Below are 55,438 nucleotides of genomic sequence, written 5' to 3' on the forward strand. Positions count from 1 at the left end.
ACTTAAAAGCGTCAAATTAGTGCCTGATAAGTGAGGGTTAATAGTGTTTCTGTTTTAGAACCTCACATAGGGTAAGATAAGAAGTTTGAAGAAGAGAAGAGGTTAATATGGGTTCAGAGATGACTTAAACAGAACGATTGTGTTACAGAAAATGTAATCAGTCTTTTGTTTTCAGAAGAAAAAGTGTTAAATGTACTTTCTTCTAAATGTAATGTTTGGTTCCTCATGTAGTTTAATAAATGTTATTATTATTAAGTTGTCTGATTTGGAGGATGTGCTGGTGGAGGCTGTTGTCCTCATCTTGAATAAACATTGAGGACAAAAGGAGGTGCAGCACTTGGCCTAAAGTATTATTGTAAAAGCCAGACATTGTGGTTGCTGCGTTTCTTGTTTTCCTCAGCATATTTTTCATAAATAATAATAATCATAATAATTAGGTGGGTGCTTATACTTGTCCTATATTATGTAAAGTGTCATTCTTCACCATGTTATTTTAATTGTTCATAGGTGTAAACACAACTGGACCACAGGAGGGTGGGAGGAGCCCTGCAGATCTAGTTCAGGAGGTTAAAGACCTCTTCAATTCTAAATGTAGTATGTTTAAAGTGTTTCCGTTCTCACAATAGCAAACAGCAGATACATTTAGTCACATCAATAGATTACAGATTAAATGTAAATTTTTTGTTAAGTGTTACCTGTAATGTAGTATGTAACATTTGATGTTTATTTATACAGTATGTACTGTATGTACAGGGCCTTGACATTTTCTACATTTTGTTACTTTACAGCCTTATTCTAAAATGTATTAAATTGTCCCCCCCCCCATCAATCTACACACAATACCCCATAATTACAAAGCAAAAACAAGTTTTTAGAAAAAGTTGCTCATTTATAAAAAGAAAAAAAACATTTACATAAGTATTCAGACCTTTTATTAGTACTTTGTGGAAGCACCTTCAGCAGCAATTATACATGAAGAGTATTATGTTTTTGCCTCTCATCCCCTCCACCTCTCAGCAGGCACACTACATTTGACAAATCAATCAAATGAAATCAAATTTTATTTGTCACACACATGGTTAGCAGATGTTAATGCGAGTGCAGCGAAATGCTTGTCCTTCTAGTTCCGACCATGCAGTGATATCTAACAAGTAATCTTAACCATTAATCTAACAATTTCACAACAACTACATTTTCACACAAGTGTAAAGGAATGAAGAATATGTACATAAAAATATATAGATGATCGATGGCCGAACGGCATAGGCAAGATTCAGTAGATGGTATAGAGTACTGTATATACAGATGAGATGAGTAATGTAGGGTATGTAAACATTATATAAAGTGGCATTGTTTAAAGTGACTAGTGATACATTTATTACATCCAATTTGTAATTATTAAAGTGTCTAGCGATGAGTCAGTGTGTTGGCAGCAGCCACTCAATGTTAGTGATTAGTCACAAACTACTAATCAAACACTGAAAAAAATACTAAAAAAGAAAATGAGGCAGAATAATGGATAGAGCCTATTCAAATAATGCTAGATTTCGTTCACGTTGTGTATAAGGTAACAATGGAAGTTATACTTAAAATGCAGTGCATATTACATGCAGGCATAATGTTATCACTTTACCCTTGTGATTGAGGACAACAGGAAAAAGAGGACCGAGCACGCCTCCATTCTCATCGACGGGCCTGCAGTGGAGCAGGTTGAGAGCTTCAAGTTCCTTGGTGTCCACATCACCAACAAACTAACATGGTCCAAGCACACCAGGAGTCGTGAAGCGGGCACGACAAAACCTATTCCCCCTCAGGAGACTGAAAAGATTTGACATGGGTCCTCAGATCCTCAAAAGGTTCTACAGCTGCACCATCGAGAGTATCCTGACTGGTTGCATCACTGCCTGGTATGGCAACTGCTCGGCCTCCGACCGCAAGGCACTACAGAGGGTAGTGCGAACGGCCCAGTACATCACCGGGGCCAAGCTTCCTACCATCCAGGACCTCTATACTAGGCGGTGTCAGAGGAAGGCCCTAAAAATTGTCAAAGACTCCAGCCACAATAGTTATAGACTGTTCTCTCTGCTACCACACGGCAAGCGGTACCGGAGCGCCAAGTCTAGGTACAAGAGGCTTCTAAGCAGCTTCTACCCCCAAGCCATAAGACTCCTGAATATCTGGTCAAATGGCTACCCAGACTATTCACATTGCCCCCCCTCCCCTCTCCACACCACTCTCTGTTGTCGTCTATGCATAGTCACTTTAACTCTACATAAATGTACATACTACCTTAACTAACCGGCACCCCCCCTGTATATAGCCTCCACATTGACTCTGTACCGGCACCCCCCTGTATATAGCCTCCACATTGACTCTGTACCGGCACCCCCCTGTTTATAGCCTCCACATTGACTCTGTACCGGCACCCCCCTGTATATAGCCTCCACATTGACACTGTACCGGCACCCCCCTGTATATATTGTTATTTTTTTTACTGCTCCTCTTTAATTACTTGTTACTTTTATCTCTTATCCATATTTTTTTAAAACTGCACTGTCAGTTAGGGGCTCATAAGTAAGCCTTCACTGTAAGGTAATACCTGTTGTATTCAGCACATGTGACTAATAAAATTTGATTTGATTCTATCACCGGAATTGATCCACATTAGCTTAGTTTGCAAAGTACTTTTCCTCATGTTTTGGTGGATCATAACTTGATCCAGACGAACCTAAAAGCCCTACTGCTACCACCACTGTTTCATTGTTCTGTAAAGAGATCTCAAATATACTTGCATACAACGTAATAGTTTTTGGACCCCAGATCATGGGGATGCCAATAAACAAATTAAATTAAAGTCTGTTAGTCTGTACAATTGTTTGATAAAAATATGTTTCTAATATATAACTTGTTTATTAAAAGAGGGACACATCACAATTGATATCTTATGCTTTGATGTGTTTCTTGGGGGTGATAAATCATTTAATAGGTCAAAACAATAACATTGTCTGTGTCTGGGGCCATTAAGTTCCGACATAGCATGTCGACCACATTCACCTGAATGGTGTGATTGGTATGATTTCCACCTTCTACTGAGGTGATTGTCATCTAATCGGGTGGGATAAGGGACCACCTGGCGTCACAGGTGACAGTAGTTCTACTACCCTCTGTCAGAATTCCTGGTGACTCGGAGGTCTGTTTTTCATTGTGGTTGATCTGGTGCTGGATGTGTGGCTTTATACCAGAAAGAGGACAATGTTTTGTTCCTACTGCGTACTAGTTTGTTTACTCTACACCAGTAGCTGTTGCAGGTGGGCGGGGATGTCTGGGTGTCAAAAAAAATGGCAGTTTTATATTGCTCTTTGATAGCCTTTATTATATTGAGAGAGGTGCATTAACATTTTACCGTGGTGTTCCATTAATATATAAAAAAAAAAAATTAAAAAAAAAAAGGAGTTCATGATCATCACTACATTTGTAACCGTCAGTTCTATCCACAAGTCATTTTGGTGATCACAGCTCCTCCATTGATAGATCACGGATTTAAGAAATACAATCATGTTTCAATGCACTCTTGGGCAGACTTCATATCAAGCAAAACACAGATAGAAAAAAATACATGTCAACACTTTGATCCAGACATCCCTGAAATCTCATACAGATCATTTATATTAATACAAATCCCATATACCTAAAGTGAAGACAGTTAAAAAGTAATCACTACATTTCACCAAAGCTTTGTGAGTACTGTATTTTTGTATGAACTCCCATAATATGTAGGCTATAACCATGTAAGATCATTATTTGTAAAAATCATATGGATATTAGATCTATCAGTGAAAATATAGAATATAAAATGTCCTTGAGACAGTTAAAATCATTGCCTCTACCAACAAAAAGTCAAAAGTACTACAATAGTTCATATTTCATCAGTTCAAATGACAGTTTACATTTCAGAATCATGATCTTAGATCTCTCTGAAACACGTTTTTCAGACCAGGCCTTGAATTCCAGCTCTGTTTCTTGGCCAACATGTAGACACATCCAAAGAGATCAGGGAACATATTCATCAGGTCAACAGATTCTAAATCCTCAGCACTGCAGAAGGAGAAACAAACTCAGCCACCTTCAAATGGTAAGACAGTGAAACGTTTTAGTACGAGGGAAAACAGTCTTACTTACTTGTGCTCATGGAGGTTGCGTATGAAGCGTAGTAACCCCAACATGTTCTCAGGGTAGAGCTGTTTGCCATCCATCTTTTTCATCAATTCAGAGGGCAGCTGTGATCACAAAACAATCTGTAAATTGTGTAGCCTCTGAGCTTTCAAAACGCTCTGCCAGGGGAGAGGGCACTCCCACACTTTTGCATTAGTGTATACATGTTTTAATATACATGTACAAGTATATACAGTGGTTGCAAAAAAGTATTTAGTCACCACCAATTGTGCAAGTTCTCCCACTTAAAAAGGCCTGTAATTTTCATCATAGGTACACTTCAACTATGACAGACAAAATGAGAAAAATATAGACAGAAAACCACATTTTTAGATTTTTAATGAATTTATTTGCAAATTATGGTGGAAAATAAGTATTTTGTCACCTACCGGTACAAACAAGCAAGATTTCTGGCTCTCACAGACCTGTAACTTATTCTTTAAGAGGCTCCTATGTCCTCCACTCGTTACCTGTATTAATGGCACCTGTTTGAACTTATCAGTATAAAAGACACCTGTCCATAACCTCAAACAGTCACACTCCACTATGGCCAAGACCAAAGACCTGTCAAAGGACACCAGAAACAAAATTGTAGACCTGCACCAGGCTGGGATGACTGAATCTGCAATAGGTAAGCAGCTTGGTTTGAAGAAATCAACTGTGGGAGCAATTAATAGGAAATGGAAGACATACAAGACCCCTGATAATCTCCCTCGATCTGGGGCTCCACGCAAGATCTCACCCCGTGGGGTCAAAAGGATCACAAGAACGGTGAGCAAAAATCCCAGAACCACACGGGGGGACCTAGTGAATGACCTGCAGAGAGCTGGGACCAAAGTAACAAAGCCTACCATCAGTAACACACTACGCCTCCAGGGACTCAAATCCTGCAGCGCCAGACGTGTCCCCCTGCTTAAGCCAGTATAAGTCCAGGCCCGTCTGAAGTTTGCTAGAGAGCATTTGGATGATCCAGAAGAAGATTGGGAGAATGTCAGATGAAACCAAAATATAACTTTTTGGTAAAAACTCAACTCGTCGTGTTTGGAGGACAAAGAATGCTGAGTTGCATCCAAAGAACACCATACCTACTGTGAAACATGGGGGTGGGAACATCATGCTTTGGGGCTGTTTTTCTAAAAAGGGACCAGGACGACTGATCCGTGTAAAGGAAAGAATATATTGTGAGATTTTGAGTGAAAACCTCCTTCCATCAGCAAGGGCATTGAAGATGAAACGTGGCTGGGTCTTTCAGCATGACAATGATCCCAAACACACCGCCCGGGCAACGAAGGAGTGGCTTCATAAGAAGCATTTCAAGGTCCTGGAGTGGCCTAGCCAGTCTCCAGATCTCAACCCCATAGAAAATCTTTGGAGGGAGTTGAAAGTCCGTGTTGCCCAGCAACAGCCCCAAAACATCACTGCTCTAGAGGAGATCTGCATGGAGGAATGGGCCAAAATACCAGCAACAGTGTGTGAAAACCTTGTGAAGACTTACAGAAAACGTTTGAACTCTGTCATTGCCAACAAAGGGTATATAACAAAGTATTGAGATTTACTTTTGTTATTGACCAAATACTTATTTTCCACCATCATTTGCAAATAAATTCATTAAAAACCCTACAATGTGATTTTCTGGATTTTTTTTTCTCATTTTGTCTGTCATAGTTGAAGTGTACCTATGATGAAAATTACAAGCCTCATCTTTTTAAGTGGGAGAACTTGCACAATTGGTGGCTGACTAAATATTTGTTTGCCCCACAGTACATTTAATAAAATGACATCTGGTTCACCTTGGATCTCCACTGACAGAAGGATCTCTCCGTAGCACTTTGTTTCAGAGCTTCTAGAAGTTTTTGGTCAGCATCGCTATACTTCCCGACCTCCTTCTCATTCCCAATTCTTCTCAAGTACTCAACTCTCCTGAAAGACAACAATATACAGTAAAAAATGTCTACTCATACATTCATGTACTTTGTGTACGCAGTTTAATGCATATACTTTAGCATCATCTCTTATTTTGCCCAAGCTAAAGCATCCTATGCATCGGAATAATATTAACTCATTATTTTCATTATGCACGTACAGTATTATCAGTGTCAATCATTCTGTCACTATTACTGGAATACTGATCCCAAAATGTTTTGTCCTTATCTCCTTATGTTTAGCTTTAGTTTGTGTGTTAAATTCAATGTATGAAATGTGGTGTGATATCCCTACTAAATAGCTTGAGCTAATGTTCCTATCGACCCAGTAAGGCCAGCAGGCTACTCTCTTTATTGGTTGTAACTTATGAAAGTTGTATGGTCAATTTGCTTTGTTATTTAAAACGCCACTTTAAACATGTACATGACACAGCAACAAAATTTCCCCATGGGGACAATAAAGTCAGTAAAGTTCATTATTATTATTATTCATTATACAGGGTGCCATACTAACAAACAACTTTTCAAGTGACAAATAAGGATTTTCACCTCTGTGGTTTCCAGAAGAGGGGATGATTCAGGGTCTCCTCCACTGTAGGTCTGTCATCAGGGTTTTCATTGATCATCCACTCAATGAGGTCTTTTGCCACCTCGTCTGACACATGTTCTAGTGTGTAAGTCCCCTTGATTATGTTTTGATTCTGTTCAAGTTCCTCACCAAGTGGACCTTCAAAGGGGTGGTGTCCACCAGAAAGGATGTAGTATACCAACATCCCAGCCACCTGAAATTTCAACAATCATTCAGTCCATCGCTCTACAAACAGGAAATAATCTTTATTCTTTCTTCACGTTGCTCCACCTGTATATCAGAGCTCCTCTTATATCCAGAGCCTTGTTTGTCCAACGTCTCCTTGGCCATCCAGCATTTTGTTCCCGCAGGGACTGTGTATCGAGTTGTTTGTTCCACTGTCAATCTGCGACTTATGCCAAAATCTGCCAATTTTGCATTTCCATTGAGACCTGTTAAGGATAAATAATATCACAATATCATGCTTTTCATAATTATATGTACTAGAAAATGACTTTATGATACTGCATATAGATTTTAAATCTATAATGATGAAAGCCATGTTTTATATTTAGTGGGAGTGAAAGGCTTAACTGTGCAATACTATAGTATCTCTCACCTATCAAAACATTCTGAGGTTTGATATCCCGATGAAGGACTTTGGTAGTTGGACCATGAAGGACACTTAAACTGCAGAGCACCTCTTGAGTTATTTTAATCAGGGCAGGAGTGTCGTCCTTGGACAGGTGTGTATTAATGTACTCATCCAGAGTGTATTCACAGAGCTGAAGAGCAAGATAACCAAAGAAACTGTCTTCTGCAAAGTCCATGTATCTCACAATACAGCTACTGTCAAGCTCTGGAAGACGTAAAAATCCTTCCTCATTCTTGAGAAACTGATAGTTTGACCTGATCATTCTCTTTATGGCTACTTCAGTGCCATCATCCCTCAGGCCCAAGAAGACCTCAGTTCCATCACTTCCCTTTGCTATGCGAAAGTAATCATCATCATATATAAGAGTGAGGTTTCCTACTTTATAAACTTTACATTCATCCACGTTGGCAAGCTTCTCTAACTGTGTCTCCCACCGCTTGCTGACTTTGTGCCATTTGCGCTGTGATGGTGACGTGTCAGTGGTGGGGTGGAACGGATTGACACTAGAACACTCATCAAGGCCAGATTCCTCAACAGGAGTAGATGAAGTATTGAAGGCTAAACATGCATTATTTTCTTGTGCGTCTGTCTCTTCTTTTAGTATGTCTTGTTTTTCTGCCGTTCTCTTCATCTTCTTAATCTTCTTCTTCCTCTTCTTCTTCTTGGTTTCTGACAAATGACTGTCTTTTGAATCTTCACTTGTTGACTTGGAGACAGAACGTTGTCTGTCTAAGGACATGTTTAGATCTCTCAGCTTTACTTTCAGGTTTTCATCCCTTCCCCAGTTAAGTAGTCCTTCAGGTACCGGAGTCAGTCCCAGAGAGCTGATGTAACCAGGAACACAACTAAATGTGTAAAGATCTGCTAGCAACGCATAGGCATACATCTTCAATTCATAGGGATAACCCTTCCTCTGTGTGCATGGGACAATGTGCTTGCATATTTCCTCAAGGTCAGAGTTGCTCCAACGATCCTTGTCTTTTGTCTTCTGTGTGATGCCATAGAGCGTAACAATGATCAATGGCACGAGATAATCTTCTGTTTTAGAGGAAAGCAGTTTCACTAACTCAGGAATTAGGGTAAGTGACACCTCATTAGGTATTTCCTTCATTGCGCAAACAACTCTATATAAGGATTTCAATGCACCTGCCCTAAATTTCAGAGGAACTGTGGACAGACGTCTGCTTACATCTTCAACATAGGAAACTAGTTTCTTGGAGTCGTTCAACCATTTAATGGCTTTCTGGAAGTATTCGTCTTCATTTGCACCTTCAATGTTAAAGCACATGTCAATCATAGTGAGGTGGGTTTGTGGGTTCTCCTCTAGTAAGTGAAGATCATAGTGCTTGAAAACATCTGTTGGGGATGTTTGTTTTATTGCTTGTGCAAAATGTAAAAAAAGCTTGATTTTGGAAAAGAACTCACTCTCTTTAGCAAAGTTTCCAATTATTCTTGCCAATTTCTGATCAATTGCAGGATGGATGCCATGATTTAGCCACATTAAAGCTCCAGATTTGAGAAGCTCCTTCACAATATCCTCTCTGTCATGTGCTAATTGAATTGGAAAGAATGGTTGTTCTGCTAGACCATTTGGATCTGCCTTTGCTTCCAGTAATGTTGTCACTATATTCACTGGAACTTTATACAGTCCAGCATAATGCAGTGGTGCTAAATATCTCTTTGATGGTTTGTTGGGGTCAGCACCTTTTCCCAGAAGAAATGTACAAATCTCCTGATTTGCAAATGCAACAGCAGCAATTAAAGGGGTTACTTCATCTTGTAACTCAACACAAGGGTACAATGCATTGATGTCCTTGCCTCTAATCAATTTCTTCAGCCTCTCCAGATTATTATTAATAATGCACTTGATAATAGGATCTGTTGGCTCTGAGATAACCAGTCTGGCCAGAAGTTCTTGAAAATCAATCTTGTGTTCCATAACTCCTGACGATTTTATCTACGCAGGGACATCTGAGGAAGAAAAGCAATGTGGTGAGTACAGTGAACTGTTCAATTAAATAATACAATAAATTCTGGGACATAAGTAGTTTTATTATTATATACATCTAATCTACACTTATACTGAACAAAAATATAAAAGCAACTATTTTAAATGTGCCTCAGGATCTTGTCACAGTATCTCTGTGCATTCAAATTGCCATCGATAAAATGCAATTGTTTGTTGTCCGTAGCTTATGCGTGCCCATTCCATATCCACACCGCCAACATGGGGGACTCTGTTCAAAGGGACATCAGTAAACCGTGATATATGGGTCTGATATAGCACGGCTGTCAGCCAATCAGCATTCAGGTTAACCACACAGTTTATAAGAATGCTAACTGGCTGACAGCCGTGGTTTATCAGACCGTATACCACGGGTATGACAAAACATTTATTTTTACTGCTCTAATTATGCTGGTAACCAGTTTATAATAACAATAAGGGACCTCGTGGGTTTGTGATATATGGCCAATATACCACAGACAAGGGCTGTGTCCAGGCACTAGAACAGCCCTTAGCCATGTTATATTGGCCATATACCACACCTCCTCGAGCCGTATTGCTTAAATATAGAACTATTTTTTAGGCTATAAGAACCCTTTTCTAGACTCTCTTTTTTTTCCCTTCTTCTAAGAGAGTGTACTTACTGTACATTACAATTGGGTGGAGTTCATTAGGAGAATAATACATAAATAATACAATTCCTGTACTGTTTTCTCAAATAGTCTGCCACAGTGGAAGCGTCATAATACCCTTAAAATCCCAGAAATGGTTCCAACAGTTTTTTGGCCATTCATTTTTACAATGCTTGCGCTCCAAACACTTAAAAGACACACCCTATCCCCTCAACCCACAAATGAAGTGGACACTTCTGATGACGTGTCATGACGTCTTACGAGTGAGTATACACTTGCAGGGCAAGAGAGGAAGGATTTTTTTTTGTTTCTATCGTAGGTAAAAACACCACATTTTCTAACTGTACAAAAATAAATTTAACTGTATTTTAAGGCAATTAAATGCTCTACTAACAAAAAAGCTGTAAGAATAATAAGTGTATGTATGTCCCTTAAGGTCCTTGTGTAATGTGAAATTCTACCCCCTAGCCCAATTGTCCTTTGTATAATATTTATATATACACACACTTGTGTTCCCACATTTACTTTCTGTATTGATTTGTTGTTAATAGAAACATTTTTTTAAAGATGGAATAATTTTGGACTGCCCTTGCCCAAAAATTCATCACTTGTTCATCCCGCGATGATTGTTTTCAGCCACAGGTAGCTTGTGGGTGCTTCATATGCGCTACAGTCAGTAATGATTGCATGTCTACTTATATTAACTATATAACGTAAACTTGTACATCGCCTTGGTCCGTACAATTGCCCTTATTTTAGCGCCCCAAAAACGTAATACTTCCAGATCAACTGTAATGTCAATACCATTGTAAAGCACAATTTCTCCCCTTTCCAACAAAATCAATTACATGACTTAAAACACTGCCCGTTTCTGCATAATTGAAGCAGGCAATGAGCCCCGTTGGGTCTTTTTAAAAATGGCGGGTGGGGAAGCGAAACTAATGCGTGATAGTGAGAAGGAGAGATGTCGTGTGGGAAAATAGCTTTTATTCCACTCGATCTGTCCAACTTATCACCTCTAAAATGTAAATAAAACACTATAAAGAGTTTATATAATGTCTCATTACATACCTATGTGAAGGTTTGTGTCGAATTTGAATCGGGATTTTAGGGCGGTACTAAAGTGATCTTAGAAGTAAACAGCGGCTTTGAGTATGATGAGTGCATGCAATGATGACGAAAAAAAGGTATCCCCCTTACCCCGTCACTGTCCATTTCTTGTTTTTAAAGGATGAGAGAAGTGCTACACCTGGTGGAGGGAGATTGTAAGACAGAAATAGTTGCTTCATGCATGCTGTAACGGAGGGTCCGTTTTTTTCAACTTTTCTCCAATACTATATTGCCATGTCGATCAACGTTTGAATAGAAACCTAGTTCACACCCCCGATTTTGAAGTCAACACAGTCCCATTAGTTATCTTTGTAGTCTCGTTTGAATGTTGCGGTTGCGCACATTTGTACGAAATGGGGTGAGTTTACGTTAATTATTAATATACGCCTACTGTATGATAGCTAGCAAATTAATGAGCTAATTAACGTTAGCCTGCCCATCTACTTCTGAAGAATGAAATGTTTATTTCTACAATTTCCAAAAGATAACCAAACAAACAATGCATTACTTTTATGAGACGTGTTTGTGCATTAGTAGCACAATTTCTAACTTATTTACATACACTTGTATGTTGACTTCATATCGACATAGAGTTTTACATTTTGGCGATACTTTTCTTCGGGGATATACAATCATCGCGAATTGAATTACGGGGCGTTTCAAGCCCCGATATGAACATAATTGGACACTCGCAAACTCCATAAAAAAAAAAAAAATAGGGCATACGTTGCAAACGTCCTTGCTTTGGCTAATCATTTGAATCGACGACAAATATGGCTGAGGGACTTTCTCCTCCCCTCCAAGGACTGAAGGTTTAGGGCTGTCTACTTTGAGTTTGAAACACAACCATTTGAATTTTACAAACAAATCTAATTAATTGTGTGTTTGTTGTAGGCTTACCTTGGCGTGACGTTCTGATAAGCAGTGTATTCCCTTCAATTTACAAAAAAAAATTGCTATGCTAAATATGTATAAAAGTTAACACGTCCGAGAGAGATTTGCGCGGTTATCAATGTGCCACCCCAGGGTAAGCCTACACGAAACACAGATCTTATATGAAATAGTTTTAAACACCCAGATGGAAAAATAAATGGCGAAATAACAAATGGAACGATTTCCGGGTTTTATGATTCATACTGTTGCACTAATAAAACATGCAGTTTGACAGCTCTGGTGCATACCAACTAAATGTGTGGTGGTTTACCTGACTAAAGTACGGTTGACAGACTTTTGGAAAAAACAAACATTTTAATAGTTTCAAATACCGAGGATGTGTTGTTTCCACTAACATAACTTGGAAAGAGCAACATTCACTGGACTGTGCCAATAGTTTCAAAAATATATTAAAGTAAAAGTACATACCCCTTAGTTCTTTAGATGAGAAAGGCTGAAGTTACAGTGCCCGCACTACTGATGCGGAAATAACATCGGCCGCGTTCGAGAGCACCAAAGCGACAGTTGACTGACTGATCGACAAACACTGACATTAACGGTGCTTCCTTAAATCAGAGAGGAAGAGGCGAAGCCCAAAAGCAGAGTTTGTAAACCCTGTTGCGCAACATCGCGAGACTTTCGGGAACCCTTGCGACGCACAATCGGCCCAGCGTCGTCCGGGTTAGGGGAGTTTAGCCGGACTTAATGTACTTTTAATTATTTAAATTTTATATATATGTTTTTATTAACAACAAATCAATACAGGAAGTACATGTGGGAACACAAGTATATATAAATAATATACAAAGGACATTTTTTACATTTATATTTTTTTATGTTTTATTAACAACAAATCAATACAGGAAGTACATGTGGGAACACAAGTATATATAAATAATATACAAAGGACATTTTTTACATTTATATTTTTTTATGTTTTATTAACAACAAATCAATACAGGAAGTACCTGTGGGAACAAAAGTACATATAAATAATATACAAAGGACAATTGGGCTACGGGGTACAATATCACATTACACAAGGACCTTAATATGCTCATCATTAGGCTGTATAACAGGTCTTATTTGCGCAAGAGCACCAGCATGAATAAGTATCCTCACAATATCCTCTCTATCATCCTCCACTGCAATGTCAAGTGGTGTAAGCCCAAGTGGGCCTATGGCATTTAGTTCAGCTTTTGCTACGATCAGTCTCCTCACTGTATTGACAGGTGCTTTGGACATTAAGGCATAATGTAGAGGAGTCCAAAGATTGGATGATGGTTGGTTGGGGTTAACACCCTCTTGTTGAAGGTATGTGCATATTTCTTCATTTGCAGACGCAACAGCAGAATGTACTGTATTAAGGGATTTGTCGGCTGTGGTGGTAGTGGGGGTGGAGCTGGGTTCAGCAGTGTTGCCTGCAGGAAGTATTTTAAATCAAATGTGTGTGCCATAACTACTCATCGGCCATGAATTATATCAATGTAGAGATATCTCCGGAAGAAAATCTGAACTGTAAAGTTTACAGGGAAACAATGACATTTCTGAATACATTGTTAGAACATAATACGTAAGTGAATAATAAAATGTAAATCCAAGGCAGAGTTTATCAGACAAATGCTGATTATTTTACCTTATGCTAGCTATTACTGCCATCACAGTTTGACAGCTTTGGTCAGGTGCATACCAAATAACTTTATTCTCTTCCAAGGGTGGCATGGTTTAATAATTAAACCGGCTATTACTGCAGTTTGTGACATTACAGTTGACACCAGAACATCAGTGCCCCTAACATGTACTTTTCTGATACACAAAAAAATACAATGTTTTTAGTAAAGCTTATGACGTGATTGTGTAAAATGTAGGATTTGTATTTATTCACTTAATAACTCGCCTGATAATCAAGAAGTTGGAAAACAAGTTACAGTCACAACAATGTCATCTCCTGAAATATAAACACGTGTTAATGTAAGTATTGCATGTCAGTCTTCTTTCCAATAAAGACATACAATTGCATTAATAAGGCTATTCTAGTCACTTACCTCGCTCTCTCACTATTACTGCTATAATCTATAACTTGGAAAGAACAACATTCACTGCAATTTACCCCAAAAATCTACCTTACAACCTTACATTTCTCTTAAAGCACCTCTAAAAGTACTTTGTGGTTAAAAAAACAACTCCTCTTTCAAGCTATAGCTCCACTATAGTGTCCACTCTACTGATGAGGAACAGACATCAACTATCAGTTCTTCCTGATACCCAACTCTTGGTATGGCAGGTAACTTGAGCGCTCTAGCCAACACCTCTGGTCGTTCCAGGAAATTAGTGCCTTTTGCGTCCCTTTGGTGTTTTAAGTAGAAATAGTGCACCAATATTGAATTTGAAAAGCCCGTTATATTAAATGACGTGCCTTTTACTGTAGACAACATGGAGAATTCAATCAATCAGATGTTTAATTTCAGTAGACTTGCTAAAGTGCCAAAATTAAGCATTTTTACATGTCACAAGCCGATACACAATTTCCCAAAAATTAGACATGCCGCTACGGCGTTCTGGACAGCTCTGGCCCATGTAGCCTATATTTTAGACAACCACACTGAATCACAAACGTAGTAAGTACATTTTTCCAGTGCTAGTAGGAAATACAAGTGCAAGTTTTTTAAAATTTTTATTTTGTTCAATTTTTTTTGTCTGGGTCAGGAGGTCACAGCCGTGGAAGACAATAAATAAGAGGGTTCTGCCAGAGACTCAAACACCAAAAGTGGTACCGATCTACTTTCCCAGTGTATCGAGAGGGCTTTTATTTTGAAGGTGAAAAACCGGAAGTTCAATTTGTGTGACGTACACGTACAGCTGTACACACTGTTGTTGACATATACGATTATATCTCCGTTAGCTCTAATAGTCCAAATAGTGTACTTTCAAAACATTACAGGTAGTTAGTTTAACTACTTTAAAATAGTTATTTGTAAGTCAACCTCGTGCATTATCAGGTACGAACATGGCAATTCGGTAAAAGTAATTCTTTTTTTATCAGCTACAAATTTGTATCCAACTTATTATCCTACTCAAATGACATAGCTGGCTAGTTAGCGAGGTCATTTTGCAGTTTTGGCTAACGCTATCTATAAACATGAGCAATCTTGTATTCTGGAGTCAAGGTAGCTCCGAAGTGGATTGGTGTGAAGGAAATTATCTTATTTACCCTGGAATTGCAGAGTTCTACAATACGGTAAAGATGTTCCTGGTTGAAAACATTGTAACTTTTTGGGGGGCTTCAGGCCTAATGTGACATTAGATCTGTTCAATCTGCTCATAATCAATTTCCTCCCCTATATTTTGTTCTTCATTGCAGATAAGCAACATACTGTTTTTTATTTTGCCACCTATTTTGATGTGTCTGTTTCGACAATATGCTACACATTTCAACAGTGGGATATATCTGATCTGGGCTTTGCTGGTTGTGGTTGGTAAGTCTACTGCTCTAACTTTTAAATGACACTGCCAGAACTTAGCAGGGATGTGAAACAGAATTTGGCTTTACAGGAGACTTTGAATCTCCTTTTAAGCACAGGAAGCAGCCATTCAACATGCCATTCACTAGCTGACTCAACTCCACGATTTATGATGGAGTTGAGTGGCAACTAGTGTGGGTGGACTGGAGGCCCGATGTCACATAAAATTATGCTTTTCTTTAAAAACCTACTGATTTCAGAGCCTGAAGAATAGCCCGCAATTACACATAACAATGTAATGTGTGTAATTGCTGGCTATTCCTTGGGTGCTGAAATCAGTAGTGTTTATAAAAACCAAATGCTATTTGATGTCGGATCTCCAGTCTGGCCACACTAGTCGCCGCTCAACTCCATTGTAAATTGTGGAGTTGTTTAATCGTCAAGCTATTCACCAACTTTTTAATCGTTATATTGTTAAAATACCTGCGTAACTCACCAAAGTTTCAATGAGCAACTATCGTCATTTATTGCCTTCACGGCCTGTATGTACTTCCAAAAAAAGTCTAAATAAATAATTTACAAGCAACAGAAACATTGACTCCAGGCACCTCCATATTTGGTGAGTAACAAACTTATTTAGGCATTTTAATGCTTGAAAAGCTGGTGAATGGCAAGTTGAATGGCTGCTTCCTGGGCTTCCTGTAAAGCCAGATTCTGGTTCAGCAGATATGCATATTTTGGTGTCACTCCCAAATTCTACACATGAGTTGCCTTTCCTCAGTAGTCTCGAAAAACACAAACCTAAGCCGGAACATTGTGGGAGGCAACTAGGATGTCTAGATAGACGATCTCCTCAGCATCTAGCCTAAGCCTATAGATGGCAGATTGTGTATTCTACTCACATCGTACTCTCTGTAAACATTGTCTCTTCTCCCAGGCATTGGATCCACTTACTTCCATGCCACCCTTAGCTTCCTGGGCCAGATGCTGGACGAGCTAGCCATCCTGTGGGTGCTCATGTGTGCCATCGGCATGTGGTTCCCAAAAAGATACCTGCCCAAGAGCTTCCGCAGAAACAGGCAAGTGACATACACACCGGTGGAGGCTCCTCAGAGGAGGAAGGGGAGGACCATCTTACTCAGTGAATTTAATAAAAATATAAACAGTGAAACATTAAAAAAGTGATCCTTTTTAGATAAAACTATAGTAAATAGTTGCTAATTGTAAATGTCACTAAACAACTGGGGGTTAGCGATGAAGGTAGTAGCCTTCTAGGGTAGCACAGGACAGCTATTTTCTGTCCTGCTCTGGGTGCATTGACTTCAATACAAAACCTAGAAGGTCCCCTTCCATAGACTACCACAGTAATTATGATAACTTCCGGAGGATGTCCTCCAACATTATTTAATTTTTTTAATTTTACCTTTATTTAACTAGGCAAGTCAGTTAAGAACAAATTCTTATTTTCAATGACGGCCTAGGAACAGTGGGTTAACTGCCTGTTCAGGGGCAGATTTGTACCTTGTCAGCTCGGGGGTTTGAACTTGCTACCGGCCCATTAACTGACATGTTAACCATCCAATCAAGGTATCAGAGAAGGAATCTAGTACTGAAAGCATAAGCTACAGCTAGCACTGCATTGCATAACGTGTGGTGAGTAATGGACTTAAAGCGAAACACAGTAGTGGAACAGTTTTGAACATTTAATTTCTGCAAAAAAATAAGGAGAAGCAGGAGAGAGAAAGAGAGCTATCTATATTTTGATGAATTTTTTAAATTCTTTTTAGTTTACCTTTCACTTATTAAGCTAGCTAATGCAGCTAATTTCGCATACTCAAAAAGAGAGGAATGCTATTTATGTTAGCTAGCTGGCTAAGGCTATCCAACACTGCAACTCTTCCAAGTCAAGGTAAGCTTTAGGTTTTATTCATTTATTGCCAATGGGGCCTGCCGGTGTAACTGCTAAAATGCTTGCTGTACACTGTACTATGTGTTTTTACACATATTGGATTGTGGGTTTACTAACGTGTTAGTTCTAGTAGCTATGTTGACTATGACGTTAGCTAATATTGTGACAACGATGTAGGCTGTTTAGCGGTCATGGTAGGAAGGTTTGGCTTGGAGAGTTGTTTTTTGTTCTTCACAACAGACAGCTATTGTGTTGTGCACTAAAGTTCACAAATGAAGGAAAAAGGTGAGAGGAGGAAGTACCTTATTTACATAAGTATTCAGACCCTTCGCTATGAGACTCGAAATTGAGCTCAGGTGCATCCTGTTTCCATTGATCATCCTTGAGATATTTCTACAAATTGTTTTGAGTCCACCTCTGGTACATTTTATTGATTGATCAATTGAATTTATTTATAAAGCCTGTTTTGCATCAGCCAATGTAACAAAGTGCTGTACAGAAACCCAGCCTAAAACCCCAAACAGCAAGCAATGCAGATTTAGAAGCACGGTGGCTAGGAAAAACTCCCTAGAAAGGGCAGAACCTAGGAAGAAACCTAGAGAGGAACCAGGCTATGAGGGGTGGCCAGTCCTCTTCTGGCTGTGTCGGATGGAGATTATAACAGAACATGGCCAAGATGTTCAAACGTTCATAGATGACCAGCAGGGTCAGATAATAATAATCACAGTAGTTGTAGAGGGTGCAACAGGACAGCACGTCCAGTGAACCAGTCAGGCAGGGTTCCATAGCTACAGGCAGAACAGTTGAAACTGGAGCAGCAGCATGACCAGGTGGACTGGGGACAGCAAGGAGTCATCAGGCCAGGTAGTCCTGAGGCATGGTCCTAGGGCTCAGGTCCTCCGAGAGGAAGAGAGAATTAGAGGGAGCATACTTAAATTCACACAGGATACCAGATTAGACAGGAGAAATACTCCAGATATAACAGACTGACCCTAGCCCCCGACACAAACTATTGCAGCATAAATACTGGTGGCTGAGACGAGCGGTCGGGAGACACTGTGGCCCTGTTCGACGATACCCCCGGACAGGGCCAAACAGGCAGGATATAACCCCACCCACTTTGCCAAAGCACAGCCCCCACACCACTAGAGGGATATCTTCAACCACCAACCTACTACCCTGAGACAAGGCCGAGTATAGCCCGTGAAGATCTCCCCCACTGCACAAACCCGAGGGGGGCGCCAATCCCAACTACTGAAGAGATGAGCCTTCAGTAAAGACTTAAAGGTCGAGACCGAGTCTGTGTCTCTCACATGGATAGGCAGACCATTCCATAAAAATTGAGCTCTATAGGAGAAAGCCCTGCCTCCATCTGTTTGCTTAGAAATTCTAGTGACAGTAAGGAGGCCTGCGTCTTGTGACCGTAGCGTATGTGTAGGTATGTACGGCAGGACCAAATCGGAACGATAGGTATGAACAAGCCCATGCAATGCTTTGTCGGTTAGCAGTAAAACCTTGAAATCAGCCCTAGCCTTAGCCTTAACAGGAAGCCAGTGTAAAGAGGCTAGCACTGGAGTAATATGATCAAATCTTTTGGTTCTAGTCAAGATTCTAGCAGCCGTAAATAAACTGAAGTTTATTTAGTGCTTTTTTCCGGGTAGCCGAAAACTGGAGTATTACAGTAGTCTAATCTAGAAGTGACAAAAGCATGGATGAATTTTTCTGCATAATTTTTGGACAGAAAGTTTCTGATTTTTGCAATGTTACAAAGATGGAAAAAAGCTGTCCTTTAAAGATCAGGGTCCAGAGTAACGCCGAGGTCCTTCAGTTTTATTTGAGATGCCTGTACAACCATCAAGATGAATTGTCAGATCCAACAGAATATCTCTTTGTTTCTTGGGACCTAGAACTAGCATCTCTGTTTTGTCCGAGGTTAAAAGTAAAACATTTGCCGCCATCCACTTCCTTATGTCTGAAACACAGGCTTCCAGGGAGGGCAATTTTGTGGCTTCGCCATGTTTCATCGAAATGTACAGCTGTGTATCGTCCGCATAGCAGTGAAAGTTAACATTATGTTTCCGAGTGACATCACCAGGAGGTAAAATATATAGTGAAAAGAGTAGAGGAACTAAAATGGAACCTTGAGGAACACCGACATTTACAGTTGATTTGTCAGAAGACAAACCATCCACAGAGACAAACTGATATCTTTCTGACAGATAAGATCTAAACCAGGCCATAACTTGTCCATATAGACCAATTTGGGTTTCCAATCTCCAAAAGAATGTGGTGATCGATGGTATCAAAAGCAGCACTAAGGTCTAGGAGCCCAAGGACAGATGCAGAGCCTTGGTCTGACACCATTAAAAGGTAATTTACCGCGCAGTGGTTAAGGGCGCTGTACTGCAGCGCCAGCTGTGCCATCAGAGTCCTGGGTTCGCGCCCAGGCTCTGTCGTAACCGGCCGCGACCGGGAGGTCCGTGGGGCGACGCACAATTGGCCTAGCGTCGCCCGGGTTAGGGAGGGCTTGGTCGGTAGGGGTGTCCTTGTCTCATCGCGCACCAGCGACTCCTGTGGCGGGCTGGGCGCAGTGTACGCTAGCCAAGGTGGCCAGGTGCACGGTGTTTCCTCCGGCGCATTGGTGCGGCTGGCTTCCGGGTTGGATGTGCGCTGTGTTAAAGAAGCAGCGGCTTGGTTGGTTGTGTATCGGAGGACGCATGACTTTCAACCTTCGTCTCTCCCGAGCCCGTACGGGAGTTGTAGCGATGAGACAAGATAGTAGCTACTACAACAATTGGATACTACGAAATTGGGGAGAAAAAGGGGTACAATTCAAAAAACAAAACAAAAAAAAAAATAGGTCATTTACCACCTTCACGAGTGCAGTCTCAGTGGAGTCTAAAACCAGACTGATGCATTTTGTATACATTGTTTGTCTTCAGTAAGGCAGTGAGTTACTGCGCAACAGCTTTTTCAATTTTTTGAGAGGAATGGGAGATTCGATATAGGCCGATAGTTTTTTATATTTTCTGGGTCAAGGTTTGGCTTTATTACTGCCCCTTTCAGTGAGTTTGGTACACATCCGGTGGATAGGGAGCCGTTTATTATATTCAACATAGGAGGGCCAAGCACAAGAAGCAGCTCTTTAGTTGGAATAGGGTCCAGTATGCAGCTTGAAGGTTTAGAGGCTAAGAGTATTTTCATCAATGTGTCAAGAGATATAGGATTAAGCAACTTTAGTGTTTCCCTTGATCATAGGCTCTGGCAGTGTTGTGCAGACTCAGGACAACTGAGCTTTGGAGAAATACACAGATTTAAAGAGGAGTCCGAAATTTGCTTTCTAATGATCATGATCTTTTCGTCAAAGAAGTTCATGAATTGAGTGCGGGCTCTTCAATACTGCACGGTACTGTCTTTCCAAGCTAGTTGGAAGACTTCCAGTTTGGTGAAGCGCCATTTCCGTTCCAATTTTCTGGAAGCTTGCTTCATGGCTCGGGTATTTTCTGTATACCAGGGAGCTAGTTTCTTATGACAAATTATTTTTGTTTTTAGGGTTGCGACTGCATCTCGGGTATTACGCAAGGTTAAATTTAGTTCCTCAGTTAGGTGGTTAACCGATTTTTGTACTCCGACGTCCTTGGGTAGGTGGAGGGAGTCTGGAAGGCCATCTAGGAATCTTTGGGTTGTTCGAGAATTTATAGCGCGGTTTTTGATGATCCTAGGTTGGGGTCTGAGCAGATTATTTGTTGCGATTGCAAACGTAATAAAATGGTGGTCCGATAGTTCAGGATTATGAGGAAAAACATTAAGATCCACAATATTTATTCCACGGGACAAAACTAGGTCCAGAGTATGACTGTGGCAGTGAGTAGGTCCGGAGACATGTTGGACAAAAGTCGATAATGGCTCTAAAAGCCTTTTGGAGTGGGTCTGTGGACTTTTCCATGTGAATATTAAAGTCACTGAAAACTTGAATATTATCTGCCATGACTACAAGGTCCGATAGGAATTCAGGGAACTCCATGAGGAACGTTGTATACGGCCCAGGAGACCTATAAACAGTAGCTATAAAAAGTGAGTAGGCTGCATAGATTTCATGACTAGAAGCTCAAAAGACGAAGACACAGTAAAAAAAAAAAGTGTAAATAGAAATTTGTTACCGTAAATGTTAGCAATACTTCCGCCTTTGCGGGATGCGTGGGGAATATGGACCCAGATTCACAAAACACTTCTTACCCAAAAACTTAAGAGTCTTAGAAAAAAGAAAAGAAGTTGATAAGATAGTTGGTAAGTGCAATTCCTCCACAGTATCTCAAGATTTCATGATTTTCCTACAAACTTGTCAAATATCTAGTTAGAATCTTCTTAAAATGTTTGTTGCTAGGCAACCGACAATCATGTTAGCTATTTCCTACTGAGATTACTGTTCTAAAACATGTTCTTAGGTTTAAAATAATCAATACTGAAACTTTCAGATTAACTTTGATTGAATTAAACATGTTCAATTGCATTAATGCGTTTATTCTCTCACTGCCTGAGTTTAAGATGAGGATTTAGCTATCTTGGAATTAAGAACAAATCTAAAAATGTTTTTTTTCAAGAATCTAATTTCTTCTTAACTTTTGCTAAAGGAGAAACAAACTAAATAGCTTTCTTCATAAATCTATAGTTAAGGAAAAAATTGCAGTTAAGAAGAAATGTATTTTGAAGAAGGTTTTGTGAATCTGGGCCATGGTCACTAGTGTAACCAGGAGGAGAGGCCTCATTTAACACATTAAACTCATCAGGCTTAAGCCATGTTTCAGTCAGGCCAATCACATCAAGATTATGATCAGTGATTAGTTCATTGACTATAACTGCCTTGGAAGTGAGGGATCTAACATTAAGTAGCCCTATTTTGAGATGTGAGAGATCACAATCTCTTTCAATAATGACAGGAATGGAGGAGGTCTTTATTCCAGTGAGATTGCTAAGGCGAACACCGCCATGTTTAGTTTTGCCCAACCTAGATCAAAGCACAGACACGGTCTCAATGGGGATAGCTGAGCTGACTACACTGACTATGCTAGTGGCAGACTCCACTAAGCTGGCAGGCTGGCTAACAGCCTGCTGCCTGGCCTGCACCCTTCTCATTTTGGAGATAGACAGGGCTCTAACTCCTCTATGTTCATAGATAAGATGAGAGCACCCCTCCAGCTAGGATGGAGTCCGTCACTCCTCAGCAGGCCAGGCTTGGTCCTGTTTGTGGGTGATTCCCAGAAAAAGGGCCAATTATCTACATATTCTATCTTTTGGGAGGGGCCCGGAAACAGTTTTCAACCAGCGATTGAGTTGTGAGACTCTGCCGTAGAGCTCATCACTCCCCCTAACTGGGAGGGGGCCAGAGACAATTACTCGATGCGACACATCTTTCTAGCTGATTTACACGCTGAAGCTATGCTACGAGGGAATTTTTACTACTATCTGTACTTATTGGTGGTGTCGTGTCTTTGCTATGCCAGATTAAGTGATATGCTATTCTATAAAATAATTTCTACTGTAATTAATATTACCTGATTAAACTAATCATGTAAATGTAATTAACTAGAAAGTCAGGGCACCACAAAATAATGTTTATAGGGCTGTTATCTTCTGAATAAACTCTTAAAGACCTGGTAGTCTTTTATATCAATAGCAGTCAATATTTAATCCTCACCTTATTCAGTCTCATCTGAAAGTTGTCAATTCTTGGTTATCTTCACGAACCCTGGCTAAGAAGTTGAATCAGCAATATAACATTTGGTTGAATTATTTATTTATTAAATACCTAAATTATCACACAGAATGTATCATACATTGAATACTAATTGTCACACAAGAAAAAGTCCCTGGTGGACAGAACCGTTATGGCGGCTGGTTACACAAAGAGAGAGGGTTGCGCTTGAATGAAAGCGCGGGAAGACTGAGTAACAAAGGGAGAAGCTATGCTATCGTAAATACAGAATCTTATGCATTCTAAATAACCGCCCATTTGGAAAAGGAAAATGCAAGGAATATTTACTCTGAGTTGCGCTTCAATTGGTTGGTTGTAGATGGAAGGCCGGGTTGCCCAGCAGGGATCTCTTGTCCTCTGAAGAATGTCTCTGGTGGTAAACTGGAAACGTTGTAGTATCGTCGTTGTGTGTTAGACTGGATACGCCGTCCGTCCTTTCCTAGCCCACGTTTACAGCGGCTGCTGCTAACTCAGAGGTATCACTTCTGGAGTGAATAAGAGTTCAAAGTTCATACCAAGTTGCCATACTTAAGCTCATGCTATATTCTGGCTGGTATAGTCGAAATTCATCTTTTTGGCATGTCGATCGTCACCTTCATGTTGAACACGATGCTAATTTTGTTAGGTTATTATCTTAGCCCATTTAACGTAAGGACCGTCGTCCTCCTGTCCTCGGAACACAAAGTTACATTTTTGTACAGGGGCTTATATAGTGGTAGGAGAGAGGGGCATGTTTCATAGTTTACAATCAATGTCTGATCACATGGGTGGGCCACTGAGTTGAGCCTAGTTCACTAATTCTCTCATTTAGAAGCTAAAATTAAATGTAATCTTTTCACAAATAGTTTCATATTTAAACATTTAAATTGCACAACAATTCCATGTGCATCTGATAACTAGAATGTGTAGACTTTCCAAGATACAGTTTATGTCATCCTATCATCAGTAATAATGTCTCAGACGCCAACTGATCTGACATCATATTCATTAAGTACCAGTTCATAAACCATGTGCCATGGAATTGGTACATCGAAATTCTCCCAACTATTTTGAAACCTGTATGGTGCAGCTGTCATTTTTTTTAAATCCTTTTTTGGTCAGATCTACTGTTACCGCAACATTAGCAAGCTAGCTAAATGCATGATGTCCTCAATAACAAAGCAGGTAGCTAGCTTCGAATAAGCCCGTATAGTCCAGTCAACAACCCACTTGCCCACTTGATCAAGGTCTAACTTAGCTGTGTTAAACATTACAGTAGTATTGACATGGGCATCGTATCGTACTGTGTTGGCCAAAGTTAGCCAGCTAGCTGACAGCAAACAAGGTTAATAAGCTAACTGCATGGTAATGCCCACAATAATAAAGTCACTATGGCAGGCAGATTGTGTGCACTATGCATTAAACGGTCTTCAATATGGTTTGCAGTGAGGGGCTTCAGATGTGCCAAACCTAGGAGACGCTGGGTTATAAAAACGAGTATTCAGTCAATGCAAGCTAGCTAGGTGTCTGTTCTGAAAGCATTAGCTACAGACATCTAGGCTTGTTAAGTGTCCACTCCTATTAAATAAATTGCAGCTAGTTGTGAGACTTGCCATGATGCTGCCAATGCCCATAGTAAAATCATGCTCTGTAGCAAGCTGTTCAGCTAGCTAGCAAAATATTAATCAATGATAGTCCAAAACCACAGCAAGCTCAACTATCTGGATAGCTAGCTCACCTTGCACAGTACGTATTTTTTGTACATTTATTGGTCATGCCATGTTACCTGGCTAGTCTCGAACAGGATAGCCTTCTAAAAAGGCACATCTTTTCATATATTTTTTATAATTGTTCAAATGAAAACAATCTCAATGAGGCTATTAACATGCATTGTATTCTGGGCTGCCTGTCAGACGAACCATTCAAGTGATGCCATTGATGGCACGTTATCAAGATGGCGGCACACAGTAGTCAGATGAGGCAATTTTCTTTTTTTTTACATAAATATGACTTTTCAGCAGTTTTAAGGGTAGGAACATGCTTCTTTATCACATTTGGTTATCAAAATCACCTTAACTTCAGTTAAGGTAATCTTTAAACGGTACAGACCGCCACTGATACACACAGTTATGCTTGCAAAACGGCATACATTCAAGTGAAGTGAGTTAACAAATAAAGGGTGTTTGATTATTCCCATTCTGATCTATTTATGTATGTTGAGTGACAGCTCAACTTCTTCTCTCCCCCAGGATAAGGTTCAAAGTGGTCATTGGGATCCTGTCAGGAATAACCACAGGACTGGCGTTCGTCAAACCTGCCATCAACGCCATCTCTCTAATGAGCCTGGGCATCCCCTGCACCGCCTTGCTCATAACCGAGATCAAGAGGTCAGGGCAAATTCAGCATTGTCACTTCATTCAATTTTATGTCATAAATTGTGCAGTGGGTCAGTTAAAAAAACAAATATCTGGCCATAGTTTGGACAAGCCTGCAATCAACATTTCAATTCTGAAACGCTCTGTAAATGTGCGTCTGTTGTCTGTAGGTGTGAGAACCTGCGTGTGTTTAAGCTGGGTCTGCTCACTGGGATGTGGTGGACACTGGCATTGCTCTGCTGGATCAGTGACAGGATCTTCTGTGATATGTGGTCCTCTGTCAACTTCCCCTATTTGCACTGTGCATGGTATGTCCAATTTTAGTACTATTACATGGAAGTGTCATGCCAGGGGTCTTAAACATTTTCTGCCTGCCACTTGATTTAATCTGCCCCCACTTGTGTGATTGACCCCTGATGAACCCCTCTCTGTTTCTGTAGGCACATACTCATCTGTCTGGCTTCCTACCTTGGGTGCGTGTGCTTTGCCTACTTCGACGCAGCCTCTGAGGCCCCAGAGCAGGGCCCCGTGGTCAAGTTCTGGCCCAGTGAAAAGTGGGCCTTCATTGGGGTGCCCTACGTCACTCTTCTATGTGTCCAGAAGAAGCACTCTGTCAAAGTGACATAACCAGTGTACTGTAAGTCTTACCAATGAACTAGCATACTTAGAATCATTTATTTTTTTAAACAAGATCTGCAAAACTCACAGGCTTGTGGAAATCTTTCACTGCCACATTTCTTTAAATTAAGCTTTCTGATAATGGATCTTTAGAGAGATCGCTATTTTTTCATTTTTTAACAGTGTTCAACAATAGGAATATCTTGGGATCAAGTGTCCTGATCATTTCCTAGCTATTTAAAACTCAATGATAATCTTAGCGGGAAGAACTACATAGATAACGGTAACCTTACCCTAATAGTTGCAGTCTCTCTCTCCCTCCGTATCCAGTTTTGTCACATAAGTCAGCTAGCATCAGTATCAGTGCTGCTAGCTCCAGATAATCCATTTTCATGCATACCACAGTTTGTCAAAAAATGAAGACAGGATTGTATTGATCCCTATTGACTGAATTGCTCAATGTCTCTGGAATCAGTGATTTTATAGTTGTATCCATGGCATTGTTATACTTACTCATTTGACTTAAGAACACCTGCCCTTTCCATGACAGACTGACCAGATGAAAGCTATGATCCCTTATTGATGTCACTTGTTAAATCCACTTCAATCAGTGTAGATGAAGGGGTGGAGAGAGGTTAAAGAAGGATTTTTAAGCCTTGAGACAATTGAGGCATGGTTTGTATATGTGTGCAATTCAGAGGGTGAATTGGCAAGTCAAAAGATTTAAGTGCCTTTGAACAGGGTATGGTAGTAGGTGCCAGGTGCACTTGTTTGTTTCAAGAACTGCAACGATGCTGTGTTTTTCACCCTCAACAGTTTTCCATGTGTATCAACAATGGTCCACCGCCCAAAGGACATCCAGTCAACTTGACACAACTGTGGGAATCATTGGAGTCAACATGGACCAGCATCCCTGTGGAACGCTTTCAACACCATGTAGAGTCCATGTCCCGGCGAATTGAGGCTGTTCTCAGGGCGAAAGGGAGGGTGCAACTCAATATTAGAAAGGTGTTCCTAATGTTTGTATAGTCAGTGTATAGTAAACGTATTGCCTATATCAGGGTTTCCCAAACTCAGTCCTGCCCCCCCCGCCCCCCCACCCTTGTTGCATGTTTAGTTTTTTTGCCCTCTGATTCAAATAACCAACTCATCATCAAGTATTTGAATCAGCTGTGTAGAACTAAAGCAAAAAAACAAAACATGCACCCAGTGTGGGCCCCAGCACCAAGTTTGGGAGACCCTGGCCTATCTTATTAACGTGTGTGTGTGCGCGTGCATATATAGGTAACATAACCATTACATTTTCAGTGTTATTTTAGCCATAATTATTACTGTTAAATGTTACATTTCTTATTTCAAGGGAAGTGTGCAGTATCTATAGTGTTCTAAAGTATTTCATCTCAGTGTTGTCTGGTTATTGTGATAAATTGCAGAAGAGTTTATGCAAGAATTTGTGCTGCAAAAGTATTTTGCAAGGTAGGCCATTCTGAAAAGAGACTAAAAGCAGTATTATCATGTTTAGTATGGGATATGAAGTACTCTCCCTGACAACAGCCATCATAGGCGTTATGGCAGTGGCCAAACGCATGCCAGTGCCAATGTGGTGAAAATATGTTACTTTTCAGAAAGTGCCTTTTATTTTCCTATTATAACAGATAGGTTAATATAATGTGTGTTTGGAAACAAAGATGGAAGAATTTCTCATGACTTTTTACATTTTATTTTGTGTAATAAAACTGTTCAACATTTACTAAACCCTTTGTCAATGGAGTGCTTTGTCCCTTGAGGAATAGCTAGCTATATGAAGGATTTTTACTTTGTTTGGGAATAACTGTACATTGTGGAAATATCAGAAATAAATTATGTAGATGAAAATGCCTCTCTGACAGGTGGAACAAGGAATCATGTCAGCTCTATTCATTACTATTTCTATCAGCAATGTGGCCTGGGTCTTAGCCTTTGGGAGAACCTGTGGAGAGGAGGGGGTTAATGGCCAATGTGATTATCTCGATCTTGTGATCCAGAGCTGTCCCATGAATGAGTGCCTTTTATGTGCAGTGAGCAGACTGCATCTCAGCTGGTAGACCTGCCTGAAAACCACCTCACTACACATATTGGTGAGTTAAGTCAAAAAAATGATTATTTGTATATAGATATGTTTATAATGTGCTGTATGTTTTGTTTTTAAATGCTGTTTAAGTTGTTTGTCTGTTTAAGTTGACCTGTTTAATATTAATGGTCCTAGGTATCTGACAAGTTTAAGAGACGGCTCTGCGGTCTTCGTATTATCCTTGAGCGATGTAGATTGTTTTTTTTAAGAGTTGTTGACCATACAAGCATAGTTTTTTTATATGATGTTTTCGATGGCAAGATTTATAGATGTTTGTAGAACCAGGCGGATCTGCCTTGATTACCTTCAGTTGACATTAAATGCACAATAAATTACCAGACACTCTTATCCAGAGCGATTTACAGGAGAAATTAGGGTTACGTGCCTTGCTCAAGGGCACATTGACAGATTTTTTTTCACCTAGTTGGCTTGGGTATTCAAACCAGCAACTTGTTGTTTACTGGCACAAGGCTCTTAATTACTAGGCTACCTGCCGCTGAGTAAATTACATGCACAGGCATTTGGTCTGGTTTTCTAACTAACACAGTGGATCATTCATAGTGTTTTTTGACTTCCAATACCTCAGCCTGGATCTAAGGATGAAATGACTATAATAACACATGAGAACAGGCACTGCTGTGGACCTACTGTATGCTACAAATGAAGGTCATTAGGTGAACTGAATGAAAACTGAATCACCTCGGTGATGGTGAAGTACTGTATTGTATTCCTCTAGCCAGAACACGTTTGGATTCTGTTAGTGTAGTTTTTTTGACCGATGCTGTTCTTCACTCATGTCAACATTCCAAAGTTCACGATGTACCAACACGTCTCAAAGGTGACAAATTAGGGGAAATTGTTGAGGTATTCAATGATGGTCCTGAAGGGCTACTGCAGCTGCTGCTTTACATTCAATCCCGCTGATCAGGGACTAAATACTAATTGAAATCATTTCAAATACTTTAGCTGTACTTGATTGAGCTTGCCTGTTGCAATGGAACCAATAGAAATCTCCCAAAAGTGCAAACCCCAACCAGATGGCACTCCTGGCAGGCTGAAGCAAAGCTGAAAGTATTTGAAAGATTTCAAATAGTATATTAACCCAGGTTTGCCTGAGTAATAACTCTTTTGTCAGTCAGTTATATGACCTGTACTATTCAGAAAACATTTGGGTCCGGAATGAGCATTTTGGCTTCTTGCTTATGTTTAACTCCTAGAAAATGTTTTTTGGTAGTAAGTACTCTCAATAACTAAACCATTATGCCCTTGTTTTGATTTGAGGGTGGATTTCAGGGATTACGGCGCCATGTATCTGAATACCCTGGTAATCTGGCTAGTTGGCACCGAGGAGTAAGGTGTTCGGAGGCTGTAGCTCGGCTTCTTAGCCATGGAGACAGAGGGGCTGCCTGCTGCACCAGGCCAGTATAGCCAGCCCGGTCAGCCAGGCCCAGTGCTGGGGCTTCGGAGTCTCTCCTTTGCCTACCAGGGCTTGCTAGAGATCCCCTACGAAGTCATACTAGCCCAGCAACACACCCTGGAAGTGTTGGACCTCAGCTACAACCTGCTGGAGGAGTATCCTTCTGTTATGGGCCCTGTACACAGACAGTATATGCACACATTCACACATATTACACGCAGTCGTCACACACACACACACACACACACACAAACACACTTGTAGTCATGTACATACACTCACCAGAGATGGAAAACCACACTGTTGAAGACACATACATACAAGCAACACAAACACATCTCTCTCTGACACAAAGAAATACGAGACATGCAACAGGGTTGGGGTCAGTTCCATGTAAATTCCAGTCAATTTAGGAAGTATACTGAAATTCCAATTCCAGTTCTCGTCAAATGCTTTTCAATAAGGAGAATTTGAATTTGTTTAATTTTCTGAATTGACTGGAATTTAAATGGAATTGAACCCAATCCTGACATGAAATGTACATGCTGCACATTCACACAAACAATCTCTCCTTCACTCCGCTGCCAACGGAGCCCAGCTCTCCTGGGTGAACTGGAGCAGCTCAGCACTCTGATCCTGGACTGCAACATCTATTCGTCCCACGTCAAGTTCCCCTACATGCCAAGCGTCACCACCGTGTGGATCAACAAGAACAAGATCAGCAACCTGCCCATCTTCGTGGAGGAGATCCGCCGCAAGTTTCCCAACATCAAGTAAGAATGGCTTTTACTGAGGGCTGTGTGCGTGTGTGTGTGTGTGTGTTTTTGCTTGGGTGTCATTTTGTTTCTGTTAAAGCCAACTTCTTTGGGGTTCAGTATGGTGCAACATTGTGGAGCATGGTAATGGTATGGTAATACAATGTACAAAAAACATGACACCATACCACAAAGACCATTTTAAGTGTCGTTGTCTGACCTCTGGATATTTCTACTTCATTTAGGATCCTCAGCATGATGAACAACGAGGCAGCACCCAGCTACTTCAATGGAGGGAGTCTGCCCCAGTACATAGACTACAGGTGAGCTTGAGTGAACACAGCTGATACACTAAAGCTGCACCTGTGTATTTAAAAAAAAAAGAGATGACAATGATGTATTGTGACACGGTAATAGGAGCAGGATTAGATTCCGTAACTCTAAATAAGTTACAGAGTTGGTGCCTGAAGGAATCAGATGTTGTATGATAGACATCTGGCTGTGATATATTTTGTCCCCGATCCATGACAGCTTCATTTAAACATTTGTTAACCTTTATTTAACTAGGCAAGTAAGTTAAGAACAAATTCTTATTTACAATGACGGCCTACCCCAGCCAAACCCTCTCCTAACCCGGACAACACTGGGCCAATTGTGCAGAGCCCGATCACGGCCGGTTGCGATACCGCCCGGGATCAAACCAGGGTCTGTAGTGACGCCTCTAGTACTGAGATGCAGTGCCTTAGACCGCTGCGCCACTCGGGAGGCCCCAAAAAACCTGAATCAGTCGTAAGCTAATGTACAGCGTGACACACTGTCAAATAATTTTCAGTGCTGTCAAATATTAGCCTATATGCCATATTTGTCTTCCCACACAGGCAGTATGTGATCAGTCAGATCCCAAGCCTGACGATCCTGGATGACACTGAGGTTCTGGGGAAAGAGAGAGCGCAGGCTAAGAAGACCTATAGGATGCAGAGGACCAGGGAAGGCAGCAAAAGGAGGAAGGAGCTCCATCGTTGAACCCTCCTTAATACTGCTACCTATATAACTGATCTGAAGACGTATCAAGATGAGCAAATCATTCATTCTCGCGATAAATGATTAGTTCAAGCAAGCTAGCACCAGTTGTAAATATATTGTCAACATGTTATGTGTTCAAATGAAAATGGGATACTTTTTGTTATGATTTTCTATGGACATGGGGAATTTCCCTTATCATGAAAGAAATGAAGGGAAGATATTCCATTTAAATGGTGAATGAAGTAAATAATTCCATGTCACACTCAAACGTCATTTTGTCATTACTTGTCTGTTACATAAGTCCCTTTGGCAAGAAAAGAGATTATTTAGGCCTATGAGATATCAAATTACCAGTGTACTGACTGATCTTTCAAAATGACCATTGAAAAGTCCTAACTCAGAGAGTGAGAGTGACAACATGGAATTAACATGACAAGCATGGTTGAGAAATGGATTGTTTCCTCATACAGTGTCCAATTATCTATTTGAAAAAGTTAGTTTAAATCTTTTTCTTGTGTTATTCAAGATGAAGTGATACACAGCACTGTTCTGTTGTGTTTTTAAATGGTTGTTAGACCTACCATGTGATATGATACAATCTATTGTGTATTGTGTAGGTAACAAATTCTGTCAGACAATAGCTATCAAGCTATAAAGGTGACCTATAATCTTTTAATGCACATTATAAAAATGGTTGTCTGAGTGGTTGGCTGTGAATGCCCTCACCCACTAATACAATTATGCTGACTGTGATTTGGGTTCTGACCCTCCACAGGATGTCTAGTCAGAACCATGCTGATGCTTCTCTTTTTAGGGATTTATTTCCTTTTCCTCTTCATCAACACACACACACACACACACACACACACACTTTTCGTCATATAACATGAATCTTGACTGGGAGTTAACCTTGGTGGAAGAGTACTTGTGTTACTCCAAATGGATTTGATGCACCCACCACTTTCAGGTATTCTTGTTACTGTCCACAATACAAATAGTCCTCAGAAATGTGTCTTCTTTCTTCGGACAACGATAACACTGACCTGAGTGGGTGGGTGCAGTGTCCAGATGCGCCTTTCCATGTGCTCTGATTGGTTGGGAATGGCAGGGCTTTGATGGGTGGTGGATAACTAAGGTAGGCTAAACAGCCAAACTAATGGCACTCAAGGGAAACTGACGGGACTGTGAGGGAAATGTAGGTAGAGAGGAGGGGAGCACATTAATGAAGAATCAGTAGGGTTTAGGCTTGTTGACACATTCACATGTATTGGATTCTAAGCAGTGATCGGTCAGAAAAAACACCTGCCTATCAACATTATTTGAAGAAGATGTTATCAACCATATTATTAACCATTCAGAAGAAGAAAAAAATTGTCAGTCACTCACTCCCTCACTGCTAGGACTTATCAGTGGACTTAGGTCTTGGAGCTTTGGACCAATGATTCATATATGTACACGAGATGACTGTTGGGGGGAGCTGTGTTGAAGCCAACTCCCCCACTGTTGTAAAAAATATTTAGGAAAATATAGAAATGCATATATTAATGTCTACATTAGTTTTTGACACGTTTATTCTATTACAGACACTTTAATGCATAATTTTAAATGATATTATGCAAGCTAAACATACAAATATTACAAATATATAAAACATTTCCCTTAATGTATTTTTTAGAGAGTACTAATGTTTCTGTCCCCACTACAACAACAACAAAAATACTTAAATACATGTAATTTTGTCCTTGAAACATTTAATTTAAATACTGTAGAATTCCATTCATTAGATCCTATGGCGGACTGCTCCTAATAGGGAGTGTCATATGACCAACCCGTGCCTTCAAAGCCTCTCAATGGCCAATACATAGCGTTAGCAATTCAGGGCTTATATACGTCATCGCGTCCGACAAGCTAGCGACCAGAACAAAAAAATAAAAAATAAACATTAGCTTCGCTTCAACTGTAAAGAGAAGAAGTGGTATGTGTGACTGTTTTTTGCAATTATTTGTAATCTTCACCATGCTTTCAAAGTAAATTTACTGTATTTAAAGTTATTAAGGCCAAGTGCTGTGACTCAGCATAACTGGTTAGTAACCGGTGACGTTGATTGCTATTCAAAGCTAGCAGGATACGCTAGCCAGCTAGCTAAGTCAACTAGCTAGCTACAGTAACTGCTAGCTACAGTAACTAACTAATTTAGCCAGGCGTAGGTATAGTTCTAGTTAGCCGCTGTTAGAAATCCCTAAATGTCTCATCTCGCTCTCTCTATTATCATGTTTAACACTAGAACCGCACAAAGCCTGTTGTTGTTAGCAGTGTCTGGTGTGGGAGACTGTCAGTTCAGGACCCAATCTTGGTCCCAATGGATTAAGCTACTATCTTGAAGTTGAGTTTAGTCGGATACTAGCTTTATCAACTTCTCAGGCTAGTATGACTGTCTTAGATATCGTGTAACAAATAACAGGCCTAAAATCCAACCCATAATAGAATCTCATTCTATTTTCCATTCTAATAAAATAAAAATGACCTGCTCCAGACACTACTAGGATATATCTTGGGCTAGCCATTTAGTTAACAACTTTAACATTCACACGAACATTTTAACATACGCTTACTTGAGAAAATGTATGCCCCGGGAGTTCTGCACAATGGAGAATGTAGAGTTATATTTCAAAATCTGGTTATTTGCTAATGGATACTGTAACAGGGCAGTACTTGGAAAGTTGCGAGAGTACATTGCGGCACCAGGCAATCTTAGGTCATCATGAGTTGACTGTTATTTTTAACGTTCCCTTCAATTCCATTTGTCGTCAAAGTCACAAGGGTGCTACAAAGATGCACTTTCTTATCAGAGGTATCCCCTTTGACACAGATAAATATGGGGACACGTATTAACCTTGGGTACCCTTACATCACAAATACTCTGTTTGACATCTGATTACACATTCATAGAGGCTGATGTTGTTTGCGGATTTCACTGTCTGTTCAACCTTGGCAGAGAATCTTCATTTTTAGGCAATAGGCTTATGCTAATACTTCTAGCCTATTCCTGTCAAGCACGATTTGTAGGCTATTTGGTTGCATTTTCCTGAGTATAAAAAGGATGTTAGATAGGGATTGGTAGTGAATTAGTTCAAACCACAGTTTGAACAATGCTCAAGTTTTTTCCACTTGTTGAGTGATTAGCCTAATTTAATACGCATCAGAGGATAGTAGTATTCCAGAAATATTGTGTTTTGGAACACCGTACTAGGCTAATTCACAGGTCTGTTATACCCAGCATTTAGCTGGAATCGTACTTCCCTGTCTGTCCGTGCTGAAACTTCCTTGACCTAACAGGTTCTCCCGTAAAAAGATAAAAAGCAGTAAGTAGCGATTTTCACCTACACACAGGAGAGGAACCATTTGGTTGTTATAAGTTGTTGTTTTTTTTAAAGAGAAAATGTTTTTTTAAATTACAAAGTACCTGAGCAATGGGGCAACCACGGGAGCAGGCTCAACTTTTGTGACTGCTCAGGTCACTTGTCCTGGGCAATAGGGCAACCCTTAATGTCAATCCATAAGAAGTTGCTACTGCTTTAGTTTTTGACACTGAACCTTGAATTGTTTCCTCCAGCTAACCCCAGGTGTATGTGTGAGAGAGGGAGAAAGTCTACAGCTATGAGTAATCCTTTTGCACACATAGTTGAGGCTCTGGACCCAAACATCCCCGACCACAAGTTCTACAACCTCTCAAAGCTTGGAGACCCCAGATATGGTAGGATCTCAAAGTACCATAACCCCTTTGGCAATTGGTGGTGAGCATGGTTGGTGTACTAGGCTAAATTCTGGAAATGTACTGACATTTAGTTAATTTGAGTAAATGCTCAAACTAGATTTATTCTGATTCATGAATTACATTCAGTTAATTGCACTGTCACTATTTTTGAACTTCTAACCTGATGGTTAATATGAAATGCTTCCCACCTCCTTCAAGACCGCCTGCCATTCTCCATCCGTGTGCTGCTTGAGTCGGCTGTGAGGAACTGTGATGGGTTCCTGGTGAAGCGGTCAGACGTGGAGAGCATCCTGAACTGGAAGCAGACCCAGACTCAAAGCGTAGAGGTGCCATTCAGACCTGCCAGGGTCATCCTGCAGGATTTCACGTGAGTTAAACCACATGGTGTATCAATTCTGCAGGTGTGCTCATGAGAAATCTTTAATGGTAAAATATGCCATGGTACTATCTGTATTGTAAACTGGGCAAAGCTGATGGGCAGGTATCCAAATTGAGGTGGCTTTTCTTTCCCTTTTTAAAGGGGTTGCTTTGAATAGTGAATGGATTTATATTATAACTTGTGGCCTGTCTCTTTCCCCTTGCAGTGGAGTGCCTGCAGTAGTGGACTTTGCTGCGATGCGCGACGCTGTGAAGAAGCTGGGTGGAGATCCAGAGAAGATCAACCCAGTATGTCCAGCGGACCTTGTCATTGATCATTCCATCCAGGTGGACTTCAACAGGAAGTAAGTGTGGGGGGTCAGATTTGTGTATGTGTGTGGGGAGGGGGGGTCAATTAAAGTAGGGCTGAGCATTAAGTGAATTTCCATTCAGGAGGAATTGTTGTGAATTAGAAGTTTATGAATACTGGTCATTTCAGTGAAATACTGCTACACAGGCTAATTGCTGGAGGAATTATTACACCTTTTATTACATATTTATGAAGCAAACACAGGCTGATGTGTAAGCACAGAGTGGAATGTTCTGTAGGGTGAGCTTGTTTGTTGGACTTTGCTCTTAAGAGACTTAGTGGAGCCTGTAGATTTCGACACTTCTGTTGACCACCAGTCATCATAATGTTGCATAACGCTGAAATAATGACAGCATGGTCACAATGTAGGTGAGTCTCCAAGCTGACATTGTTGCAAATACTAACTGCTATTTTGTCCCGAGAGGTGTAAACCTATAAAGCAAAATATTCCCAATTCCCAACGCTGATACACTGTTTCTTACAGATTTGTAATTTTCTGCTCATTCTACTTTCAAGTAGACATATTAGGAGATGTACATTATGACGTTTGTGTAATTTTCTGGAACTTAAAAGAAAGCTTTTGGCTAGAGTTTTATTTTGGTATTTGTTTCAGTAGTCAATTGTTGATATAGTTCCAAAATGTTTAGCATGTCAGCAATCAAGTTTTCAAGATATGTACTGTAACTTTCAAAATACAGAAATCAGGCCCCAATTATGCATTTTGCATCATATGATGATGCCAAACTCATCCAGCGGGCCAGATTTCTGTATTCTGAAAGTTGCATATCTTGATTGCTGAAATACTCCTCAACTCCTTTCCTAGATGTTTTACTTTTATGAGAACTGATTACTGATTATGTGTTTTTAAGAAATTCAGATTGAGTCAATTTATATTTATCTTTTTCCAGGTCTGACAGCCTCCAGAAAAACCAGGACTTGGAGTTTGACAGAAACAGAGAGCGATTTGAGTTCTTAAAGGTATCCAAACCCTTTGTCCACCATAGTTTAACTCATAAGCCTTTCATAAAGACCACACACTTTACAACACACATGGCCCTCTTTCAATCATAGCAATAACAATATCATGTATAAAACCCACAAGCCTCCCTAAACTATTGATCTTGATCCCCGCTCCCGTTCCACAGTGGGGCTCCAAAGCATTCCAGAACATGCGTATCATTCCCCCCGGTTCGGGGATAGTGCACCAGGTCAACCTGGAGTACCTGGCCAGGGTGGTGTTTGACCAGGACGGCTACTACTACCCTGACAGTCTGGTGGGCACCGACTCCCACACCACCATGATTGACGGCCTGGGCGTGCTGGGCTGGGGTAATTACTAGATTGGATTATGTACACTGTTAAAAAGATAAATGGGATTGACTCAAATCTTTACTAATGGTGTTAAAAGGGATAGTTCACCCAAATTACAAAATTACTGCATTTACAAATTACTGGAGTTTTTTTTTTTTTTTTTTTTTTTTTTTTTTTCCTCCAAGTGGGCAGTACTTAGCTACCAGTAAACCAAACCCCAAAATGTACTTGAGAAAATATGAGCTATCTAGCCATGCTACTGGAATGTGCCCAGAGCTGGAATAAATCCTGTCGTACATGTTTGTTGTAGGTGTGGGCGGGATCGAGGCGGAGGCCGTCATGCTGGGCCAGCCAATCAGCATGGTGCTCCCCGAAGTCATCGGCTACAGGCTACAGGGCACTCCCAACAAGTTCATCACCTCAACCGACATCGTCCTCACCGTCACTAAGGTAACTGGTTCCGCGGTTCCACGATTGCCACTGTTTTATCAATGGACATCTCTTTTGGACAAATCTGTCTAATCAATGTAGCTCAAGGCATGAAATGATTTAGCAAAGTAGCCCTATCAATGCTATTGGTTTGGAGAAGTGTGTTGATTTGATAAGGGGATAAATAAAGTTGTATTGAATAGATTAGTTGTAGATAAACAGTGGCAGCAATTTCATTTCACCAGTGTATGTCACATAGAAACACTGTTTGTCTGAGTGTCCCATTCTCCCCCTCTGTACCCACAGCACCTGCGCCAGGTCGGCGTCGTGGGGAAGTTTGTGGAGTTCTTCGGGCCAGGTGTGGCACAGCTATCCATAGCTGATCGAGCCACCATCGCCAACATGTGCCCAGAGTACGGCGCTACTGCAGCTTTTTTCCCTGTAGACCACATCAGTCTTCAGTACCTGGAGCAGACAGGTGAGATATCCACACCAATGCACATGAGCAGCACTTGTCTATATTTACAATGTTTCTGATTCCGATGGAAAGCAATACAGATATTACATTGGCCTCTTTTTTTTTTTAAATTGCAAACTTTCAAACAGCCTTTGAATGTTATACCACCTACTTAGCGGAGTAATTTTTCTCCTTTTGTAATGGCAAAAACCTTTCTGAATACATTTTAAATGTAAAACGGGGCTGATAATAGTAGTATTAAAAACCTGAGGGAACTGTAGATGTAACTGGCAAAGTCTAATTTACTTCATGTCTGGATTCTTCATTTTCTTTCCTCATTCCTCTTTCCCCTGCTCACTCTGCCCAGGGAGAGATGCTGAAAAGCTGGATTACATCACCAGGTATCTGAAAGCAGTAGCCATGTTCAGAGACTACAGCAACTCCTCCCAGGACCCTGACTTCACCCAGGTACTCTGTTCCACAGTGGATCCTTTTCAAACGCCTTTAGTCATTTAGAAATTAGGACTTGTAGTTTCTGGATGTATTTGATTAAAGATTGTCAGGCATGCTAGACTAGCTATGGGGACTTTTGGAAGTCATTCTGTTTTGAAAATGATTTGACAAGTGTATGACTGGAATGTATCTGTGAAATGATTGGCAAGTCTCCCTTTTAATCTCCTCTTTCTTTCGGTCTCATTGTGATTTTCCCTCTGTGCCGCCTCCGCTCTCCATCATATGCAGGTGCATGAGCTGGACCTGAGCACCGTGGTTCCGTGCTGCAGTGGTCCCAAGAGGCCTCAGGACAGGGTGGCTGTGTCGGACATGAAGACTGACTTTGAGGCATGCCTGGTAGCTAAGGTAATGACGACACCTGCTTAACACTGACTTTTTTGGTATCTACATGCTAATAGCATCCTGTTATCTCAAGTCCTTCCCTTTTTATATTTGCATGTGTGTATGAGGTGTGCACAGAGTTAGAAAACCTATAGGTTCTATAGGTGAGCCCACTAGCTTTTCTAACTCTGTGGACTTGTGCCATTGCAGCAAGGCTTCAAGGGTTTCCAGGTGACTCCGGAGCTTCACCACGTGAAGGTTCCATTCCAATACAATGACAAGGAGTACAGCCTCTCCCACGGCTCAGTGGTCATTGCTGCCATCACCAGCTGTACCAACACCAGCAACCCCTCTGTTATGCTGGGGGCTGGTACGTATCCCTCGCTCCATACCTCATACCCTGCGCTGTCTGGGTTGTGTTCGTTAGACACCAAGCAGACGAAATTGACGGAAACAGAGGAACTACCTGGACTCCAAAAATAAATGTTATTCTTTTGTTTTCTGCTGCAAAAACGTTTCCAAAGTTTTCCGTTACTTTCCCCAATGAACACACCCCAGCTATCAGCAGCTGTAATTGGATTCATATCTGGGAAGTTGCTTAGTCAATAAGGTTGAATTGGCTCTGCGTTGCTTTTCAGGTCTCCTGGCGAAGAAGGCCATCGAGGCTGGTCTGAGCATGAAGCCCTACATCAAGACCAGCCTGTCGCCCGGCAGCGGAGTGGTCACCTACTACCTAAAGGAGAGTGGCGTCATGGACTACCTCTTCCAGCTCGGGTAAGGCACTCCTTCCTGAAGACTAATTGTCTGGAGAATGAGGGGTTCAGCTCAAAAGTATTTCCTAGCTTCTTTATCCTCCTTCATTTCAGGATGACAGTGTGTGATGTATTTAAGCAATAAGGCCCGAGGAGGTGTGGTATATGGCCAGTAGACCACGGCTAAGGGCTGTTCTTATGCGCAACTCTGTGGTATATTGGCCATATACCACAAACTGCTGAGGTGCCTTATTGCTATTATAAACTGCTTACCAACATGATACTTTTTTTTCTAATATCATACCCATGATATACCATGGCTTTCAGCCAATCAGCATTCAGGGCTCGACCCACCCAGTTTATAATTTCCTTTTTGTCGGTATATGTTATTTTCCCCCCGTCAGGTTTGAAGTGGTGGGTTATGGCTGCATGACATGTATAGGTAACAGTGGGCCCCTCCCAGAGCCTGTGGTGGAGGCCATTACTCAGGTAACTACTAACTTTGAACATTTTACACCCACACCTGGGCTGTGTTCATTAGTGCATGCAATGGAAAACACAATTTTTTTGGGAGGGTGGTCCATTTTTAATCCCCCCGTTTCAGTCAGTTTTCTTTTGGGTGCCTAATGAACACAACCCTGCATGGTCAATGGCTACAGCTCCTCACACGTTCCTCTACCTTCAGGGAGATCTAGTAGCCGCTGGGATCCTATCAGGTAACAGGAACTTTGAGGGGCGTGTCCACCCCAACACACGAGCCAATTACCTAGCCTCTCCCCCGCTGGTCATTGCCTACGCTATCGCCGGAACCGTGAGGATTGACTTTGATACAGAGCCCATTGGTGAGTGTCCTCGAACCAACGGTGTGAATTGTCAATGGTTCTATAGTTTTTCTATATAGCTTTCACACCAGTGGAGGCTGTAATGGGTGGAATTAAATTAATTGAGTGGTTCCATTCATTCAATTCCACCCATTACAATGAGCCAAATCCTCCAATTTTAAGGCGACACCAGCCTTCACTGGTTCATACATACACTGTTCCTGGAGCTCTCAAGACGTGTAAACAGATTGGGCTGTCGGTGCTGATACTGGTTTCTGTTGTTTTTCTTTCGCCGCCTCTGGTTTCATGGTGTAGCTCTGAACAACAAAGGGAAGGAGGTTTTCCTCAGGGACATCTGGCCCACACGGGAGGAGATCCAGGCTGTGGAGAGACAGTTTGTCATTCCTGCTATGTTCAAAGAGGTTTATGAGAAGATTGAGGTAAACTCAACTCTTTGGATATTAATTTTATATGATTTTTTTCCCCCTGGTTTCATTGTGTAGACAAGTTCATTAGTGGGGGGGTTAATTAATGCCTCAACATTTCAGCCTCTAGAAGGCCATAAAGTGTACAAATGTGTCAATAGGTTACTTTTTCAAGGTTTTGGTTAGTACATTAGTGTAAAGAGCTGTTGTCTTTGTAGTTTTGATATGGGACTGTTCTACCTTGTTCCGCCCTGTCAGAAAGTGAATGAACGCTGGAACGCCCTCAACGCCCCCTCAGACAAGCTGTACACCTGGGATCCCAAGTCCACCTACATCAAGTCCCCACCCTTCTTCGATGGACTGGTACAACACACTAACCTAATGCTGTCGTAATGTCGGAGTTCTTTCCCCTCGGATTTCAGATTACGTTAAAGGGATAGTTCAGAGAAAGTACATATTTATATATTTGTTTCCAGGTAGCCTATGGACAAGAAGAGACTGCAATACACAACTAGACACTTTTACCAACTGCTAATATTATGAAGTCATTGTCATTCATGCAATTCCGCAGAACTATCTCCTTAACCTTTTGGTGATTCATTCAGACCAAGGAACTACAGACCCCCAAGTCCATAACTAACGCCTACGTGCTGCTGAACTTCGGTGACTCTGTGACCACAGACCACATCTCTCCTGCTGGGAACATCGCCCGAACCAGTCCTGCAGCACGGTACCTGACCAGCAGAGGGTGAGAGATGGGAAGCAGTCACTATTTCACATTACTTTTTCATACTACTGAGCTGAGCTGTACTGCACTTGCCTGGTAATGGCTGGAACCGTGCTGGAATGGATCATGCGGAATGAAAATATCCCAACCAGCAGAGTATACGTTTCTGGTCCGCATGATGGTGTGAAATTTAACGCTGGGTTTTTTAGCATGTTTATGATAGAGTGAAGTTATATGAAGGGTCAAAGGTTTAATCTTTCTCTTATCCTTTGCCCTGGCAGTTTAAACCCACGTGACTTCAACTCGTACGGATCACGGCGTGGCAACGATGCTGTGATGGCCCGGGGCACGTTCGCCAACATCCGTCTCTTCAACAAGTTCCTGAACAAGCAGGCTCCGCGCACCCTGCACTTACCTTCTGATGAAACGGTAAAGCCCTGTAATAATTTGCAATAATATCTCTGAAATGTAATAATTCTCCAGATAATTTTAGTCACCAGATTATGTATAAAGTTATTACATTATCAGATGAGTTTAAAAAAAATGTTGCTTATGTAATAACTTACAATACATGTATGTTTAGAGTTTGTTCTTGTATTTTGACCGCATATTGCAGTTTCCTTGTTGTATGGCTGTTATATGTACTCTGGTTGTCCACTTGAATCAATGTGTAAATATTCAGTGTATTCTTGGGTTGTCTGTTTCTCTACAGCTGGATGTCTTTGATGCTGCTGAGCGCTACCAGCAGGCTGGCCTCCCCCTCATGATCCTGGCTGGGAAGGAGTATGGATCGGGCAGCTCGAGAGACTGGGCCGCTAAAGGTCCCTTCCTCCTGGTCTGTCTCTCCTCTTATCATAGCTGTGTTTTGATATGTTATCTTTTTTTACATTACCTTTTGATAATGTATGATGTTGTAGATTAGAAGAATGTATGGAAAAAATGGATTTGAATGCCATTGCCTGTATGATGCTTTCCATTAGCCAAGATAAGATTCTGGTGAGCTGTGTGGATTTGTTATTTCACATTATTGAACAAACCATACAATTTAAAGTAGGGACAATGTACACAGAAGCCATAAACACCAGGTGGCACCATGAGAAAGACACAATTAGATGATGCAAGACTCTTGAATAATAATTTATTCAACTTGTATAGCGCTTTTCAAAGAGCTTCAAAGCACAAGTCATTTAGCAACATGAGATGGACAGTCATTAGAAAGTTCATGGCTTGAGTGGTCATCTGAGGGAGGTGGTCAAGCTGGGAGAGAAAGTCCAGAGGCAGGCAGGAAGCGCGGTCTCATCAAGGTGTTTCACTGTTTCTGGCTTCTCCATAGTATAACTTAGTCAGATGAAGTTTTCGCTAAGCCATTGCAGTCCATGGACTCTGTAGTAAGTAGGTAGCTAGCTACTCCTTCACTACTACCAAAATGAAGCCCCCACTTGGATGATGCCATGGCAGTCATGTATAATTGAGTTTCTCGGAGGGTGGGCTGCAGGGATACCCCCATGATACCCCTCTTCTGTGCCCCTCTCCCAGGGAATCAAGGCGGTGCTGGCAGAGAGCTATGAGCGAATCCACCGCAGTAACCTGGTGGGCATGGGGGTGATTCCTCTGGAGTACCTGGCTGGGGACACAGCAGACAGCCTGGGGCTGACAGGACGTGAGCGCTACACCGTGGTCATCCCTGAGCCACTCACACCCAGGATGATTGTTGACATTAAGGTTGGTCTGCCTGCTGATGATAAAATGGGATGGGAAATACTGGACTGAGGAAAGGTTACCAATCATTCATATGGTCAATTTTGCAGGAGTTTCTAGATCCTTTCATGACACAGCTAACAAATGGAACTTAGTAGTTTCTGTTCACTTTCTGTACTGTGATTCTGTGGCAATACTTTGTATATAGTAATGTGCTCATATTTTACTATTATTTTGTAGTGTTAAATAAACGTATACTTAGCTGGGTAGCTTACTCCTGGAACATACGGCATCAACAGCAGTTAATCCTAATATCCTACCGCTCTCTTTTTCCCTTCCGTCACAGCTCGACACGGGCAAAACATTCCAGGTGAGGATGAGGTTTGACACGGACGTGGAGCTGACGTACTTCCACAACGGAGGCATCCTGAACTACATGATCCGCAAGATGTCTGAGAACTAGAGAGCACGCCGTTGGGACCAAGTCACGCTGAACACGAAAATCTTCTGTGTAGATGGCGATACAGAACGTGCTGAGTCTCCCTCTCTGTTTCTGTTCGATTTTAACATTTGGTTTACATAATCTTATGTGTTTTTAGTGCATTAATTGGTTCCATACTTGATCCATTGCAGGTCGGAATGATGGAATGAGTCAAAGTACCCCACAACACGTTTAACACTGGTATGATGTACACCTGGGTTAAAATAGTCTTTGCTTTTTTAATCAAGCCCAGCTAAAGTGTTTGAAAACAAATACTTTAACCCAGGTCTTGTATGATGTAACCACCCTACCTCTTTGTTGCCAAACCAGTGGTTCACCCACCCTCATCCCTCCCACCGTCCATGCTAACATTAGCTAGCCATGCACACAAACCTAGTCGGCTGTCTTGTCCAGTTGTTACCATCGTTGGTTCAAAGCTGCCAGTCATGGTCATCTGTTCCGACCAGGGTTGTATTTGTTGATTTCATGTCTTATTATAAACTGCTGCTGTGGTGAAGCAGACATAGGCTGCTTCTGAAATGGAGCCCTATTCCCTTCATAGTGCACTACTTGTGACCAAAATGTGTGCACTGTATAGGGAATAAGGTGTTAACCCCAGACACTGTAATAGGTTGGCTTCGACTCCTGACAACGAGGGTGTTGTCTTTGTATTATGAAAAAGAGACCAGCATAGTTTATTAGAATGCAATTAGAGTACCTAAGTTGAATTGCCTTAAATGGTGAAGTTGACATTAACCCTCGCCTTTTATGAGAGGAACAGTATATTGTGCGTATGCCTCGTCTCTTAAATCCAGCCTCTGTTTTTACTAGATCACTAATTTCAGTCTTGTTTGTTTCACAAATCCACTTTTCTTTCTTAACCTGTTGATGTTGGCAATAGGACTTATGATTTTGTCACAGTGGGTGGTTGCAACATTTTAGTACGTTTCCAGAAATCTCTGTTAGAATTGTGCAACCCTATTGGTGAGTGTGGCTGGACTTAATTCCCAGTTGCCGGTGTGACAGGGAGGCTAGTAAATCAAATGAATATAATCATGAATTCCAAACAGCATGAAGTTTCTTAGCTGAAGCGAGAATTCATATTTTCTCTAAGCACTTGGGGTTTAATGGACCAAATAGTTTCTATCAATAAGAATGAAGTCCTACTTTGAGATTCTTTTCAGAAGGTACTTGTTTGTGGTATGGATAAAATGTATATTTTTCCCCCCAAGGTTAGCAGAAGGAGTCTGCTACAAGGCCACACCGGGGCTAGTGGTAGTCTTCGTCCTTCCTGTTTTTCTTTCCGCAAATAACTGGACATATCCACCATATTGCAGAGTAAGACTACATTTGTCAAATTTAATACACATTCATTTATGACTTTAGACAGGAATGTTTTTGAAAAAAAGGAGAGCTGCACATTAGGACCTCAGATGCAAGAAGTGAATAACCACGTTTCGACAGACAAGCTGTCTTCATCAAAGTATATTCTCCGCTAGCCAGCACCTCGCCTAAACAGGTGTGCGGTTCTTTTGCCTCTAATAAACTTTAACTTCTACATAACTCAAATGCAGCACTGTTGTCAATTGTGCATTACTAGCATACTGTAGCCTATTCTTGAAAAATGTATTTAAAGAAATGCAATGAAGACCACTGGATTTGGAATATAACACTAAGAATTGCACACACAATTACATTTAACTGGAATTTGAAAATACAATCTGTACAATAACTGGCTAAAATGGTGAAAATATCACAATGTAATTTTAGTAACCCTAACCCACACAAAGCTGTATTAAAGTTAGCACCATATTGTTTTGTTATTCATAAAATATAACTTGTATTTTTATACGGAAGTTCTGTATTCCTCAAACCCAGTTATGCCTTGCTACCATCATGGACGTACACTGAGGTCAAATAACACTTAGAATGTACACGAGGTATCCATTACTCACAATACTATTAGTTCTACACAGATGACCAGTGCAGCGGTTACAGCAATAATTAGTATAACGGTACTATACATCTCTAAAGCTACTGAACATTGAAGGGTAAAGAAACTCATGTAATTTGAGAGTACTATCCCTTTAAACTACTGGAGCTGGAATAGTGCTTATGAGCAGGTTGACATTAGGTACACCTGAGTCACGTGGCCTATCTTGCTAAATAACGCAGCAGACCTGCCAACATGCACGCATTTTGTGTACCAACCAAGCAGTTATCCACGTACGCAGAAATGAATAGGGCCCGATTTTTATATATTTTAAAAAATCCACAGAGTGAATCTAACAACCCTATTTTCGAGCTGCAACACACACATGTACGGAGTTTGTGTCAACGGACATGGAGATTAAAACGTAATTATTCGACGTGTCTGCCCCTCCTGTTTGTTGGGATACTGAGTTTGCCGACTGTCAGCTGTACGTAAACACATTGACAAATCCCTTTTCGACTCCTTGTCTTGTGGAAACACTAATTGTTTCGGACAATCAGTGGGCTATAAAGTGCCAGCAGTTCACTCGCATTTGCTAGAGAAAGAAATGAAATACGAAAACTGGTCGCATTTGTGCGAGTTTGATATACATTTAATTCTGCTTTGTATTTTCCACGCAACCTGATAGACTAACTGTAATTATGATCCACATCACAAAAAGCATTACAAAAGTATAATAATAAATAAACAGAATAAATTAGTGTCCGGAATTAGCTATAGAGGCAATGCTTCTGTAGATGTTATCAATTTCGAAAATCTGAAATGACGTATGCGCTGCGAAGAAATACAATAGGCACCTTTACATAGGCTGAAACACCGGACTCTAGCGAACAGAGTTTAGATTCCCTTTGCGGTAGTATACTTAAGCATTGTGTAGCCAGTTTGCGGCCTGTGTCGATGCGATCATTTGTTTTTGATTCTATGTTTTCAAAATGATTTTGCTTTTAGTGTTGATTAGCGACCAGAATCACAAACAGCATGCACACAATCATGCTGGGGAAGAAAATCCCAATTCGGCACGTGTGTCTGGTACTCTAAAAAGTTGGACAGGGTTGGCAGGCCTGAAGCAGGCAAACCGGCATAGAGGCATTCAGTTACTGTTCTATTGAAAGTTAGAATGGGGGAAAAACCTTAGCAGCTTTGAGCGTGGTATGATCATCAGTGCTAGATGCGCCTGTTCCAGTATCTCAGAAACGGACGTCTTCCTGGGCTTTTCACATACGACAGGGTCCAAGGTTTACCGAGAATGGTGGGATAAATAAAAACATCCATTCAGTGGTAGTCCTGTTGTCAAAAACAGCTGGTTGATGAGAGAGGTTAAAGGAGGAAGGCAAGAATCGTGAAAGCAGGCCACAAACAGACATAACGTCGCAGAACGGCATCTCGGAACGCACAACTCGTCGGACCTTGTCATGGATGGGCTATTGCAGCAGACGTACACACCGACTTCCACTCCTGTCAGCTAAAAACAAGAAGAAGCGGCTCCAGTGGACTATTGAGGAGTGGTTAAACATTGCCTGGTCTGACAAATCCCAGTTCCTGTTGCATCATGCTGATGGCAGAGTCAGGATTTGGCGTAAGCAGCGTGAGTCCATGGACCCATCCTGCCTGGTGGCAACAGTACAGGCTGTTGCGTACCACAGCGTATCTGAACATCATTGCTGACCAGGTGCATCCCTTCATGTCTACGGGGGTCGAACCCAGTACTAGATGGGTGTACCTAATAAACTGGCCACAGAGTGTATATGACAGAGCTTCAGCGGTGCATCTGTGACATGTTTGCTGACTTGAGTTTGCAACGCACTACTACTTTAACTCTTTAATTGAAGCTGACCTCTTCATTAATCTATTGCTGTAGTACCATATGAACTGTTGTTTTGGTACCTTTAGGTAATCGTTTGATTAGCTGTATGAATGTAGCTTGTCTTGAGGGTCAGCTCCATTCCTGTTGCAACGGCAGTGGAGAGAAACATAGTTCTGTTTCATATCATGAATCCAACGTCTTGACGTAAGACACGTAGCGATGTCCCCTGCCCGTCTTACAGTCTCTGATCTGCCGATTGGCCCTCCTCAACACCAGAACACACCTGCTCTTGCCTCTGGGCGGGCTCTCCCTCCAGTTGGTGTAGGTGACGGGCTCTCCACTCACCCACCCTCAGCGTCCCCTACTCTCACTGTTGGTCAGTCCTAAGATATGGAGAGGACAGTGAGTGAGGTAATGTAGACGCACGCACACTCATGCATGTTGAGTCACTTTTCAGCCAATGGAGATAGAACAGGATACTTATTTGACCTATCCAGAATGGTTTCCGTCCACTTAAGTCCAACAGCCAGTCCATATCAGCCTTGGAGAAAATGCCCACCAGATTGGCTTGGTGACCTGAACCACAGGAAAAATAAGAAACTTTAGTTTCCTACAACAGAAATGCACATTCTATCAAAATAGGTTACATGTTCCCCTCCTGTTCTCACCTCTCCCTGCATTCCCTGACGACAGCGCTCCATGTCGCCTTGCGCTCGGTGCTACGGACTATGGAAGTGGCAGTAACCGTTGTGATAAGTCCAGCCCTTATAACACGTCTGCGCACTGACCATCTGTGTTGGTGAGGAGGAATGGCCAACCAATGAGGTTACTGAAACATGAAACAACTGACATACAGGGTCGGTTTCCCTGACACATATCAAGCTTAGTCCAGGAAACTGGCCCAGAATATTGAGATATGATTTCCGGATAACCCATACTCAACCCTGAAATAGTCTACGTATGATATTCACAACATAATTGGGTAAATTATAGGGGTCAATGGAGGCTGGTGGGAGTGGCTATAGGAGGACAGGCTCATTGTAACGGCTGAAATTGAGTACAGTAAATGGAATGTAGTCATATGGTTTCCATATGTTTCATATTGTTCCATCCTCCCACCAGCCTCCACTAATGGGGGTACATTATTTGCTGTTTCAGGCACTATCCATCTCAGGTTGACTACCTCATTAGTGGAAGCCCAGGGCTTCCAGGAGACCACGTTGCAGCATAGGAGCCGGCCTGACCTCTGGGCTCCCGAGTGGTGCAGCGATCTAAGGCACTGCATCGCCATGCTAGAGGCGTCACTACAGACCCTGGTTCAATCCCGGTCTGTATCACAATCAGCTGTGATTGGAAATCCCATAGGGCAGCGCCCAATTGGCCCAGCGTCATCCGGGTTAGGGGAGGGTTTGGCTGGGGTAGGCCGTCATTGTAAATAAGAATTTCTTCTTAACTGACTTGCCTAGTTAAATAAATAAAATAAATGTCAATACTTCTGTAGGATACGGACACAACAAGCAGGCTCAAGGGAGTAGTTGGAGTGAATCTATCATGGTAGATCATGTTTCTTGATGTAAATACATATTATGTATTAAAAGAAAATGTGATGACAAATTTAGACAAACACATTGTTACTCCAGCATGACTGCCCAAAAGGCTCACCTTTTCCTGAGCCCTGGAGGTGCTGCCCAGCACGGCCTCCTCAGGGGACACCAGTCAATTCAAATGTCTCCTACGCCTCCTCCAGTTGGTCTTGGGTAGTCTCCATCTGCCAGCTCCTTTTGGACACGCCTTCATAAAGAGCAGAGGTTTTAGTTTCCAATCTAATCTGATGGTAGTTCAACATCCCACTACAAAGCCATACACACCAGGATCAAACTGGATTAGGCTGGAAGGACTCAGAATGGAATCCTCTCCAGCTATCGCTGTGACTTCTCTCACCTAAGATATTAAGAAAAAGAGATTCCAAAAGTGACATTCATCTCACTATAATTCATTTAATGTGCCATCTATCACTCGATTCCCTAGATGACAGGACTTGGTATAAGAATCATAGACTGTTTTAAAAAGGGACAGATCAGAAACCTTGAGGGTGATGTATGAGGACTCTGCCAAGTTGCCTTTCCGTAGGATGTCCAGTGAGTCAGCGCCCTGGTTCTCAGACACAGCCAGCTCCACGCGAGACCACTTCAATTCTAGTCTGTAGCAGGGAGCCATGAGGGACAAAAAATTGTTTTACACCAACCAAGGATTGTGCATTGTCTTTCCAAGTTGGTCCAGTGTGATGGTATCTTCTTTCATTACAAGAACACAGTACATATGTCACATAAAGAGACTAATACAATCGTCGAGGACCATTTACCAACACCAAATCTTCATATACTGTCATATAAATTGGCATATAGTATCTATGTGACCATTGGTTCTCCTCCCCTAACTGACAATATTAATAGCATTTCTGTGGTGCACGGAGCAGCATCTTACACGTGGGAGGGTCCAGTGTTCCCTAGAGGATCAGACACTCTGAACTCCAGGCTATCTGACAGAGCTTCCGTTGCTGAACTACACAATAGTCCTCTTGCTCTGGTCCCTCCCTTTGTTGCTGGGCAAAGCTGCCTGCAAATGCACAGTGCAAAGTTTACTGAAGAGCAAACACAATTACCCTGTTTACAGGCTATGGTAACTGTCGTTCTTTGAAGTGGCACTGATGGCCAAATTCAATGCATTTAGATGAATTATGAGTGAAGTCAAATCAAATATTCAACTGAGGGAAGGGGGCCTCAAGCCCCTGGATATGGGGGCACATCTGTGATAGTGCTGTCCAGGTAACCGAAGTATGGTGGTCTGTGGAAGGGGAGGCCTTCATCCTCGGTGCAGGCGTCCTGCGCTCTCAGCTCCCGGGACGAGAGGTAGATCCCATAGCGACCGTCATAGAGACCGTCAGAACTTCAGCTTTCCACACAGACAGCGGCTGCACTACCTCAGGGTCCGAGCTGCCCAACGGATCCATCTGGAACATGTTCAATAGGTACCATCGAAACCTACTTATTATTTAGATTCCATTACTAACGAAGAAGTTGCTGTGCTAATTTATACCTGTATGAATCGACCCCTCTAGCTAAATATCTGGGCAGAGGTATGTATGCAGATGAGTATGTCCTACCTGAATGGTGAAGTACTCAGGCTCCGTCTGAACCCACCCCTCCAGCAAGATGCCCCTGTTGGTAGTGTCTGAGGTCGTGAATGCAAAGCGGCCCATCTGTGAGGAGCCACCCCCATGCCTGTAGGTCACCTCCAGCTCTTGCAGGTCCCACTGGGTGAAGTTACTCCCGGCAGTGAACGGGACGCCGCCCCGGAGCAGGCTGAGCCAGGAAGAACAGGAGGTCACTGGGTGGGGTGTCGTAGTCAGACAGGGCGAGGGCGTCGGGGGTCACTGCCATGGAGGAATCCTGAGGGACACTTAGGCCGCCGTTACACGCCAGCAAGGGCAGGATGCGGCCGGTGGTCTCCACAGAGATCTCCAGGGTGCCGTTACGGGTGGCCTTGCCGCTGCTGACTACAAACCCGTTAAAGACCTGGGTAAGGCAATAGACCTTATCATTCATAAACAATAGATACTAAATATACCTGTATATTAGGTAAGGTTGTGGGTGTGAACCTAGGTTATTATTGCACCTAGCTTGCATTGTTCAATGCATTTGATAATTTTTTTGGTTGTATATTTTGAAAAGCAGATATATCCATTTTTTGGCACTGAATGAACACTGTAAATATAATACAAAAAGTGATTGCACAGGATATTTAGGTGTGCATAAATCAACTTAGAATTGACCCCAAAGAGAGTAATTGTATAGATTGGAAGAGGTGTTGCCATTACTGTGGTGTCTCCAGCGGTGTAGTGGCTCTGTTGTTGTGGACGTAGCCCACCAGGTTGGCAGCGATGTCCATCTGGCTGAAGGTGCTGATGGCCACCACGGGGTGTTTGATGTACTCCATGTGGCTGTTGCCGGGGTGGGACCGTGACCATGTACAGCAGCTCCTTGGGTTTGTCTGTACCATCTGTCACCAGCAGGACGTCTGTTGTCAGAAACACACGCTCGGCTCGACTGGTTTTCACTGGCTTCACGAAGACGGAAATTATTCCAGAAAAATTGTGGCTATAGCACTGACAATGAACTCATGTCATAACAAGTGCCATTTGGTAGTCTGTCTGTCCACAAACCTTTATCCATGTCCTGGAGGGATATGGGGTTATTCCCGTCTAGCAGGTGGAACACAAATAAATCCTGTGTGGCAGGGATTGCAGGGAGCTCGGCCCCAGTTGTGTACTGGGCCGTACTCTGTCGTGCCTTGCGGTCGGGTGCATTCCAATTGCTGTACCAAATGATGATGTAAATCAAAATCTAAAAATGTTATTTGTCACGTGCGCTGAATACAACAGGTAGACCTTACCGTGAAATGCTTACTTACAAGCCCTTAACCAACAATGCAGTTCAAGAAATAGAGTTAAGAAAATATTTACTAAATAAAAACTAAAGTAAAAAAAATTCAAAATCAAAAAGTAACAATAAAATTACACAACAATGAGGCTATATACAGGGGTTACCTGTACCGAGTCAATGTGACGTTGAAGGAGAGGTTGCTGTCCTGGCACCACACTACCAGGTCTCTGACCTTCTCCCTGTACAGTGCATTTGGAAAGCATCAATATACCCCATAATGACAAAGCAAAAAAAGGTTCAGACATTTTTGCAAATGTATTAAAAATAAAAACAACTTAAATAAATATACAGACCCTTTCCTATGAGACTCGAAATTGAGCTCAGGTGCATCCTGTTTCTACAACTTGATTGGAGTCCACCTGTAGTAAATGATTGGACATGATTTTGTAAAAGGCACAAGCCTGTCAATATAAGGTCCCACAGTTGACAGTGCATGTCAGCGCACAAACACCAAGCCATGAGGTCGAAGGAATTATCCGTAGAGCTCGGAGACAGGATTGTGTAGAGGCACAGATCTGCGGAAGGGTACCAAAACATTTCTGCAGCATTGAAGGTCCCCAAGAACACAGTGGCCTCCATCATTCCATCATAAATAGAAGAAGTTTGGAACCAACAAGACTCTTCCTCTTGGCCGCCTGCCAAACTGCGCCATCGGGGGAGAAGAGCCTTGGTCAGGAAGGTGATCAAGAACCCGATGGTCACTCTGACAGAGCTCCAGAGTTCCTCTGTGGAGATGGGAGAACCTTTCAAAAGGACAACCATCTCTGCAGCAATCAGGTCTTTCTGGTAGAGTTGCCAGACGGAAGCCACTCCTTAGTAAAAGGCACATGACAGTACGCTTGGAGTTTGCCAAAAGGAACCTAAAGGACTCTCAGAAACAAGATTCTCTGGTCTGATGAAACCAAGATTGAACTCTTTGGCCTGAATGCCAAGCATCACGTTTGGAGGAAACCTGGCACCATCCCTACGGTGAAGCATGGTGGTGGCAGCATCATGCTGTGGGGCTGTTTTTCAGCAGCAGGGACAGGCAGACTAGTGAGGAACAAGTGAAAGTTGAACTGAGCAAAGTACGGAGAGATCCTTGATGACAACCTGCTCCAGAGCGCTCAGGACTTCAGACTGGGGCGAAGGTTCACCTTCAACAGAACAACGACCCTAAGCACACAGTCAAGACAACGCAGGAGTGGCTTCGGGACAAGTCTCTGAATGTCCTTTAGTGGCCAAGCCAGAGCCCGGATTTGAACCCGATAAACATATCTGGAGAGACCTGAAAATAGCAATGCAGAGACTGCATAGAAGAATGTGAGAAACTCCCCAAATACAGGTGTGCCAAGCTTGTCATGTCATACCCAAGAAGACTCTAGGCTGTAATCGCTGCCAAAGGTGCCTCAACAAAGCACTGAGTAAAGGGTCTGAATAATTATGTAAATGTAATATCTGTATTTTAGCAAAAAATTCTAAAAAACTATTTTTGCTTTGTCATTATGGGGTATTGTGTGTAGATTGAGGGGACAAAACTATTTAATCAATTTTAGAATAAGGCTGTAACGCAACAAAATGTGGATGGTCAGCGTGGCGTCCGGAAAAGCTGGTGGTCCAATGCATGGTTCAGTGTTGCTTGCCTCGAAGCGAGCATAGAAGGCATTTAGCTCGTCTGGTAGGCTTGTATCGCTGGGCAGCTGGTCTTCCCTTTGTAATCTGTGATCGTTCGCAAGCCCTGCCACATCTGTCGAGCATCAGAGCCGGCATAGTAAGATTAGATCCTAGTCCTGTTTTGATGCTTTGCCTGTTTGATGGCTCTTCGGAGGTCATAGCGGGATTTCTTATAAGTGGCCGGATTAGTGTCCCGCTCCCTGAAAGCGGCAGCTCTAGCCTCTAGCTCAGTGTGCATGTTGCCTGTAATTCATGGCTTCTGGTTGGGGTACGTACGGTAATTGTGTGGATGACATTGTCGATGCACTTATTAATGAAGCCTGTGAATGATGTGGTAAAATCAATGTTATTGGATGAATCCTGGAACATATTCCAATCTGTGCTAGTAAAACAGTCCTGTAGTTTAGCATCCGCTTCATCGGACCACTTGCGTATTGAGCGCTTCACTGGTACCTCCAGTTTGAGTTTTTGCTTATAAGAAGGAAGCAGGAGGATACAGAGTTATGATCTGATTTGACAAAGGGAGGGCCAGGGAGAGCCTTGTATGTATTTCTGTTTGTAGAGTAAAGGTGAGCTAGTGTTTTGTTACCTCTAGTTGCACAGGTGACATGCTGGTAAATATTTGGTAAAACGGATTTCAGTTAAAATCACTGCCCACGAGAAACGCTGCCTTAATTAGCCTTTTCTTGTATGCTTATGGCCCTATACAGCTTGTTGAGTGTGGTCTTAGTGCCAGAATTGGTTTGTGGTGGTAAATAGACAGATATGAAAAATATAGATGAAAACTTTTGGTAAATTGTATCGTCTGCATCTTATCATTAGGTAAGGTAACTCAGGCGAGCAAAAACTCAAGACTTCCTTAACATTATAGATTGTGCACAGCTATTGTTAACAAAGAGACACACCCCACCTCCCTTCGTCCGAATCTGCTGTCCGGTCTTGACGATGCATAGAAAAACCAGTGAGATGTACAGTATCAGTCAAATGTTTGGACACAACTCATTCAAGGGTTTTTCTTTATTTTTACTATTCTCTACATTGTAGAATAATAGTGAAGACATCAAAACTATGAAATAACATATGGAATCATGTACTAACCAAACAATTGTTAAACAAATCAAAATATATTGGAGATTCTTCAAAGTAGCCACCCTTTGCCTCGATGACAGCTTTACACACTCTTGGCATTCTCTCAACCAGCTTCATGAGGTAGTCACATGGAATGCATTTCAATTAACAGGTGTGCTTTGTTAAAAGTTCATTTGTAGAATTTCTTTCCTTCTTAATACGTTTGAGCCAATCAGTTGTTTAGTGACAAGGTAGGGGTGGTATGCAGAAGACAGCCCAATTTGGTAAAAGACCAAGTCCATAATATGACAAGAACAGCTCAAATAAGCAAAATAAGCGACAGTCCATAATTACTTTAAGACATGAAAGTTTCTTCAAGTGCAGTCGCAAAAACCATCAAACGCTATGATGAAACGGTCTCATGAGGACCACCACAAGAAAGGAAGACCCAGTTACCTCTGCGGCAGAGGATAGGTTCATTAGAGTTACCATCCTCAGAAATTGCAGCCCAAATAAATGCTTCACAGAGTTCAAGTAACAGACAT

The 55,438-nt window shown here is 41.6% G+C and overlaps 4 protein-coding genes across 9 annotated transcripts; 3 read left to right on the top strand and 1 right to left on the bottom strand.

Annotated features, from left to right (window-relative positions):
- Positions 1-3,345: 3,345 nt before the first annotated feature.
- On the bottom strand, positions 3,346-12,672 carry LOC139378994 (uncharacterized). 3 transcript variants are annotated; one of them, XM_071121678.1, is made up of 7 exons: positions 12,467-12,672; positions 7,322-9,328; positions 6,994-7,154; positions 6,684-6,916; positions 6,003-6,132; positions 4,180-4,277; positions 3,346-4,095 (listed from the first exon to the last, which is right to left on the bottom strand). In XM_071121678.1, the coding sequence occupies exons 2-7, from the start codon at positions 9,294-9,296 to the stop codon at positions 3,957-3,959; spliced, it is 2,736 nt and encodes a 911-aa protein (XP_070977779.1). In that variant the 5' UTR covers positions 9,297-9,328; positions 12,467-12,672; the 3' UTR covers positions 3,346-3,956. The 3 variants fall into 3 exon arrangements, with proteins under 3 accessions (XP_070977779.1, XP_070977778.1, XP_070977780.1); XM_071121677.1 differs by having other exon boundaries at positions 12,005-12,592; XM_071121679.1 differs by lacking the exons at positions 7,322-9,328; positions 12,467-12,672 and having other exon boundaries at positions 6,994-7,279.
- Positions 12,673-14,877: 2,205 nt separating this feature from the next.
- Positions 14,878-27,886, top strand: LOC139378995 (alkaline ceramidase 2-like). Its single transcript, XM_071121680.1, has 7 exons — positions 14,878-15,275; positions 15,399-15,513; positions 16,436-16,577; positions 25,388-25,525; positions 25,684-25,821; positions 25,954-26,150; positions 26,948-27,886. The coding sequence occupies exons 1-6, from the start codon at positions 15,177-15,179 to the stop codon at positions 26,138-26,140; spliced, it is 819 nt and encodes a 272-aa protein (XP_070977781.1). The 5' UTR covers positions 14,878-15,176; the 3' UTR covers positions 26,141-26,150; positions 26,948-27,886.
- Positions 27,887-28,172: 286 nt separating this feature from the next.
- LOC139378996 (leucine-rich melanocyte differentiation-associated protein) lies at positions 28,173-31,704 on the top strand. Of its 3 annotated transcripts, none has more exons than XM_071121682.1 (5): positions 28,173-28,248; positions 29,523-29,813; positions 30,249-30,431; positions 30,659-30,736; positions 31,292-31,704. In XM_071121682.1, exons 2-5 carry the CDS (start codon positions 29,629-29,631, stop codon positions 31,434-31,436), a joined length of 591 nt encoding a protein of 196 aa, XP_070977783.1. In that variant the 5' UTR covers positions 28,173-28,248; positions 29,523-29,628; the 3' UTR covers positions 31,437-31,704. The 3 variants fall into 3 exon arrangements, with proteins under 3 accessions (XP_070977783.1, XP_070977785.1, XP_070977784.1); XM_071121684.1 differs by having other exon boundaries at positions 30,252-30,431; XM_071121683.1 differs by having other exon boundaries at positions 28,188-28,248; positions 29,535-29,813.
- Positions 31,705-33,269: 1,565 nt separating this feature from the next.
- LOC139378997 (aconitase 1, soluble) lies at positions 33,270-45,436 on the top strand. 2 transcript variants are annotated; one of them, XM_071121685.1, is made up of 21 exons: positions 33,270-33,411; positions 35,050-35,190; positions 35,410-35,578; positions 35,796-35,933; positions 36,847-36,916; positions 37,084-37,267; positions 37,560-37,699; positions 37,985-38,156; positions 38,503-38,603; positions 38,877-38,993; positions 39,180-39,339; positions 39,608-39,743; positions 40,126-40,210; positions 40,407-40,563; positions 40,858-40,982; positions 41,226-41,330; positions 41,573-41,715; positions 41,976-42,123; positions 42,407-42,529; positions 43,231-43,416; positions 43,739-45,436. In XM_071121685.1, the coding sequence occupies exons 2-21, from the start codon at positions 35,064-35,066 to the stop codon at positions 43,853-43,855; spliced, it is 2,703 nt and encodes a 900-aa protein (XP_070977786.1). In that variant the 5' UTR covers positions 33,270-33,411; positions 35,050-35,063; the 3' UTR covers positions 43,856-45,436. The 2 variants fall into 2 exon arrangements, with proteins under 2 accessions (XP_070977786.1, XP_070977787.1); XM_071121686.1 differs by lacking the exon at positions 33,270-33,411 and adding an exon at positions 34,435-34,798.
- The last annotated feature ends 10,002 nt before the right edge of the window (positions 45,437-55,438 follow it).

This window comes from Oncorhynchus clarkii, chromosome 21 (genome assembly GCF_045791955.1).
Source record: "Oncorhynchus clarkii lewisi isolate Uvic-CL-2024 chromosome 21, UVic_Ocla_1.0, whole genome shotgun sequence".
NCBI lineage: Eukaryota > Metazoa > Chordata > Actinopteri > Salmoniformes > Salmonidae > Oncorhynchus > Oncorhynchus clarkii.

Bases quoted from the DNA above. Each gene is read 5' to 3' on its own strand.
- LOC139378994 (XM_071121678.1), bottom strand. From the start codon at position 9,296: ATGGAACACAAGATTGATTTTCAAGAACTTCTGGCCAGACTGGTTATC. The intron at 6,133-6,683 runs GTGAAAATCCTT...GTTGTCTTTCAG, and splicing joins CTCTTCTGGAAACCACAGAG to GAGAGTTGAGTACTTGAGAA. The intron at 4,096-4,179 runs GTAAGTAAGACT...CTCCTTCTGCAG, and splicing joins CGCAACCTCCATGAGCACAA to TGCTGAGGATTTAGAATCTG.
- LOC139378997 (XM_071121685.1), top strand. From the start codon at position 35,064: ATGTGTGAGAGAGGGAGAAAGTCTACAGCTATGAGTAATCCTTTTGCA. The intron at 38,604-38,876 runs GTACTCTGTTCC...CATCATATGCAG, and splicing joins AGGACCCTGACTTCACCCAG to GTGCATGAGCTGGACCTGAG. The intron at 40,564-40,857 runs GTGAGTGTCCTC...TTCATGGTGTAG, and splicing joins CTTTGATACAGAGCCCATTG to CTCTGAACAACAAAGGGAAG.
- LOC139378996 (XM_071121682.1), top strand. From the start codon at position 29,629: ATGGAGACAGAGGGGCTGCCTGCTGCACCAGGCCAGTATAGCCAGCCC. The intron at 30,432-30,658 runs GTAAGAATGGCT...TACTTCATTTAG, and splicing joins CGCAAGTTTCCCAACATCAA to GATCCTCAGCATGATGAACA. The intron at 30,737-31,291 runs GTGAGCTTGAGT...CTTCCCACACAG, and splicing joins CCCCAGTACATAGACTACAG to GCAGTATGTGATCAGTCAGA.
- LOC139378995 (XM_071121680.1), top strand. From the start codon at position 15,177: ATGAGCAATCTTGTATTCTGGAGTCAAGGTAGCTCCGAAGTGGATTGG. The intron at 15,514-16,435 runs GTAAGTCTACTG...CTCTTCTCCCAG, and splicing joins GGCTTTGCTGGTTGTGGTTG to GCATTGGATCCACTTACTTC. The intron at 25,526-25,683 runs GTCAGGGCAAAT...TGTTGTCTGTAG, and splicing joins CTCATAACCGAGATCAAGAG to GTGTGAGAACCTGCGTGTGT.